Source organism: Dermacentor silvarum, chromosome 2, assembly GCF_013339745.2.
Source record: "Dermacentor silvarum isolate Dsil-2018 chromosome 2, BIME_Dsil_1.4, whole genome shotgun sequence".
Classification (NCBI taxonomy): Eukaryota; Metazoa; Arthropoda; class Arachnida; order Ixodida; family Ixodidae; genus Dermacentor; species Dermacentor silvarum.
In genome coordinates, this window is record NC_051155.1 from 63195447 (window position 1) to 63267535 (window position 72089).

The window sequence follows — 72089 nt, forward strand, 5'->3', positions numbered from 1 at the left end:
GAAACTGTTGAATTAACAATGAGAAAGGTGCAAACTCAGTTTACTGTAGTCATGGGCGACTTAAATGCAACAGTGGTGAAAAGCAGGATGATGAGCCAGCAATTAGGTTAAGCAAGTAGGGTAAGGTGCAGTAACCATAGGAAAGTGAAGTCTAGGATTTCTCTCAATTTGAAGAGAGAAAGAATAAAAGTAGTCAAGAAAGAACAGGCCAACATAGATGCAGTAAGGGTAAAAGCAGACCAATTCAGGCTCGTGCTCGCAAACAAATATGCAGCTTTAGAACAGTGAGACGAAGACATCATAGAGGTAATGAACGAAACAGTAACGAGGCTGATCTCAGAAGCAGCAATTGAAATGGGAGGTAAGGCATCAAGACAACCAGTAGGTAAGCTCTCCCTACTAACAAAGGACCTAATAAAGAAACGACAAAACATGAAAGTGTCAAACTCGAGAGAATTTGCTGAACTGTAAAAACTGACCAACAAGGGATATTCGATATTATAACGCAGAAAAAATTGAGGAAGCAGTAGAATATGGACGCAGCATGAAATCAATGAGAACACTTGGCAGGGATTGACAAGGCAAGATGTATGCACTGAAAATAAGCAGAGTAATATCATCAGCAATTTCAATTACATAATAAAAGCAGCGAAAGAATTCTATACTGACCTGTCCCGTACCCAGAACAGCCAAGCTACTTTCATTCGAAGTAACGAGTGATGAACAGGATACAGAGGCCCCTTCTATAATTAGCGATGAAGTTAGAAGGGCCTCGCAAGACACGGTCAGGGAAAAAGCTGCTGGAGAAGATGGAATAACACTCCATTTAGCCAAAGATGGAAGAGATATCATGCTTTAAAAGCTTGCGGCCCTTTATACGCAATGCCTCACGACTTCAAGTGTACCGAAGAGCTGGAAGGACGCCAACATTATACTAATCCATGAGAAGAGGTACGTGAAGAATTATATACCCATTAGCTTGCTTTCAGTATTGTATAAAATATTCACCAAGATAATTCCCGATAGAATCGGGGCAACACTTGACTTCAGTCAATGAAAAGAACAGGCTGGCTTCAGGAAGGGATATTCTACGATGGATCATAAGCAAGTCATCAATCAGGTGATAGACAAATCTGCAGAGTACAATCAACATCTCTATAGTGCTTCTATATATTATGAAAAATCATTTGACTCAGTAGAGATACTAGCAATCATGGAGGCATTGCGTAATCAAGGATTACAGGAAGCATACGTGAATATCTTAACAAATATATACAAGGATTCCACAGCTACCTTCGTTCTCCACAAGAAAAGTAGAAAGTTACCTATCAAAAAAGGGCCAGGCAAGGAGACACTATCTCTCCAATGCTATTCATTGCATGCTTAGAAGAAGTATTCAAGCTCTTAGACTGGGAAGGACTTAGGAGTGAGGATCAACGGCGAATATCTCAGCAACCTTCGGTTAGCAGATGACATTGTCCTATTCAGCAACAATGGAGACGAATTACAACAAATGATTGAGGACCTTAGCCGAGGCAAGTGTAAGAGTGTGATTGAAGATTAATATGCAGAAGACAAACCTAATGTTCAATAGCCTGGCAAGGGAACAAGAATTCAGGATCGCCAGTCAGCCTCTAGAGTCCGTAAAGAAGTACGTTTACCTAGGTCAATTAGTCACAGGGGACCCGGAACACGAGAAAGAAATTTACAGAAGAATAAAATTGGGTTGGGGTGCATACGGCAGGCATTACCAAATCCTGACTGGGAGCTTACCACTGTCGTTGAAAAGGAAAGTGTACAATCATTGCATTCTACCGGTGCTAATATACGGGGCAGAAACTTGGAGGTTAACAAAGAAGCTCGCACAAAGAGCGATGGAACGAAAAATATTAGCCCTAACGTTAAGAGACAGATCGAAAGCGGTGTGGATCAGAGAGCAACGGTGATAGCCGGTATTCTAGTTGACATTAAGAGGGAAAAAATCACAGCATATCCACGGGGTGAATGATGATGAGTGGGCGAAGCTCCGGAGGGAATCATCGGATCTCCCGCTTAAGGGGACGCTAGCACAAACGCGTTAGAAACGTGCAGTACTCTCTAGTAAGGGGGAGCGGCCACAGCGTCTTACGCAGCCATTTACACATGCCGGAACGTGCACCGCGTTTGCCGACGCCATCACATGACTGCTGAGAGAGTATACCCCCCGTATTCATAAACGCTCCTCGACTTGAACTTGACTTGCCACCGCCTTGGGCAGCGCGTTCGAAACTCGTTGAAGGGAAGGCGGAGAGGCCACAGCGTCTTACACCAGCTTCTTACACGTGCAGTAACGCGCTAGCACAAACGCGTTAGAAACGCGCTAGAAACGCGGCCTTTCGTTAATGTTGGGTATTTATTGCCATCGTGGTGCGTGTGTCTATGTGCGCTTCGTGGCGTAGTGGTTAGCGCCGCGCGTTCGGAAGCGAGGGGTCCCTGGTTCGATTCCGCGCTACGGACACACCTTTCGAAATTTTTTTTTTCATAAAGCGCCGGAAGCGTTCTCCGGAAGCCGGAAGCTGGCTTCCGGAACAGGAAGCGGAACCGGAAGCGGAACCGGAAGTCGGCTTCCGGTTATACTATACGTATACATATATATGTATATATGGGTATACATACATATACGGACACACAACGCCATCTATTAAGCAATTCATAAAACTAGACGTGGCTACCTACTACGACGGGGACGAACGGGTGCCGCTATATAAACGGGAGCTTCGCCCCTAAAATGGAGCTCGGCAGGCCATGTAATGCGCAGGATGGATAACCGGTGGACCATTAGAATTACAGGATGGATACGAAGAGAAGGGAAGCGCAGTCGAGGATCGCAGGAAACGAGTTAGGAAATTTGCAAGCGCAAGTTGGAATCAGCTAGTGCAAGACTGGGGTAATTGAAGACCGTAGGGACAGGCCTTCGTCCTGCAGTGTGCATAAATATAGGCTGATGATGATGATGATATCTTACACGAACGACAGATATGCAAGACACCACGACATGACACATTACTATACAAGCACTACTCGCGCTAACCACACCCCTCACCTTTCAGCCAACTTATATAGCCATTTTGCTTCGACCTACAGTGTCGTGCCAGTGGGCGTACGTCTGTTCAATGCGATTAAACAATATTTCTCGATAGCATGCGTATATGTTTGTAGTGATCGAACAGTCAAGTACACAGCACACAATCCTGTTAATATAAACCGTGAGTGCAATTATTTCCGTTTGATAAGCGACTCGCGAATCGAATGCATTTCGATTTTCAAATTTTGATAGCTTTCACTAACTGGTCAATTAAATGTGTATCGAGAGTGGCTCAGTTGAAGCTGTGTTAAGTAAGTCAATTAGATTCTTATCATGTGCGATTCAATTATGCTTTCTGAATTTTAATCAATTAAATCTCTACTGAACGTGCTCATTAGAAATTTGCACCTAGTTGATCTTGTATAGACAGAAAATGAGCTTAATACATGGTCGATTTAAACTCAAAGTGCATTTTTGTAGGGGTTAAGCGTGCGATCACGGTGCGGCTTGTGCTTGGTTTGGCGACCAGTTACTAGCGATATTTGTCGCATATCTTGTTTTCTTCTTAAAAGCAGATGCAAGCGGAGGTGTGGCTTGAGGATCACCCAGAAATATGTGTTTGCTTGTGAAGTGGTGGCTCTGCTTGTTCTTACTGGAACGCGAGTTTTCGGAAAACAAATTTGACCCGAGTGCTCTGTACGGCATGGCAGTGCTGTGTGATGGAACTTGTGGGCCGCCCCAGATATATTCACTGGAATCAAGCATTCCGCAGCAAAATGCTGCCTGCAAGAGCTCGGCTGCGATTCACTCTTATACCTCAAGCCGCAATGAGAATGACTTAGCCACACAGTACTAAGTCCTCATTAAAAAAGCGAAACGACCACACATTGGGCACCCAGAACCGTATATTTTATGCCCGATACTCATTATTTCCGCACAACCGCCATCGCTTTGCACCGCATTAATTCGAATCGCGAATGAAACCAGCAGTTCTCTGGTTGATGGTACCTGCTTTCTTAAGTGTGAGTGAACGAGTACTCACCGAGACCTGTGGGACCTTTGTTTACATGAAGACACACATGCAATATAGCGACGAGCAAGTGAAGGCCCGCCGGCGCACGATGGAAGTCACGAACTGGCTGTGGCTGTGCTAATCACTGCGATATAGCGTAAAAAGTGCGGAGCGTGCGCACACCACGTGGTCTATTCTCGACATTTTCCTTGCGTCCAGAGAGTAGGGAAGCTGTGGCCAATCAAGCCCGCTTATCGATGACGCTTCTGGTGAACTGGCCACATGGAGTTTTTGTCACTGCTAGGCAGAGACCACGAAACTGCAATATTACCACCTCTGAGACAGCTCAAGCCCCGTCAGGATGGGACAGACATTAAGAACATTTTGTCCAGTTTAGATATATTTCAATTGATGCAAGGTACGCGAACCCGTAAAATAGTGTTACATAGGTGCTGCACATAGGTGCTTTAATACTGCCCGAAGCTTGTGTTCTAATGGAGAAAGAGAAAAGTGCATTCGTTCAATTTCGCTCCAATGCCAATAAGGCGTTACTCCTGCTTTTGCCCATAGAACGGTCGCTCTGCTTGGCGCTCTACCTTGTGCGTGCGTGTGCGTGTGTGTGTGTGTGCACGTGACGCAAGGAAGTCTTCATTGAAAGTTGCTGAAATGAGCGATGCACTCAACAAATATCTTCACGTAATTGCAATCTATAATTTTATTGCGACAGCAGTTAAATGGACACGCACTTCCGCCGTCGGCGTCACCGTGATATTCCGCATAATGTAGTTTGTTACTTTTGTTTGTTAGTTTAGCCAGGCTAGTAAGCGAATGTTTAAAAATTTTATAGGGATGATGAAGCTACTATCCTCACGTCGTATGGCTGTGCATTAATTTTCTATCGCAATCAATGCGTCGTCTTTCGCCCGAAACGGGCACTACTGAACATTTCAGTATTGTGAATCTTAATTTCAGTACACTATGGCTTAGCAAAGCAGTTACAGTTTGGGTGGTGCTGGAGCCTTATAAGTATAGGAACGACGAGGGAAACGAGCGCTAGCTGTTTGGTTACAAACACACGCCTGCTTACAGAATCACAAGCATAGCATGCTGCGTTGTTTCTACTGTGAACACGAGAAGCAGATCTGGTGCTAGTGTCTGCGGGCGCCACCCAAATTATGGCAATTAGTTAAGCATGAGAATTGCTTGTAGTAGACGGACTTGTCTAAGCTCCGTAATTGCTCTTTTCAGCTGCTTCCATCGTGCTAATTTGCCACCGCCAATTTGTTTATTGTTCCGTGTTGATAGTTGCTTATGTGCTGAAAATTGTAATAAGTAATATTATTCGCTTATGAATTTACAACACATAACTGATCTCAGAATCTCTCTTTAAGCTTGTGCTTTATGAAATTGAATAAGCACTAAGGGAGGCACACAATAAGTAGTGTCTTTGTTGACGAAGCCGTGCAGAAGCAAAGAAAATTGCCTGTAATAATGATTTCTGAAGTTCAGTTATGCGGTCAACTTTCTCGCTAATAATCTTACGCTCAAATTAAAATACTTAGGCGTAGGCGCTGTACACTGCTTTAGCGTATTAAAACATTCTGGGGTATTACCTGCCAATACCACGATCTGATTATAAGGCCTGCCGTAGGCTCTGGAATAATACTGACGACCTGGATTTCTTTAACGTGCTCCCAAATGTGTGCGATACACGCGAGTTTTTGCACTACACCACCATCGAAATGTAGCACGGCGCGGCCGCAACCGAACGCGCGACCTCGAACTCCGGGGCGCTGTGCACTGGGTTACCGCGGCTCGTTTTAGTACATCGACACTCACCGCAGGGAAATCTATAAATATACGAAACTAAACCATACTTTTAGAGCTACATGGTGTCACGATGTCACCGCAATTCCTTCCCGTCAGCTGCCGGCGCTATCAGTCTTGCTGCTGTCAGCAGGTGCCTCTTGTTGTCGGGGCCACAATCTTATCGTCGACGGACCTATCTGCCTTAAGGGTCACTCGAAAAGAAACAACGCCCAGGCCCGCTGCGTTGAAGCACTTCCACTTGGCACCTGCCAGCACAAATGGTCATTTCGCGCGTATTGGAAACAGGGGACACCTGCTATTTAACGTGGATATCGAATGAACGTCTCCTTCCAGGTAACGCAAGGATGTCACGAGAAACTAATTGTTGAGATGGTAGTTGTACTCAGTGACAAATAAATGTGGGATTTTACGTAATCGTTCGGCTCACTTGTAATGAGGTTACCAATTGCGCGTTTGGTTACGTCGTTTCACTGTCTGAACCGATCGCATGCATGCCTTCGCGTTTTATTCAGAATACGTTGCTCCCGCTGCCACCACCGCCTTCCCTAATACGTAACCAACAGAAGAGCAATAATATAACCAATTTGCTTATAGCGGGTGTCTCAAGTAGCTTGAACCAAAAATTTAAAATAGAGTGGTACACGTTTGAACACTGGGACCAACGGCGTATTATTATAATATTCTTCAATTAAGCAGCCTACAGCCTACAAGTGCGATCGGTTGGGTAATTAGTTACAATTCACAAAAAAAATTTAAATATTCGTTTTAAAACAGTAGTCGTATATTGGAAGTTGTACAACACTCTCAAATACCTAATAATATTGTTTGCATGACATTTCCTTTTACGGGGTTAGCTTTCTAGGGTTCTGAAAAGAGCCCGCGTAAATATACGAAAAAAAAAACGTCACTGCACATGCGTGTCCACGTGGCAGCGCTCTAAATCATGTTTAGAAAGAAGGAAGCCCGCATGCGCATTCCTACAGAAAGAGCGTTCGCCCACGGCATCCAGCGTACGACGCGCAAGCGCGCAGTGACGTCATATCTTGTTTTCTTATTATGCGCGCTTTCTTCGGGGCCCGAAAGAAATAACCATGCAAAGCAAACGTCACGCAGACAACTTTTGCGTGACTCTCAGAGCGATGTACAACGCAATCAAACCCAATAAGCTGACAAATAATCTGAGTAACTCAAGGCGACATGACCAATACGTCGCTGGTCTCATTCTATGAAGATATACTGCCAAAATTGAAACGTTTGGGTCATGTTAGGTGATGCACCCGGTACATTACAGTGACGTGTACCACGCCTATAGATGTGCCGGTTGCCTGCTCTTTTCTCTGCTGAATGCTCCAATGAAACAAACAGATGGTATACTAATACGTTCTCAGTGCAACACATATACGTCTTCAAGTGCATAGCTCTTTAAAAGGGCCAAGCATTCCACGCATTCTTTTCTGGGGTTTGGCACTACTGTTCGATCGGCTTCTCGCCGAGCAATGACAATGACGTCATGACGAGAGTCGGATGACGAAGCTGGAATGATGATGCAACGACTACGACGCCATCACGATGGCGGCGTGACAAAAAATGCATGAAGTCTGTATGACAAAGTTGGCGTTGCGACGGCTGTATCGCGAAGCCTGTGTGGCGACGACGGAAGTGAAGGGTAATCTCGCAGGTACCCTCAGCACCGATGTAATCTACAAGACGTTCGCTCTCATGTGGGTCTGCAAGCCAACATTCTGCAACTGTACGGAGGAGGTCGAGTCCACCGCCAAGGTGCGGTCGTCCGAACGCTGGTCCACAAAACGATACCAGACATGTGACCAATACAGCCAGCCGTATTCTATTCGTGCAAACAAAAAAAAAAATGTCGGCTTCTGAGCCGCTGCCTATTAAGTCGCTATAAACAAAGAGGAGCTGTGAAAGACTCGGGTGACTTTCTAGTGGACAGCGACCTCATTAGTTGCTCGTGAAAAGTGCTGTTTGAGTGACCTAATTTTTGTTGCGCGAAAACGTCATCGCGACTTTGCCGTATACAGTCAATATTTCGTGTACTTCGGTGTCATCATCATCATCAGCCTATATTTATGTCCACTGCAGGACGAAGGCCTCTCCCGGCGATCTCCAATTACACCTGTACTTCGGTGTATTGTGGCTTTTTTACCTCATTTAAATATCATGACAATGTTTTCGCGTCTGAACCTATACGTATGTCCTTTAGTTTGAACTTATCTATTTCAATATGAGCTGAGGCAATATTTGTGCTTGTCGAAGGTCATACGCTGACTCTAGGTGTGATTACGCTTGATTTGTTTAGGCTTACACTTTATGTCTTCATTGTATATTGGAAGAGTGCATGCAGAGACTTTCTTGCAATTCTAACTATTCTGAAAAGCTTGTCAATATTTATATTTATTTTGTATTTATAGTTTTATCTTTAGTAGTGTTTTTACGATCTATGTTTGTTTAGTAACGATTTTGGGATTAGCGGGCTCTTCAGTAGCCAAACTTCTCATACTATCGCAAATTGTAAACGAGAACAACGATATTAACATGGTTCGACAATTTCGACGTGGATCATCTTCACAGTCGTGCGTTACTTTAAGAGCAGCCGCGTTCCAACGAGCAATGAAAACACTTGGCTCCTCAATTCCACTGGGCGTTATTGGAACGCGCACCACGAAAATTGGGCGCCTGGTGATAACGTGCTGTGCAAGTGAAAACTGAATTCTTAGCAGCGCTGAAGATACTTCTTACGCAAGTAATTGACCGAGCGGCTGTCATGAGGAAATGGCCGGGCAAGGCGACAAAAAGTGCGACATAGAAAAACTGCTGCCGCGTTTGATTCCGAGGTGCTTTCTTGACGTGGACAATGTACTTTTCCACTCCACAAAACTTCAAAGGGCGCCGCGAATGCCTTGCCTGGAAAACGAAAGAACATACAAACAAGCAAATAAGTAAATAATTAAATAAATAAGCATTCGTGATGGTCTGTCATCCAAAGGAATAATTTTTCAAGCGGACTTCGCAAGTACAAGTGTGCATCGACTGATCGAACCAGCAGGCGACATACGGCGGAGGATCATCACGGCGCGGAAGGTTACCGTGTAACTGTGTGTTCACTGCCATGATTGGCTGACAAGGCTCTCAGCTTTGGCTGTGCTGCTCGCAGTGTGCGAGCATCGTTTGGGTTTCTGCAAAGCTTTATCCGATGGACCACCATGTTTGCATAAAGCAAGAAATCGTGTAAGGGATGCGAGCTTGAGTGCGACGAGAGCTCAATAGCCTTTCCTATCTCTTGGCTTCACCTAAATACCTTAAAGGACCCCTTCCAGAGGTATCGCATTTGGGATGAATATACAAAATAAGGAACATGGTTGGCCACACATTTGAACGCGAAAGACAATCTGTTAAATTCCGTAAAAAGGTGACGACGATGGATATGACGGCTACGGTGATGGCATGACCACCAAAGGTGAGAAGGAAAGCGTAGTGCCGCGCAAGCCGGGCTCTGCCAGCATCTTCTAGAACATCTGCTTAGCGGCGACGATGGCTACGAGATGGCGCCAGAGTAGCGCGCGTCGTCTGGGAGGTCTGTCTGCGGCGGCTGCTGTGAATCGCGGCCACGCGTCATCGACGCGTTGCCTCTCGCGATCTCCCGATTAGCGAGGCAGTCGCGCCACACTTCGCTCCGTTGGCAACGTGCCGCACGGGATAGATTGTCCGCGCCAGCCATTATATCGCGAAGTGAAAAGACGTGTAGAGCTGCTCTCAAATTTCGCATTAGAGAGTATCTTAATCGTCGATGTATTTTCCCCCTTTCTCTTCCCAGGAATTTGTTGCTACGCCATGTTATGCAAGCCCCAATCACCTCAAGGCATTGTAGGTGTCGCACGGCAGAAAAACATGTATGCGTCTGTGATCTCATATAGGTAGAGTTCATGGGTAGATCTTTGGTTCTGGGGCTCATGATTCGATACCACGATCGGACACGTATTTTCGTTCTTTTATTTAGCAAAGAGAAGGTTTCTTTGCCTCTTCACCGGGGTTTCACGTTCGTCGTCGCTCCCTCCCTGGTTGTGAGTACTAAATATGTATAGGCTTCTTTTTTAATTTTTTACGGCGTTAGGCACCACCCTAAGCCAGCAAAATGAGGTGAACAGGACGCGGCTTCGAACTTACCACTTTCAGATTAGAAGCCACATGTTCTGCCTCTACTGGCGAATCAGGCGAGGATCTGCGGCGAATATCTTAACAACCCTAGGTTTGCAGATGATATTGTCCTGTTCAGCAACACTGGGAACGAGAGAGAGAGAGAGAAAAAGGTAAAGGAAAGACAGGGAGGTTAACCAGAGGTTATCTCCGGTTGGCTACCCTGTACCGGGGGAGGGGCACTGGGAACGAATTCCTACAAGTTATTGAGGACCTTAACCAAGAAATTGTAAGCGTAGTGTTAAATAATGATATGCCGATGACAAATATAATGTTCAATAGCCTGGAAAAGGAACAAGAATTCATGATGGCAAGTCAGCCTCTATATAGTCTGTGGAGTACGTTCATCTAGGTCAATTACTCACGCGGGACACGGACCATGAGAAGGAAATGTACAGAAGAATAGAAATGGTTTGCAGCGCACACAGCAAGCATTACAAAATACTGACTAGGAGTTTACCACTGTTCTTAAAAAAAGTGTACAACTATTGCGTGCAACCGGTGCTAGCCACACCATCATCAGCCTATATTTATGTCCACTGCAGGACGAAGGCCTCTCCCTGTGATCTGCAATTACCCCTGTCTTGCGCTAGCTGCTTCCAACTTGGCCTGAAGTTTCCTAACTTCATCACCCCACCTAGCTTTCTCCTGTGCTAGACTGCACTTTCCTTCTCTTGGCACACATGCAGTAACTCTAATGGTCCACGGGTTATCTACCCTATGCATTACATAGCCTGCCCAGCTCTATTTTTTTTCTTAATGTGCATTAGAACATCGGCTATCCCCGTTTGCTCTCGGATCCACACCGTTGCCTTCCTGTCTATTAACGTTAGGCCTAACATATTTCGTTGCATCGCTCTTTGTGCGGTCTTTAACTTGTTCTCGAGCTTCTTTGTTAACATCCACGTTTCTGCCCCATATGTTAGCACCGGTAGAATGTAATGATTGAACACTTTTCTTTTCAGCAACAGTGGTAAGCTCCCAGTCACCATTTGGCAATGCCTGCCGTATGCACTCCAACAATTTTACTCTTCTGTAAGCTTCCTTCTCATGATCAGGGTCCACGGTGAGTAATTGACCTAGGTAAACATACTCCTTTACAGACTCTAGAGACTGACTGGCAATCCTGAGTTCTTGTTTCCTTGCCAGGCTATTGAACATTATCTTTGTCTCATGCATATTCATCTTAAACCCCATTCTTACACTTTCTCGGTTAAGGTCCTCAATCATCTGCAGTAATTAATTCCCATAGTTGCTGAATAGGACAATGTTATCTGCAAGCCGAAGGTTGCTGAGATATTCGCCGTTGATCCTTGATCACTCCTAAGCCTTCACAGTTTAAGACCTTGAATACTTCTTCTAAGGATGCAGTGAATAGCATTGGAGAGATTGTGACTCCTTGCCTGACCCCTTTCTTCATAGGTAACTTTCTACTTTTTTTGTGGAAAACCAATGTAGCTTTGGAATCTTTGTAGATATTTCCCAAGGTACTCCTCGATTACGCAATGCATTTGTGACTGGTGATATCTGTACTGAATGAAATACATTTTCATAATCTATGAAATCCATATATAGAGGTTTATTGCACACATATGAGGCAGAAACTTCAAGGTTAACGAAGAAGCCCGAGAACAAGTTAAGGACCGCGCCAAGAGTGATGGAACGAAAAAGTTTGGCGTAACGCTTAGAGACAGGAAAAAATCGGTGTGTATCAGAGCGCAATAGGGGATAGCCGATATTCTAGTTGACATTAAGAGGGAAAATTGAGCTGGGCAGGCCGTGTGGTGCGTAGGGCACAGAACCGCTAGACCATTAGAGTTACAGAATGGGTGCCAACGGAAGGGAAGTGCGGTCAAGGATTGCAAAAAATCAAGTGGGCTGATGAAATTAGAAAATTTGCAGGCGCAAGTTGGACTCTGCTAGCGCAAGACGCTGGATATCGCTGGAAGAGGCCTTCGTCCTGCCGTGGACGTAAGAATAGCCGAATGGTAATGTTGATGATGGTAGAGATATTCAGCTACTGAGTATGTGCCTAGTATAGACAACTTGTGTCACTGCATTGGTATACGCCTTAACAGACATCTTCGGCATGCACTGGGTGCGTACAGATGGGTATGTGCTTCTGAACATGCGCGCGTTTTTGGCTAGTCTCCCGCAATGGATGTGCCACTGTGACACAAAGGGCACGAAGCTTCAAGCGCATTTAGATATGTGTCGTATTTGCATACACCTCTCATCAGCATTCTTCCCACTAACAATGCTCGTACGCCGCAGTCGTGCTCGTGACGCAGTCGTGCTCGTGACGCAGACAGCTAACAACTACAGGTGACGATACCGTGCTCGCATCATCTATTCCTGCTGGTACCTCGCTAACACGCACAAGGTTCGCGTCGTGTAGATTCTGATATTGCGGTAAATGTGCGTGTTCTACTTTTGTTTCTTTTTTTTTCTTTTTTGAAGGACGCAGGGACGTACCTACCTGCCAACCGCAATGTGCCTGATGTGAGGTAGAGATTGCTTAGAATGAGAATTTTTCCGTTGCCCTCTCCGACGCATCTAATCGTCCATGTGCACCTTTCACGAACTTGAGAATGTCAACGTTTAAGCTCCAATAAAGGCTGAGTACATATCAGCTACATTCGGGATATGATGGCCGTCACGATAATACAAGTACAGCGTGTTGGACTGTCGAACAAGTTCGATGTTTTAAGATTCAGGCTGAAATTAGGCGAAAAAGATGGGCGAGGGTAGTATACACGGGACTAGTACTCAATTGCTGACGAACATACACGATATAAATATGGTAGGGAAACGTTCTGCGCCGACACCTTGGAAAGTTTAATGTATTGGTAACAAAGTGAGAGTCAATTCGCGCATGCATAAGCATACACGTTACGTCACGGATGAGATTTGTTAATGCCTTAGCGTTAGGACTATCGACGGGACAAAGCGTCTGTGTGTGATATGTGGGAAGCCGGTCACGTGGTAAAGGGATATGTGTGCGCGTGTGGGCGTGTGTGTGTGTGTGTGTGTGCGTGCGTGCGTGTGAGCTACTGAACAACACCTTGCAATGTGGTAAACGTGGTTTAAATCATGGACCGGGGACCTCAAACAGGTGCGACGTAAGCCTACCGCTTTTTCTCGTATTTACCGCTAAATCGCCACCGTATTTTTCTTTTTGTTCGATTCATATGTGTCCCAATGCTGTGATAATTAAGCAACAAGATTGCGTGCAGCTCATCAGCAGTATTCCACGGTCTGCTTTTGTGGGCAATGAAGGAAAGGCTGCGGAGGCAAACCACGAACAAGGAAGAGCGCTCCTGAAAAGAAGTGCGGCGTTCTCAGATATATGTTAGCGTGAGCTGGGAAAGGGAGAACGTAGATATGGGTAATACCACGTAGGTGGATAAGACAAAATACACCAATCAGGGTTCATTTTCTGCTTTTCTTTTCCGCGGCTGCGCAAATGCGATACCGTAACGTTTGGAAGGTATACACTGTTCCAAAAATCGAAAGCGCTGTCAAACTTTGTCAGATTATTTGACGCATTAGCATGTGTGCAAAGAATCCGTCCCCGTATCTTTCCCTGGATAGCGACAGAAAATTGTCGGCTTGTGTAGCCGTATAGACCGCAGTATCCCGACTGCGATGACGTCATTGCACGTACCGTGGAGGGCTTCGAAGAAAGTTTTTGCATTGTGGTGAAGTTACGCTTCACTGACGGCGGTTAACCTTCAGGATATGATATCACCTTCAGCGCTGTCTTTATTGTGAATGGGCTGCAGCAGAGCAACTACCGCATGCAGCGACTTCCGTGCCCGACACGCCTGGATATATATACCTATTTAACTCGATCGATGCGCCTCATTGAGCAGAAGGTTCATCGCACGTGTAGCCCTGGCTTGCAGCGCGTGTAAATAAAGCGAACCACCAGCTGTTTATGAAATTTAAAGGAGCGTACTCGCAAGGTGCGACAATTACGTCGGAAATCGTGGAAGTGCAGCTAACCAATGCAGTCAATCATCGCTTGCTTTTGTGACTGCGGACACTTGCCGATGTTCCGGTTGGCCTGTAGCGTGTCTAGCGCAAACTGGACGGCATTGCTTTCGTTCGCGCACCTGGCTTCTCTAATGCGAATGTCACTAAAAGTGTACGTAAAAAAAGCTGAACGAGCGGGACCCGAGTACAGGGAGCCATTGAAGAATGCCCCCCCCCCCCCCCCTCTCAACCTCATTGTCCGTGTACACCTGAGGCAGGCGTGGAGGCAACATTATCGACTCGGCACGCGCATAAAGCTGCCCTCTCCAAGCCCAAAGCACGACGCACGCAAGAAACGGCGCGGCGACAGGTGCTCGTACTCTCCTGAGATCGACCACATCTGGGGTGCCCGCTCCGATAGCTTCCCTTTCCCTCGAATGAAGGTTCATGCTTGCTCTCAAACGCGGGGCTCTAGCGGGAGGGGGCAGTTTCCAGTTAACGGGAAAGGCGCAAGACCCCCCCAAGAGAAACACGGACAATCCCCGCCCCCTACGCGCGATCGATAATCCGCCGTTTCGCGAGTCGCGCGCCGGATTGGACCGCCTCTACGATGACGTCACCATTGTTGGGGGCGGAGCTTGGTCGGTCATCCGGAAACACGCCCGTATCCGCGCTCGGTTTGGTCGATACTTTGGAGAAAGGCCTGCTTGGATTCTGTGCGAATAGTTCGCCTCGTTCCACCGTAAATGTCATGGCGCGCTCCGAATATAGTGGCGAAGACGGTACGAGACGGATGATTGGAGGAACGATAATGAAGAAAGCGTTGCAGCGAAGTGTACTTATTTAAAATAATTGAACGGGGATTTCTTGCTTTCTCGAGCGTTTCAATGTTCGTGACCTGGAACTTACACGCCGTTCTGTCCAGCGACGGGGAATAATATAGCGACGAAAGAAGAAATGTGATCATCGCGGCCTGCGTGGCTAAGGACAGCGAGAAAACAGGTCAGTGTATTCTTCAGCTTGCCATATTTAGACCGCTTATTATTATTCTTATTATAAACACTTAATTATACGCATTTCATGTATTAAGCGAGAGATAACACGAAGACACGTCGTCTTCTGCCTCTTCGACATATTTGCAACGGCTGCCTCTTACGTTCTCTATTTCAAAATGTTACCGAACTTCTTTTCAATTCTAGAAAATATTCGCAATGGTATAAGTTATTCGAACGTCTTACCTTTCGCAAATGTGCAAAGGAACACCGTAACGAAAACAAGGTGTTATCGATAATTTCTTATCGGAAATGTTGCAAAGAGATATGTCACCCGTTTCTACACAGAATAAGTGTAATAATATAAGTCGCTGGCACACGGAAATGAACCAGTTCTAAGAATATGAGAAAAAATACATATAGCACTTCCGCAGTCTGCGTCAAGGTACCTCAGCAAACATAAGTTGAGAACACAAGCAGCACTCGATGATAGAACAACAAAAAATTTGGGGGCGCGGAATATAGAAATTGCCGCATAATGTTGCCACTGAACACAAAAATCAACGTGCGCTTCACCAAAGTCAAACACAAAGAGAAAATTGCACATTTATTACCACTCTGTACAAAATAAAACAAAAAAGAAACAAACTTTGCAGCAGTTTTGAAGAAATACTCAAGAAAAACAGCTAACACTAAGTTAAATCTGAGAACATGGCAAGCCCCTGAGCAATTTCTCCAAAATGATATTGCCATGGTTGCCAGCCGAAAGTAACGTATAACTAATAAGCGGCACTTAACATATTGACTAAAAAAATACACGAAACAAAATTAATTTAAGGAGCTCTTTCTGGTTGGATGAGTTGCTGCTAGGTGAGTGATGTATCAATAACTCGTACACTTTGGTTCACAAATCAAAAGGAATTGATACAGAACTACACGCATCAACAGCCTAAGTTGGTTATTGGCCGCTCCAGTAAAGAATACAAAATGGCAGCTGTGTAAAACGAAACAAAACAAGAAGCGTCATGACAGCATATTTATATTATATCACCACAGTAGAAAAGAAGTCATGTAACTGCGACGCTCCATGGACCGAAAAAAAAGTTATAACACATCTTAATTATGCAAAGAAAACGTTTCGGAATCACACTTAAAGTTTCTTGCTAAATTTCCAGAAGTAATCCTCCGCGAGCAAGCAGTAGGCGGCGTCGACGTAAAACATTGTTCAGAATAATGTTGTGGATCCGCTCACAAAAAATTCTGATATGTTATCATACATTATAATAATAATAACACCGTAACCGCTCTGTCGTGGTGGTTCGAGCAGCTGACTAAAAATTTTTTTCTTAGTTATATAGCCAATAGCCGGAATTTCTGTCCGTGGAATTTCGTGATGATACAGTGGGCGATTGATCGACCAACCGGAGGAAGGCATTACGCGAAGGCGCATTTGTGGTTTGTATAAGACTATCACCCTTAAAAGACGACGTATTAGTTTTGTAACTCACAACATTGATTGAGATAGAAAGTAACACACAAATTGTTCGAATTTGTAAGGATAACTAATTCTTAAACCGGGACACAAAGGCACCAGTTCTTTTAATAGAACGTGTTGCTGCACTAGTTCCTATGCAATTGCAGGCTTAACAAGCGGACACCTTAAATGAAACAGACCTAGCGCTTGTCTTCTGTCGGCTTTCTTTTGTCCCGGCTAAGGTGGGCGCTTGTTAAATCCTGCAAAGTAGCACTCTTATTCGGTGATCTGAATTCTTGGTGTAAAGCTTTCAATCGTTACTGGTCTATTACATCGTGCGCAAATTGAGAAATAAGATGGGAAGCGACCAAAAAGTACTTTCACACAATATATGGGCCGAATTCACAATGGTTTTCATTCGTAAGTGCTCTCTGCGATTATCCGGCCGCCTTGCATAATATTCTGTCCGCCACCAGGATTCGCTGAAATGGCCTTTAACGAACAGTTCGAGCGTAAGAGGTTTTTATGAATACGGAGTATGAATCCTGCAAAGATATTCGAACGCCCGAAAACGAGGTCAAAACAACTACGCCGGAAGAACTCAACATCAACGTATTCCAAGGATGCATCACTGTAATGGCCGGGGTGGCGGGTGGGAGGATAGAAAGGCAGTAATATTGGGGTATATTCTGAATGACGTTAACATATTTTTGTGCTGGATGCCAGCAAATCGTTTTTTTAACACAGATACATTGTTTTATCGGAGGGGCCACGTACGTGAGTACAATGAATAATGGTTGCTGACCAATCATTATTATGGCGCGGTAATTATGAAGTGTAAAATGTACACGGATGACAGTGTTTGGAACAGGAAAGTTCGCGCCATCGAGCTGCCCTGCTGAAATTCTTGCTAACCATGGCACAATGAGCAAAACCAGTGCATGAGCTAATTCCTGGTGCTGTATCTGGCTACACTTCACGTTTATTCCAACACAAGATGTTCCCATTTGCGAGCTTCACTAATACCGTTTACTTGAATGTCGACATACTAGGTACAGCACCTGCTGCTCGCTGGGCACAACAGTCTTAAGGGCTAAAATAGCAGCACAGATATGAAAGCAGTTCATAGTTCTCTTTTATTGCAATAACCATCATAGGGAGACTCCAAGCACATTTCTGCCGTCGCTGTCGCCGTGATGTTCCGTGTAAAGTCCAAACACGATAACATCTTCGCTGCGCGCCGTACGCTGTATGTGTGAGTGAGAGCTTGTGAGGGTCAGCCGACGACCGCGGCTCAATCTCGCGAGTGCGGAGGAGAAAGGCGCCGCGGAAGCGCGCCGTCTTCTGTCGCGCGTGAGGCAAAGGGTGGTCAGGAGAGGGAGGGGGTCGTCCTGCTCCAGCGGCAGCTGTTTACGGCGCGGCCGCATGTGCTCCGTATCTTCACAACGATCTGCGACGTGGACAAAGTGCGCGCCCGCGCGGGCCTCATCTTCAAAGCAATCTGCGATGTGGACAAAGCGCGCCCATTGCCGGTAGCTTCGTGAGCGCTGTGCTTTTGCGTTGAAGCGAGACACATCACGAAGGTCAATGCGCTCGCTGGCTGATGCTGCCGCGCTTCCTGATTGCTTGAGAGGGAGTTTACGCAGTCATCAATGCAGATGTGTTCAGGTTTACCTGCGCGCGCGTAACACCGTGCTTGTTAATCTAATTAGTGAGCGAATGTTCGCAAGTTTATACGGCCGATAAATCTAATATCCTTAATTCGCATAGTTGTCTACTAATTTGCTATCGCAACCGATGCTTCGCCTTTCGGACGAAACTGCCACTTTTGTTTTTGAGGAGCGGAGAAACCGTAAGCTGAAGTCATCGGTAATTCTTAAAATTATGTTTGTCCAAATGTTCTTCCAGTCCAGTCCATCGAATAGCTTTTCGTAGAGTTTGGGGACGAATGCGAAAGAATTTTTTTTGCGTAAGTGCTATTATGCCATTGGCCTTCACCGTGTCCCATGTCCAACATGATCATTGTGCGGCGTTCACGTTTGTGCGTAGTTCAAGCGCAAAAAGTTTTTTTTTTTTTGCAAATGGGACCAGGTCTTTCAGAAATCGGCTCCAGATTCACTTGCGTGTGTGTCACCCGAGAATGGTCGAAGCAGGGGTGACCTTCAGGGGCGAAACTCACAAACCTTTTGATTTGTAAGTGCTGCTTGCCAATGGCTGCTTGCCCTCCCTAACAACAATTATGTCCGTCATCACAACCAGCTGACATGTGACGTTGCGAACACTTATAACTTAAGTGCCTTTCTGTGAATACAGGCCGTGAGCCTTCATAAAGAAAAAAGAATGTCAGTTTCGCCATAAGTGCGAAGCAATGAATGCTATAGCATAGAATTCATATTACACGAATTCTAAGACACGTAGCTGTAGTGGCAGTATGAATTGAAGTAAAGGTAAGCTAAGTGAAAACGATCTGTTGTGCTAAGGATGCTTTGTTTGAAACCTGCCATCGCACAATTTGATTTATGCTTATTAATTAGAGCCAACGCCTTTCTTAGCGACTCTACCAGCACTTTTGCGTATCGTATATGTGTCAAACCTCCTTCCTGGGCCGATGCCGGATGTAGTGCAAAGTAGCACCAATAAAACGACATCAATTTCAGGTTTGAACTATGTTATTCTTTCGCACTTCTAATATTTAGGTCTGACAAGAGAGAGAGAGAAAGAAGGGGAAGAAAGACAAGGAGGTTAGCCAGTGTAAATACCGGTTTGCTAACCTGTACTGGGGAAAGGGGTAAGGGGAATAAAAGGTGATAGAAGAAAAAAATTGAAAGAAAATTCGCGCAATTACGCGACCCTACGCGCTACAACGTTCAAAGCCGGTCGCACAATTCACAAGCCCTCAAGAACTTCAGCAGAGCCCTTAAGGCCTTGAGTGCCGAAGCCCGTCTAGACCAGTGTCCTAAAACTTTTTCCTCTGTGAGGGGGCGATTGTCCAGTTTTTCAAGCGCAGTCGCGAGCACTTTTCTTGCCACATTGTAGCGGGGACAGTCACAGAGGAGGTGCTTGATTGTCTCCTCGCAGCCACAGTTGTCGCAAGCAGGGCTGTCAGCCATTCCAATGCGGAAGGAATGGGCGTTCGTGAATGCCACGCCGAGCCAAAGATGGCACAGAAGTGTTGCTTCCGCTCGTGGTAACCCTGGTGGAAGACGGAGTTGCAGACGTGGATCCAATCTGTGGATGCGTGCGTTGCTGAAATCACTGGTGTTCCACAGAGTCTGCGTAAGCTAGCGTGCGAGGGAACGAAGTTTTGTGGCGGCGTCTGTTCTCGACAGTGGTATCGATACGATAGGGGCACCATCGTGGGCCGATCGGGCAGCGTCATCCGCAGTGTGATTTCCCGAAATTCCGCAGTGACCCGGTATCCAATGGTAGATGATGTTGTGCCCCTTGTCGGTTGCGTGATGGTGAAGTAGTCGGATGTCTGCGACTAATTGTGTGTTAGGTCCGTGGTTGAAAGGGGACAGCAGGAACTGGAGAGCTGCCTTCGAGTCACAAAAGATGGACCATGGCTGTGATGATTTGGGACCAATAAATTCCAGAGCAGCACGGATAGCTGCGAGTTCTGCAGCCGTCGATGATGTAATGTGAGATGTCTTGAATTGGATGGTGACAGATTTCACGGGAATTACCACTGCTCCAGCTGAACTTTTGGAGGAGACAGAACCGTCCGTGTAAACGTGGGTGCGTTCTCTGTGCTTTTCATGCATGAATGAAAGCACGGTTTGTTTCAGGGCGAATGACGACATCTCCGTTTTCTTTTTGGTACCGGGAATTACAAGAAGGGCTTGGATTGGATGCAGACACCACAGTGGCAGAGATGGTCGTGCTGAAGGCGTGAAGTTCAACGGTAAAGTTCCATGGTTGGCGGCAATAATCCTGCTAAACGCTGAACGAGGTCGAGCAGCAGGAAGGGAGGCAAGATGATGCGATGGAAGTCGGGCGAAGTGCCTGATGTGCATCCTTAAAGCGTCGACTTGAATGTATGTATTGATGGGGTGGTCATGCGCGATGGCTATTGTTGCTGCCGTGGATGCACACCTGGGAAGGCGAAGACATATTCGCAGAGCTTGAGCTTGCACAGACTGGAGGGCACGGAGGTTGGTCTTACCGGTCCCACTCAGTACAGGTAAGCTATAGCGTAGGAGACCCAGGAAGAGTGCGTTGTAGAGTTGTAGCATCGCCCTCACAGATGCACCCCATGACTTTCCCGCGAGAAATCTGAGAACATGGGTTACCATGGCCAGCTTCTTTTTTAGGTGGGAGATATGAGGATACCAGGAGAGGTCTCGATCGATTATCACTCCTAGAAAACGGTGCGTCTTCTCGTAGATGGTTGGCTGTCCATTAATTTTGACGACATACGGTTTCATTGTTTTGCGCGTGAAAGCGACCATAGAGCACTTCTCTGATGACACCTCCAGACCTCGTGCTCGAAGATCCCTTGTGTCACTGTGGCCGCTTTTTGTAGTCTGGTGCGCACCTGGGGACGCGTAACTCCTGATGACCAAATGCATATATCGTCCGCATAGATGGACACATAGACGGATTGTGGAAGGGAATGAACCAGGTCGATGAGCACTAGATTAAATAGAGTGGGGCTCAAGACTCCACCTTGTGGTACGCCACGGTAGGTGTTGTGCTGCGATGTCACACCATCCTCTGTTTGCACGAAGAATGACCTGTCCTTCAAATAGCTGAGTATCCATCGAAAAACAAGGCCACCTAGGCCGACATCGCCCAAAGCGTCCAAGATGGCTCGATGCGTTATGTTGTCATAAGCGCCTTTAACGTCCAGGAACATCGCCGCTGACAGTCTCTTTAGGGTTTTTTCGTGCCGAACCGACGAGACAAGATCTATGACGTTGTCTATAGAAGAGCGTCCGCGTCAGAAGCCTGCCATAGCGTCAGGGTATATCTCGTACCGCTCTAGGTACCACTCCAGACGTGTCAGTACCATCCTCTCCACCACCTTTCCTAGACAACTGGCCAGAGCAATGGGACGATAAGAGGCCACGTCTAGAGGTGATTTGCCTGGTTTGAGCAGAGGCACAAGGCGGCTGGACTTCCATGCAGCAGGAACCATTCCTTCACGCCACGAATTATTGTACACGTCCAGAAGAGCATGCCGGGCTGTTTGACCGAGGTTGGCAAGGGCTGCGTACGTCACCCCGTCAGGCCCAGGGGATGAGGAACGTCTGCACGCTGCCAATGCCGCTTGCAACTCCTCGATCGAAAACAGATTGTCCATACGAGAATCCCTCGAGATAGGAACGTCATAGGGATCATGCGCGGTGCACGAGGACGGTTGGCCGGCAACTTTCAAACAGAAGTCCTCCGCTACGTCGATCTCTCGGCGACCTTGGTAGAGAGCCAGGCATTTAAAGGGGTGGCGTTGTTGCGGCGGTGTTCGAAGACCGCGCACCGTCCTCCATATATATGACAGGGGTTTATGTGGGTCAAGGGAATCACAGAAAGGCTTCCACCTTAGAGACTGCAGTAAGTTGATCCGACGCTGGATCTTCTTCTGTATGCGTCTCGACTCCCTTAAGTCGTATATGGACTTGGTGCGCCGGTAGCGTCGTTCAGCGCGACGGCGAGTTGCTCGGAGGCGTTCCAATTCCGCTTCGAATTCGGAAAATTTCGGTATAGGCCTAAAAACGCTTGTGGCCTTTTGAGCAGCGTCATTAATTAACTCCTCGATGTTTCCAGGTACACAGTTCTGAGAATTTTGATACATCTGATCCATGAGGAGCGCGTATTTCGGCCAGTCGATGCGATGAACTGTGGTATAGTGTGACTTGCCGATGCCTTCAATCTTGACATATGTTGGGACATGGTCACTACCATGCGTTTCGTTCTCTGAGAACCATTTCACACTGCTACTGAGGGATCTTGAAACAAAAGTTAAGTCCAGGCAGCTGCTGTAAGTCAATCCCCGCAGAAAAGTGGGACTTCCATCATTTAGGCAGCAGAGTTCATGGTTCGACGCGAAGGTTAGCACACGTCGTCCTCATCAATCTATCTTTAAGCTTCCCCATAGCGGATGATGCGCATTGAAGTCGCCGGTAACAATCCATGGTCCAGGTGTCGCTTTTAAAATTGCACTTAGTCTTGCGTTGTTAAATCGGCTCGAAGGTGAAATGTACGCACCTACGAGCGTGAGTGTGACGTTCTTGCATTTTACGGTCAAGCATACGTACTGATTGTCGTCAACAGGTGCCACTGGGTGTAAAACATAAGTGATATCACATCTGACATAAACGATGACTTTGCTGCGGTCGCTACAGGTGCCAGACATGAAAGCTTCATATCCTCATAAAGGGGATCGCGCTCTCAATGTTTGGCTCACAAATAATGATGATCGGAAATTTGTTCTTAAAAACAAAGGGACGAAAGTGCGAAATGCGGGATTTAAGGCCACGGGCATTCCACTGGAAGATAGACGCTTCCTTGACTTGTTTAAGGAACGAGTGCAGAGGAGCAGCCATGGTGCTTCTCAAGACTGGACAGTACCGGATTCATCGCATCCAGTATCTGAAGCGCACCTCGAGCCGCCGGAGTGTGTATTGACGTCAGGAGAACACGGAACGTGTTCATAAGGGCCCTTGTGACAACTTGTTTGTCGTCTTCTTGGCTGCTGTCCGAAGGTGAAACATGATTTGGCGAGCGTGCGTCATGTAGCTTCTCCGCTGGTTGGTCTAGCCTCGGCAAGCGAGGCCACTCCTCGCGTGAGGCAATCACATTTGAGACTTTCTGCGTAGGATCCTCGCTGCTAGTATTGCTAGTTGTCTGTGGAAGTGTGTGGACTGTCGGCGGACGCGGTGCATCCTTAGCAATAGCAGTGGGTTTCCTCGAAGATCTCCAGCGATGTGAACGCCGGCGTCGCACCTTAGCGGCAGCCTCCCTGTGCGACGAACCATCCCTGACCATTTGCCTCAAGACTTTCATCTCCTTTTTCAGATGTGGGCAATTCTGGGAAGATGCGTCTTGAGAGCCTTGGCAATTGGCGCACTTTTGGTTTTCTGCACGACAGGCGTCGGAGCTGTGCGACCCAGAGCATCGTGAGCACACGGCTGTCTTTGTGCAAACTGCACTAACGTGCCCTATCCTTTGACACTTCCGGCACTGAAGCGGCTTTGGCACAAAAGGCCCTACTACTTGTCGAAAGTGACCGACCTTGACGTGTGATGGTAGACTGACCTTGATGGTGTGATGGTGACCGACCTTGACGTGTGATGGTAGGTCTGACAAGGTTTTAGATAAAAGGCAGGCGCTGTCCGTGCATTGGTTCATGACGTTTGTTTGTGGCTGGAATTCTCAAATTTCCGAGCAATAATTTTGGCATGAATGGAAGACGTGGTATGAGCAACTTTAGGGACAAATAGATGTTCTAAAATAACCCGCATATACAGCACTCCATATAGCATGGCATGGCATATAGCATACATATACCTAAGTATATAGGAACCTCACGATGACGCCAACGGCAAGAATTCGTGTGGAGTGTCCGTATAATTGCTGTCGCAATAAAAAGTGCTTACGCTAAATGTGCCCGTGAGCGCAAATACTAGCCAATTGAAATGGCGAACATACTATTACAGAAAGCAGCGGTGAATGTCAAAAAGTACTGATACGAGCGGGAAGCTTTGTGAATTTGGCCCCTGAGCTCGCATTCACAAAACGCTCTTGCACTGTAATTATTCGTAACAGAAAATTCTAAGCCAAGAAGGCGCTGTATATATTCTTAGTGAGTTAAGGTGACCGGCCGAAGGCAAAAAGTACTTACGAACCAAAAGATTTACGAGCTCATCCGTTTTTATGCCGATCGCTACCATGCGTGGCAAGCGCCCGAAGACCGGCCAATGGGTTCTTCTTGCGTACAAGAACTTGTGAATAAAATCCACCGCCAGCGTTCGCAAAAACAAGACATTAGACTATTGCGACCTTGGAGGATCACTACTCTAGCTGATGAGAAATCATCAACTGTCGTAGTTGATAAAAAAAGTTGTTGCAGTTTCACCTGAAAGGTGAAGCATCAATTGCGATAGCAAATTTGAAGAGAGCTATACGGAGTAATGATAGCAGCTTTATCAGCTGTATAAACTTGGACATGCAGCAGCACCGGCAACACGCAGAACTGTTGTCGACGCCGTCGGCGTTTTGCCCGCGTTCGCTCAAAATGCGTACGGCGTTGGTGACTGTTGCCGGAGCCTCTGATATAAATAGGCACTTGGTGCCGCAGCTAAACGTCGCCTCCCTTCCCTCCCCCTCCCCCCACGGCCTTTCGTGCGTCGGAAGAAGGCACGTTTGCTCTACATATATGGTGATTGTAGAGGAGGAAAGAGACGCCTACTTCTGCAGCCCTTAAGGGAGCACAGAGCAGAACGCGCGTTTGTTCTCCGCCGTGCGTTCACTCCCCGTGAAAGCGCGCGTCCCTCGCGCCCTTTCACTCGCACATACAGCGTTCGGCGCGCGGCGACGATTTCATCTCCATTGACGTCATACGGAACCTCACGGCGACGGCGACGCCGACGGCAGAAATCTGCTTTTGAGTGTCCATATAATTGCTATCGCAATAAAATTATCAACTACGACACAGCAGGTCGCAATAATACACGAGTTTGCTTCGTCTCTTGATAAGGCAAATCAAACTGATACTATTTGTTTAGATTTTAGTAAGGCCTAGCTTTGACCTTATGACATGTATTAAAATAATTTTAAGTTACACGGCATAGACCTTCCGATTAACCTCAATAAATGGATTCGCTCTTATCTTCCCAATAGACAACAGTATGCTCAAGTAAGCATGTCCGGCATACTACCCGTATCATCGGGAGTCCCTCAGGGCAGCGTTCTGGGACCTGTACTTTTTTTTGGTTTATATAAATGACATCGTTACATCAATACATATATCAGAAGAAAATAAACTACTTTTTGCCGGTGGCTGAATACTTTTTAAAAGCATTAATACCGCGAAGGACCAGCAATGCCTCCAAACCAACTTGCATGCCATTTAAAAACGGTGCGACGATTGATCTATGAAATTAAACAGGGAAAAATCTGCTTGCATGCGTATATCAATTAAGAAATGTCCTCTTAATCATGCGTATTTACTCAACAACTGTCCTTTAACTGAGGTCGAGGAGTACAAATATTTAGGCGTTACAATTACAAATCGCCTTGCATGTCCCCGCCATATTAATAAAATCTGCTCGTCTGCGTCGAACAAGCTCGGCTTCTTGCGGTACAAGCTGAAAACAGCACCATCAGATATCAAACTATTTGCCTATAATGCTTTTATACAACCGAAATTAGAATATGCAAGTGCTGTCTGGGACCCACATCTAAAGAAATGACATTGAGAAACTTGAGATGGTGCAACTAAAAGCGGTTTGTTTCATCTTCAGTACTTACGAGAGGAACACGTTAGCCTGTTCATTCGCCGTACCACCACGTGTCCCGCGCACCAGAGGTGGCAATGGCGGTGGTTGAACGATTTGGGGATTATCACAGGTTAACGCGTTAGCTCGAGGATCTACAAAGCGGGCGATGGCGTCCACTTCTAACCCCAACCCCTCACACTATCTCTCACAATATCCCATCAATTTAAACGTCAAAGATATCCTTGCTCATCAGCGCGCAGTCCGCAGAAAATACCAGCCGCCTTACCGACAACTTGGCGGTGAAGAGGCCGCCAATTGACGCAAAATACAGACCGGGGTATTCCTCCATCTAAAAATGCTAAACGCCATGTATCCCACTCGCTATAGGGCCAAGTACCCTTGGTGCGGTGGCGTACCCACCCTAACAGATGCAACCTGGGAGTGCACTAAGCAACCTCATAGGCCAACGAACAATATCATAATGAAGCACTGGGAGGCACAGCTGGCCCGTTCCGACTTGGCAAGACAAAATCTACGGACACAAAATCTGAAAATTTTACGAAAATGCTGAAAATGAATCCTCAGTGTGTGATTTCACCGAAAAGAAGCAGTCACTTAGCTCATTTTTGAGCCGATGGCTTTATTTTTGGCGTTTTTGTGAGCGCGTCCCTCGCCGCCCGACCCGCGGGAGTTGGAAGGCGTGACGTCACGACACCCTCGTCGGATAGCCGGCCGGCCGCGGTCATTCGAAGCGCGCCGACGCCGCCATCGCGAGCATGGATTCGAGTTCTGGTGCCTCTACCAGCGATGAGTACACGTCTGAAGACGAGGACCATTCCAACTTGGCAAGAAATATTACTGCATACGGTTACGAGCCTTCCGCGTCAAGCGACGAAGAAGAGCAGGCGACCGTGGAAGTGCCGGTCAGGTTTTCGCGAACCGTAGCGTGAAGATTTCGCTCTGCAGCAGGCACTTGTGCAAAAATTATTTGTAATTTCCTCTGTAAACTTGCTTTTCCAAGCGCGCATGCAGGCGAAGCAGCTGCGGGGTACTTCAGCACTGCGTGGATGACTGAATAGTAGTTTACGCCGTCGGTGTGAGCAATTGCAGTGAGGTATCAGTACCTCCGAGGCTCTCACGTCCACTTCGTCAGCCGAACGACAGATGGCAGCACCTGTCTGGCGTTCTGCTCCGTTTTTTCTGCTTTTAGCCTGTGCAAAAGCAGAGCTGTGTGTGTGTGTGTGTGTGTGTGTGTGTGTGTGTGTGTGTGTGTGTGTGTGCGTGTGTGTGTGTGTGTGTGTGTGTGTGTGTGTGTGTGTGTGTGTGTGTGTGTGTGTGTGTGTGTGTGTGTGTGTGTGTGTGTGTGTGTGATCTCGTCAGTCACGCTCGCTAGTCTTGTATTGCTTTAATATGCTTTGCCAACATTTTTAAAGACATTACTGCCTTCGTGCCCAGCCTCGGGCATGTCGCCCCAGCCTCGCCCTCACACTGCTCAAGAAGGCTGCAAGTGAACGAAAACAGTACCGACATCTTTTCGCCTCCTCTTTTCCAACGCGCCGCTGATCATTTCTGCCTTGCGTTTTCGTGAGAATACCGATGGCACAACGTCAGGCTTAAGCATTGCCTTTTGAGCGGCATGCCGAGGCTTTTCAGCACAGCTGGGCTGGTCACATAATCATCGTCTTCGAAGTGGTTCGCGCAAACAAAAATTTTTTAGAGGTCTCAAGGCTGGGCGTGATGGCTGACAGGCAGGTATCCAAAGTTTACGCACCTTCTCATCTCTGGGAAACGTGTGCGACGGCGTGTCACGACCGACGATGCTGTTATAACAGCAATGTCTGGGCATTTCCTTCCGCCGCGACGAACGCGCCGATACCGGAGCGACGACCGCGGGAAGGCGCATGTAAGACGCACCACCTGCGTGGATCGAGCACCGTCGGGGATAATGTTTCGGACGGACCAAGTGCGAAGATCGCCGAAAGGGGTTAAACAAACGCTGCAAGGGACCGACACCCCCGGAAACACTGCGACGGCTGTGGCCTACCTTGGCCGCGCGCGCGCGCGGGTGGGTGTTATGACGTCAAATTTCAGCTTCTGCCAGCGGCCGCTTGGAGGCAAGGTGCAACAGAAAATTGCAAAAAAATATGTTCCTAGTTCTTTTTTTCAAAGCAGCTTGTGGTATTCACCATTTTCAACAGTTCAACTTTTGTTCCGACGCAAAAAACAACCCGACAACTTGTGTGTCAGTATCTCTTTAAGTAACCAGGTACGGCAGGCAGCAGAGGCCAGTGGGGCCCTGGACTGAGGGGCACCGACCACCGCGCCTTTACATGTTTTCCTGTCAAATAAAGTATATATACATATATATATATATATATATATATATATATATATATAATCATAAGAAGCCAACAAACAATGATATCAATGACAGCATGGGGGGAAAGTACTTGTACTTAATAATTTAATTAGAGATGATCAATAAATGGAAATGAAAGTCGATCAAAATTAACTGTCCGCAGATTGGGAACGATCCCACGTCTTTGCATGACGCGTGCGATGCTCTTACCATTGAGCTACCGTGGAGCCATTTTCCCATACACTTTCTGGGGTATTTATATTTTACAACTAGAACTAACCCTGGGAGTGTTAGCCAGCACCACCACTCACAAACCTAAGCGGCGGATGTGGAACATCCTTTCTGCCGCAGGCGTCACGAGCACGTGATCCTTTTGGGTGATGGCAACTGGTCAGTAAACCCAGATATGCTAACTGAAGGCATCAATGTTGCCGGATTTGAGCCCTCGTTTTATATATATAAGGTTAAAAGAAGTGCAGGCGCACATAGAAAGCCAAAAACATTGTAATTTCGACGTTTCGGCCGGGGTCCGGCCTTCATATATTTATTTATTTATTTATATAGCATAGGAATGATTCACCAACAACGATCATGACCACTAACAGCCTTCCTGTCTTACAGTAGAGAAAAGCGATTACTAGACTAGAGTTTCTGCACTCGCTTTACTTCCGTAAATTTAATATTAGCCCTGAAACCTACTTAAGACGCCGACATTCTAGAGAGACTAGACGTACGCATGCTTACACTCTTGAACCATACTTATCGCGCAGTAATCTTTTCATGGATTCCTTTATTTTCCTCGGACGATTAATGAATAGAACGCTTTACCATCTGAAGCCTTTTTGGAAATGGATAACCCTCAATTTCAAATTATGTATGTTTTTCATCATGACCACAGGATTCAAACTATGATGACTGTCAATATCGCATTGCTTATAAATGTATGTGACGAGTGTTTTGCGGTGTTGCATGATTTTTAGCCTTATATTGTTACTATAGTTTACTCTACTACTGAACCCTGGTTTCACTGCCTCTATTTTTCTATATGGCTTGTATTTATTTGCTATTTTTCTTTGTATTATGCCACGCCTGCTTGGTCTACGGACTGCAGTAGGTTCTAAATAAATGAAATAAATAAATTACCAACGAAGCTATTTCTTTCGAGTATTTGCGTTCAGGGGTGCTATAACGCAAAATGATTCCAAACTTTTTTGGTTCCAATTTCTGCAATCAGCCTCCACGATTGGTAAAACATTTTCGGGCCACTTCCAACTTCGCCTGTCTGTCACGCGACGTCACGAAAAGCGCGATAGCTCCCCATCTGATATAACGTATACACACTCATTATGCATGATTAAACCGCACAAAAGAGAAATAATTATTCCTGATTCAACGCCTTTTCACCATTAGCCCTCTGCTATTGGTCCAATGCTTTCTGGCTACGCCACTTCACCTGTCTGTCACGCGACCTCACAAAACCGCGAAAACTCACCACGTCAAAGCGACGTGCACGCGAAAAAAATACATTCATATGCCGAAGAAAACTGAAAATATTTCTGAATAGCCACAGACTACCCCGTTCCGAAAGGAATAGAAGATGGCTGCCCGTCGATCGCCCAGGACCTCACGTCTCGCACCTGCCGGTGAGCATGTATTTATTTGCCCATGATAAACCTTTTTGCGTGGCAGTAAAATGTTATCGAGCCCTTTCGGCATGCATACGACATCGCTCTGCCAACTCTTCCTTGCTGAGGATCCACTTTAGCGGCATTCTTATCCTTGCGCTGCACGCCGCCGTGATTTTCGACCAGCCACCGCAAGCTAAGTAAGGCGAAGCGGACCAATCGTAAAAGCCGCCACCACCCTCTTCATGCGGTTATCTATTTTCACTGTGCTGGCTCGGCCCTATCGAAACCCTCTTCACTAGAGCGTGCTCCTCGCCTCTTGTCAGCCAATTAGATAAGAAAAACCGCTGAGTGTAGGCAATGTTATTGGTTTTGAAAGCGAGCAAAGGTGACCTCCTATAAACGAGGAAAGTGTTAGATTGGGTTGTTCAGGCAACGCTGCGGGTCACCGCCCGATGATTGCGTCGGTGGTTACGTGAGGAGTTTGGAATCAAAAACAGTTTGGAATCATTTTACATTATAGCGCCCCAGAATTGAACTTGCTTGTAATTAAACCCCAACCACTTCAAAACGTTGCCCGCCTGCGACTCACATGTTTAAAACATTGCCCACATATAATGCTTTCGAGAACTGGACTAAGGAACTTTTAGCAACGGCTATGTGCACATGTAACTTCGCATGCGCGTCAGCCATGATGTTCCCTCATTTTCACCACATTTGATCACAGTGGCTGTTATACTTCTTCGAGTACAGGTACGTAAATTATCCGCCGTTCTTAAAACACGCATTTAACGCTCTGAAGTGCTTGCATATGTATTTCACTGTAAAGTGCACATTAAGCCCACACCCTTAGAGCGTTGTATATCTATATGTGGATCATACATAACCTGTCCCCTATTCGTACGAAATATACACAGAATGACTTGTTTAGTTCACCTAGGACATTGCGAATATAAGCCAAGAATATGGTAAAAAAATCTAAGTTCAGTAAACATTTGCAACCATCGTTAAGAAACACCAAAATTTTTACGCGCATTAGCTTTAGAACAGCTTCAATTTTCACCGAATGTGAAGTCGGTGTCTTAGGACACTGAGAAGATCGAGAATAACGGCTCTTCAAGAATTTGAAGCAATTACTAAACAATTGTTTTCTAGTATCTCTAATCTAACTACGCACAATAAAATCCGCAAGCACACTGGCGATAATGTTTTCCATCTTAAATTAATTTGATAACGGTGAAGAATATAGTTCACCCAGGACACGGGGCTAAATTGTGCCTGGTTCCTAAAACACACCTGTAATGCTCTGCAGGGCTTGCGCACGTAATTCTCTTGAACTGGTGTATTAAACCCACAGACCTTGATATTGGCCTACAAATCACCCATAACCGTGTGCTTTACTTGCACCAAATATAAACAAAGTAAAGCTTTGTCCGTAAGGTTTCGATACTGATTTATTTTCTTCTCTACAAATGATTCCCCAAAACAAATGTTGGTGGGTATGTGTAGCGCCATCTTTTCGGGCTAACCTGAGCTATTTATGTTAATTGCTGTGGTAGCCGCTAGATGGCACTACATGTAGAAAAATACGTTGTCACTAGTCGTCTGCGCATTCTACTGTGAGTGAATGTGGAAAGATGGACGTCCACCTCGAACAGCGTGTAAACTTAAAATTCTGTGCGAAGCTTGGCAAGACAGCCACACAGACGTATGAGCTCGTTCGTGACGCTTACGGCAAAGAGACATTATCACGGGCGCGAGTTTTTGAGTGGCACAAGAGGTTCGTTTCGGGGAGAACGTCGGTGGAAGACGACACAAGGCAAGGGCGCCCTTCAACATCAGGGAATGAAAACAACGTGGCGCGGATCAGGGAGATCGTACAGCAAGACCGCACCTATAAAGCCCGGATGCTATCAGATGCTCTCGACATTAGTAGGGCCACATGCCACCAAATTTTGCGTGAGAACGTGGGAAACCAAAGCTGAACGCCACACTTGCGCCGCAATCCCTCACACAGGACCAGAAGGACACGCGGGCATCAGTGAGCGCTGATTTGCTCTCCGAGGCAGAGAAGGATGCTTCATTCGTCGACAGCATCATTTCTGAAGACGAAACATGGTATTCTGAATACGATACTCAAACAAAAAGGCACAACGCCGAATGTCAGTCCACAAGCTCTATGGCGTCGATAAAGGTGCGGCGACAGAAGACCAAAACAAAGATGATGCTGATAGTTTTTTTTTCGACGCCAGAGGTATCATACAACACGAGTTCGTCCCACAAGGGCAGACGGTGAATCAGGAATTTTATATCAGCGTGCTCCAACACATGCGTGATGCACTGCGACGCCATCGCCCTGACTTATGAGCATCTGGACTACTGGAGCCTTCTCCGCGATAACGCAAGGCCGCACATTGCTCTCAGGATGACTAAATTTCTCACCAAGCACAGCATTACTGTACCTCCCCATCCGCCATACTCGCCTGACCTCTCCCCATGCGATTTGTTCCTGTTTCCTCGTGTGAAGAGAGCCCTAAAACGTCGCTGGATGGGGAGCATGGAGGCCATTCAAGACGCCACGACAAAGGAGCTGACAGCCCTGCCAAAAGAAGCGCTTTTCCAACTGTTTCCAAGATCTCAAAAAGTGTTGGAAGCTGTGTATTGACTGCAAGGGAGACTATTTCGAAGGAGTGCTGCAGAAATGATTTCAATGATAAACGCATTTTTTAATGGCCTCAGTCTCAGAACTTTACGGACAAAGGTTGTAACTCGTGTAGTTCAATGAGCAAACTGCGAGCGCCTCGTAATTTTCAACAAATCTGAACTCGGCGTATATACATAGCTTTCTCTGGACATTAGGAAACATTGCGGATAATGACCGTAACACGCTTTTTATCACTTAATGAAGGAATGTTTTAAAAACTGCCATTTATTCACACATGGTAATTTCGCATGCTCATTAGCAGTAGCGTTTCCCGTATTTTCACTAAATTTAATGTTGATGGTAGCAGCAGTTTTCTCACGACAGCGTCCTAAGTTCTGCGTTATTCGTAAAAATCACCTTTCACGCTTCGGAGCACTTGCATACGCAATTTACTGCAAAGGCCTGAATTGGCCCACAAGTTCTGTGATTTGCCCGCAGATTACCCGTAAGCTAGCCCTAATTTTCACAGAAGACAAATGAATTGTACTGTTTTCTTCCCCGAGGAGATCGGGGAAAGGCACTATGAACACGTGGAACGCATGAAAATAGGCAACTAACGATTATTAAATAAGTTGTTTCCCGATGACATTTCAGAAAGATACATCAAAATTTCCTCACACATTACCCTTAAAATAGCCCCTATTTGCACTGAACGGGAATACAACAACCCTGGTAAACACATCTGATCACGGCTGACTCGCGTTTCCAAGCACTTGCTGAAAGACTAAATAAACACTGTATTATAATCACACAGCTTTACCTTCGCTTGCTCATTGGCCACAATGTTCTTCCCATTTTCTCCAAATTTGAACTAGGTGACAATTGCACTTCTCCCAAGAAACCGGGATAACTCTGGGTCATTCATAAAGCACATTTGACGCTCCAGTGCTCTTGCGCATCTAATTTATGTGCAACACAATTTGAACTTAGCCTGCCCAGCACCCATAACCAACGTTAGTAGAACCGGTCCACAGCCTTCCCCACATTTTCAGTAGACATAAAGTAAGTGCTTTGCTTAGGAGAACCACGAATGCTACTACGTGGTAGCTGTTTGGGCTATTTGATGATGCATTCTTTCATCGAGGAAAATGCCTTATTTTGCGCAGAGCTGATGATGAAGGAAAGAAGGTGGCAGGACAGAACACTCTGTCCAGTCACCTTTATTGTAAAGTGGGCGCAAAATAACGGTTTTCCTACTGCATGGCTCATAGAACGCATGAAAATGCGGGGAAATGAGGGTTCAGTAATTATTTGCCAGGCTCAAATTTAAACTGAAAACGTTAATGTTTCGCCGCACGTTACATTTAACTTGCGCCCCCAGCACTTTACTAAACACGGGGTCATCATTCTTACGCTTATGGCATTTTTGAAAATCGCCTGTTGCAGATACTGCATAACTGCATAATTCTTATTCTTGAGCTGCATAATTCGAAGAGGCGGACATTACTAGCACGAGATATCGAAACACATATTGAAGTGACTAAGAAAAATTCCTACTTAACTTCTCGAATTATTACGTTACGGCACCTATTGCAATTTACGCATCGTAGCTAGCGCTTGGCGAGCTTGCAAGACGTATGCATTTGAAATTATTATCTGCGATGACACCAGTTTCAAGACATTATTTCCCAGAGTGTGGGACGAAATACACGGACGTCTCAGTTACTTTTGTGCTTTCGTACCGAAAGAAAACTTCAGTCATAGGGCAGTCACCCATACCGCCGGAGTGAAAGAGTGTGCAATCTTTTTCGTGTTTTTGTGTATAGGACAACACGGCCGCGACACCAGACCATTAAAAAAATTAAGAATAGTGTGCAAAAAAACAATGTCAATTACCTCAGATTAGTGTCCACTGCGAAATTTTGAAGGGCTCTCACGGTACGCCTCTGGTTATGTCCCATGACACTAGGAAACTGCTGATAACAGCCCTATAAAAGTATAACGCTTTCGTGCACTTGATTAAGGAATTATTTTGCAAAGGCCGTCATTTATTGATGCACATAAACCCTTGCCTACACATCCCGTGTAAGATGTCCTTTATTCCATCACAATTCTGTGGCGCGGGGAGTTCTTTCGAGACTTTGTGCAAATTCCTGTGCCGTTCTTAAAAAAAACGCAAGGTAAAGCTCCGGAACGCCCGTACAAGTATTTTCCCATACAATTTGTCATTTGCATACGCACTTCAAACATTCGATACACGTCACCCATAAAATGGCCCTCATTTCCTGCATGGAAATATGGAATTTCCAACGCCTTTGAGTCTGCCAGGGCAGCGGGGCAACATTGTAAGCGTCTGATATAACTCCTCCACCATAAGATGATATAGCTCATTTCATTCAGCCTATAATTAATCATTGCGGCTCAATATTTCGAACAGACCACCCTTAATGTTCCATACATGGCTTCGGATTCTAAACTGGGTGAATAACGTACTTTCATAACAGCGTGACAACGCGCACATAACGATTTCGAGAGTTTGTAGTCACACTAACAGGTTCGCACCGAAATGTCGCAGTTTAGCCCGTATAGGGTGACGCATTGTAAATGGTTACATTATAGCTACTCGTACAAAAGTTTAAAAATACGCGCGGATGACATGGCAGCTACCAGGCGTCTCAGAACCTTCGCGGGATAAAAAGCGCCGCAAATGACGTTGTAGTCGTGGAATTTATTGGTATAATGGAGAAAACTGCAGCTGACACCATCGACCACCAAGGTACGAAGTTTGTATACCCATGTGAGGGATCTGCTTCCTTTTCAAGAATTTGTCGGTACTTACCAAAAGGAGGTTGGCTATAAAACGAGCTCGGCATCCTGCACACTTGAGCACTATATACTATACGCATGCAACTGTTGATTGAAAGATAAGCTCACTATTTATAATCGTGCACATGAGTACAAAACTTTACGAAGACGGACAGAGCACGAAATGCATTATTTAGACGATTGTCATAGTTGGGTATTATAATGCTAGCTGTTCTTCGGAAAAGAAAGCTTCATGTTCCTGAAGTCCTCCATCTTGGTTTCTAGTTCCCATGTGAATTCATGCTTTACAATGTCTGGTACAACAACAAAAAACGCGCCCAATGTCTCGAACACATTCAAGTATTTAAGGTAAACTTAACGCAAACTTCTAATACGATATTTTGAATAATTGAGAGCCAAATACCTGCAACCCATTACGCGTCAAGGAAGCAGTGGAAGAAATATACACTCGCTTTATAGACCTAATTGTAAGAATATGCTGCGCATGAGCAATAAAGGAATTGTAGGTGTTTAAAGGGGAGCTGAAGCACTTAAAAATAGTGAGCTTTCAACGCCTTATTATAAGTTTTTGCTCCCTGAATACAAAAATCATAGTTTAACAGGCCAGAAGACACCGCTAGGCGCTTTATTTCGGCAAAGGCAAGCTACAGCGTCTGCGGAAGACTCCGCGGGTCGGTTAACGGGATCTGATGGCGAAGAAGATCGGGACGTCATCTTAGCTATCAGCGAGGTGCGTGATTCGAATAGAGCACGCACGTGCTTTATCCTCGCGCCCGCTCTTTCGCCGCTGCGTTCGGCGCGCAAGGGGGACGGAGCTTCAACTAAAATTTGAACGGCGATTGCAGCGGTGCTGCGCGCATAATTGCGAAAATAACTGCAGGAGTTGAATCATACTGTGTCGGCCTTCCAAATCCCCCAAAATCTTCCAGTTATAAAACCGCTTGAGGCACAGGGTCGACGCGTGTAGTGGTGTTACTGGTTTTAGGACGAAGCCTGAAAGTCCTAGCAAATTTCATTTGAGAACACCTCATCAATATTCGGCAGGAGATAACTCTTTCGTCGGAAACACCCAGCTTTTATTTTGTAATAAGCATAGTATTTGCATAAACAGAGCAAAATTAATTGATCTGTGCACCAACTTCAATGGCAAAGCCGGCCGATGAAGCGGTAAATTATCACCGACAGCCATAGCAGAGATATGTCTTGTTTTCCAACGAGATTTTGTAGCTCGGCCGCTGCGCGAGAGTGCACGCACTATTTTGCAAGTGGTCAAATATACTTAGATCCCTTGAGGTGAAGAATAATACGTCATGTTTGCTCTTTCTGTAATGCCGCCTATGTTTTGAGCAAGGTACGGGTGACAGGGCCCACCTCATGCAGATGATTTCCGCCTTTAGCCTTGTCATCTAGGACAATCTTATGTCAAAACAATATGAAAGAAAACGATGTAGCCTACAGAATAAAACGCTACTTTTTTAAAGTTTCGTGTTTGCAGCAGCCATGTATGCGTTATGGCATCAACGCTCCGTTGCCGAAGTGCGAGGCAACATACGACGTGGTGTAGACCCATTGGTGAAAAGCATTCGCATTCTCATCTGGAAAACACTGCAAGGTGAATTGATGGCGTGCGGCGAGGACAATGTTGTGCACCGCTGATATACAAAATTCTAGACATTTAGTAGATAATGTTTGTCTAGAAACATCATATTTTTTTACCGCTTTATGCATTGTTCCATGCAGGACCGTTAGTAATGGTTATTTGTTTGTCTAGAGCGTGTATTCTGTTAACATCACTTCATTTTCGCTGCTTTACACGCAATGCTCTAAAATGCTGTTTCAATCGCCTGTCTCTGCAGTAAGCCGTTCGGCTGAGAAATTGCTACGTGTACTGCAGTTGGCATGAGCCGTATCACATTTGTTTACTCGATACAAGGTTAATTAGTTTTAATGAGTCAGAAAGCTGTTCTCAAGCTCCATAATAAGTTCCTTCTTTAGCTATAGTCACAATGGACCTATGGGCAAAGGCAGCCAGAGCGCTAGTTCGCTTTCTGCAGTCTATGGGTCTACGAGATAGGCTGTCATAGTGACGTGCGTCACTTCAACTTTGTATGCAAGTTCCCTGTTCTATACGCGCCTTTCTCCCTTCCTATCTGTTTATATACCGTTCCCCTGTGGGGGGTAGCAAACCGGTATTTTCTGGTTAGCCTGCCTGTTTTTGCTTTGTGTCTCTCTCTCTCTCTAGTCTTTAGCTTTCACCAAGAAAATGAAGACGTTTAATACTAGGTCGTTTAGCTCGCGAGCTAAGTGATTCTCAGTGGCGACGCATGCAGCTGGCGCTACCAACGCTACCAACTAGAGAGACACCAGCAAGATGAAGCGGCTGTACCATATTCACGCTTCCCTGACTTTTCAGTTAATGGGAAGCACCGTGGCATGCTCTATTTGTGTGTATTGTTGCATGCCTATGCATTTTTTTCGGAATATATAGCTGTACTCTTTCGACGCTTGTTGGTCGCATATTTAGTGTGCGCATAGATGCGTAGAGAGGGCGAAGGTGCTCCTGTTATGGAAGGTTTGTACTCGCACACGCACTGTTCGTTTTTGCGGCGCCGTTCCTTCGCTGTAAGCAGCGGCAAGCTGCTGTAAGCACTGCATCACTTTCTCTAACACATAATTCAATTGTGGTGTTCTGTACCTGATCAACTGGTAGTCGACAGTGAAGAACGTTTTCTTCGTTGTTTGTCAACGAAGATCTTGACTGTGTTAGCACGAGCCAGTGCTGATGATGATAGTTTTTTTGCGTACATTGATGCTACCAAAATCTGTACCTTATAACCAGCTTCGCTTGAAAAACTACAAACGTACGTGATACCAGCATGAACGATGAATACCTCTTACACTGTGTAACCTATAAAGCTTCGGCACATAGCCTTGAAGTATATGAAAGATATGAAATACAGTTCGCACAATACCTATAAAAGGCGCACTTGCTCGCTTAAGTTATACGAGAAAAACAGATCATTCGTTTAATACGGAAGAGTTCTTCTTAAGCTCTTGCGTTCGTCTTCGTCGTCTGCTTCCACAGCTGGCTGCGTTGCCGCTAACCATTCCAGCGTGGAATTTCACTTCTCGTCTGTTGGCATTATAGGGAGGCCGCGTTTACGGGGGTACGAGCCATTGCTAAAGAGGAAGCTTTAGCTCGGGCCCAACTACGATGCGGCCTATTCAAATACAAGTAAAACGCAGAAACGCTTTTCTGAGATGACCGCTGAACCGATTTTAATGAAATTTGTTGCGTTTGAGAGAGAAACTTCAATTCTGTAACTGATGAAGTGGAATTTCGATTTATGGCCTGAATTTTTGTTAAAATAATTTTCAAAAATTCAAAAGTTCGAAAAAAAATAGAAGCAGGAAGTTAACAAATTAATAGCTCAGCATCAAGCATAGATATCGGGGTTCTGTAAATGGCATCCATTCAATCATTTGAAGCGGACAAATTCGATTTGTAAATTTATATGTTACGTGAATCTGTTACGTTGTGTACAAGGGTTGTGCAAATGCTGTATTTCCATATTACTCATTTTTGTGATTCATGTATAACATATGATTTTTGTAAGCTTTAGATGTACTATTAGATGCAGTTACAGAATTGTGATATCATTTTGCATTGCTGAGTTACAGAGTTGTAAGCTTGATTGCTTCGTTTTCTGCAAATTTGCGATTTTTGCCATCTTTTACTAAAGAAATGACAACCTAAAAAGAAAATTCGAAACAAATTCACCAAATTTCAAGTTTTCCTTTTAAATGCAACAAGCCTCGTCAAATTTGGTGCTATGGCTGCCGAGAAAATGAATTCTCTTTTTACATCTATTTGCATAGGAGCACCCGAGCTAAAGCTTCCTCTTAAGGTGCTATGAGCCATTGATTGTCTTACGTAACGGACAGATTTAATTTTGAAGGAATTTAATTTCGAAGAATTGCAATCGGCAACGGCGAGCGAATGCTGCTAACCACGCCGCCGAGCTCTGCGCTAAATAATGTGACTATGCTTTACAATCTCTTGGTCAGCGAGTGACGCAGTTGGCCTGGTTTAAAGCAATAAAATCCAACGACTATGACATCTAGTATGGTTGTATATACACATACAAGGAGAGGCCTTCGTCCTGCAGTGGACATAAATAAAGGCTGGTGATGTTGATATACATATACAACTCTAAATATCATAGTATGACTAAACATTTTCATGCACTGAAGAGAATCACTCAGTTTAAGATTTTGCTTTTGCATAGCTACCATTGAAGGAATGGTCTAAGGAAAACTGAGCAGCTTTTAGCAATATGCGAAATTAAAAGCTCATGTTACATGTAAAATGCCAAAATATGCTTCTATAACGTTATAGATGTGTTTGGAGTGTATACTTATGGATACTATCTGACGGGAAATTTCAGAGAGCATCTACGGCTAACGCTCTTTTTTGTTCACTTCATTTAAATATTATTTACGACCTCTATGTGCGCTGCTCCCGGCAACGGCTTGAGCTGTACCGCGCTTCATAGTTACCCTTTGGCAGAAAAGGCGAGGGTGTTGGACGGGTGCGCGAGAAGTGCAAACTGAAACGTTTTAATACAGAGGAAGAGCTTGGAGACGATCAGCGTGGTATGCGCAAAGGCAGTCTTGCTCGGAAATTTATAAGATTGTTATGCTAGCTATAGGGAATGATGTTTCCTGCCACTCGTATACCACTGATTCCGGCGCAGCGTGCTCTTACTCTGAAGCCACCACCAAAGCTATGTTAACGTGTGATCCGACCAAACCATAAACCTCCGCTTAAGGTTGGCGCCCGTCATGGCATCTTTTTTCATTGGTAGACAATCTAGGCGCGTTTCCCCTGTAGTCGTCGGCCTTGCCGTGATGTTCAGTATAAAGTCCAAGTGCGATAACATCGTGGCCGCGCTGCATGTGCTGTGGGTGCGATTAAAAGCGTGGCTAGCGTGGGCCGACGACGGTGGCCTGATCTAACGCGGGCAAGGAAGGAAGGCGGGGAGAAAGCGCGCCGTCTTCCATCGCGCGCAACGCACCGTGGGCGTACTACTCATGCGGCGGCCGCGTATGGCACGGCTGAGCGCAGCAGCGCAGCCTCTCGCCGCTTAGCTCGCTTAGCTCACCTTGAACCGCGAGGCAACACGAACGACAATCCCCTTACTGCTGCAGCCGAGCTTGCTCACGCCAGCGTTTTGACAGCTTATGTCCGCGGTAATCGAGTGAACTGTGTTAATCTTTGCCTGTGCGCGCGTGACACTACGCTTGTTGATGTAGTTAGTGAGCGAATGTCTACAAGCTTATACGAAGTATAAAACAACTATTCTTGCTTTGTATAGATGTATAATAATGTGACACCGCAATAGAATATTCGCCTTTTGGGCGAAACTGCGACTTCTTTAAATTTTGCGTAATCCACTTCGGCTAGTTTGCAGTTTCTTCGGAGTTGGGACACACACACGCACACACACACACACACGAACAGGCACGCATACACACACGCACAGGCATGCACACATACACGCACACACACACGCGCGTGCACACACACACAAAGAGCACGCGTGCGCGCGCACGCACGCAGGTCATAGTGTTTGCGATGTTCGTTTGTCCTATGCAAAGCAAAATACGCGGCTGGGGTACATTTATAAAAAGGTATAGAATGTCAAAAAACGAAGTTAGTGAACTTGTGCTGTTGAAAAGTTGACAGCCATCAAGTTTTACTTGAGACGACGCAATTGAGCTAATGAAACACTAGAAATCATTCGATAATAATTCCGTAATGAAGGCTTGACTGGTTGTCGCCTCTCTAATTTTGCAATTAAACACATAGGGCCCAGTACTACACTCGTGCAGGCCCCTCTGGACACGTCGACTCTTCTGTAATTTGTCAAAAGAGAAAAAAAAACAACGATGGACCATGGCCTAGAGTTACTGTGCCCTTTGCAAGCAATTTACCCTGTATGGTTAAGTAAAGCTAGTTGCCGAATATTTCTACTGAATGTTTCTGGCACTGCAAGCTATAGGCGCAAATGCTAGCCGTGAAATTTTCTGACTGTGGCAGCAAAATGAGCAGTGGGTGCTTTAGTGAAAACTTACAGTGAGTAAATTATCTTGTTATGATAGCATACAGGCCGAGGTTTCTTGCGGTATACATATATTGAGCAGGGGCTTAACAACCTTGCCACATTGTATATATGCAGGAACTCATCCTATGGGTCACATCGCGAGACTAGCTTCCCAAGAGTAAGCATTGTTTAGCATGGGTCTTATAGTCTACAATATGATCAAGCTTCCCGTTGCTGCTTCACGTCACAAGGTATCATGAATCACCGTGAATGACAGTGAACCAAAAGGCTAGGGCAAGGAATGTCGCTGGAGCCTAATGATGACTAAGGGACTTTTCTCGGGGCTCTGACGAAGGCATGTATTCTCGTCTAAAACTTGGCTAAGCTTGAGACATCCCTTGTTCTACCACTTTTGCACACTTACCAGTGTTCATAAACGCATCTTAACTTGAAGTCCACGTTTGACTTGATTTAAATGAAGCCTGTTGTGCACCACGCCGAAGGAAACACAATGAGCGTCCTGGGAACGTTCATATCAGGCGTCATTTGGATCAAGTCAAAGATGGGCTTCAAGTTCAGATGCATTTATGAATACGGGGGTTAGAGTCTCCACCTTGTTGTGAACCACTCTGCTGTTCTGTTCGTGAATGACGGGTACCCTTTTGATACCCAGGTCAGGAACGCGAGCACGTAGTCTGCCTGTCATCGAAAAGAGCCGACGCAAGCACAAGCGCGAAGGGCACGAGAAGCCGAGTGAGAGCTGAGACATGGACCAGTTCGACCTGAGCCGGGGATTCCTGCAGCACCTGGAGAGTCTGGGCGGCGCCCGGCTGCTGCAGAGCTCGCCGGACCAGGAGAACGACGAGTGCTGCCGGCCCCGGAGGTCCCGCAAGCGTGGGGGCGGAGGCAGCTCGCAGCACCGCTGCGGTGGTGGCACCCAGCAGGCCGCCCATCAGCGGCAGGCGGCCAATATGCGCGAGCGCCGTCGCATGCAGTCTATCAACGACGCGTTCGACGGGCTCCGGGCGCACATTCCGACGCTGCCGTATGAGAAGCGCCTCTCCAAGGTCGACACGCTACGGCTCGCCATCGGCTACATCGGCTTCCTCACCGAACTCGTCGACTCGGGGCGACACCCCGCGGACACGCTTCAGCAGCAGATACAGGAACAGCAGGCCAAGAAAGTCATCGTGCAGTGCAACAAAGGCGAGTGCGCTGGTTGTGCACTGTAACTGGCCGAGAAGGTCGAATGTACTAGAGTACGCAATGCGCAGCGCAGCGCTGGTGATTGAAAAGACGCATACCGGGTGTTTCTACGAAGGATTAAAGTAATATTTAAGTACAGCGATTTTGAAATAAAAGGATGTTTCATTCGGAAGCATGCCGTCAGTGCAGTGGTGGTGCGCGGTAATTAGTCGTTAATTAATGAAAATCCATCGATTAACTTTTACACCTTTAATTTAAGCAGACTCATCGTAATTGAGAAATTCAAGCGATCTCTCTATACAAGCTACATTATCTGGCAAAATGCGGTTACCCGCGAAACTATGGCACGACGAAATTCGCCTCTGAAAGGGCGCGAAAACAAAACTGCGAGTTTCGGATTCAAAACTGGGCGTGTTGGTTTAGCTTATTCAGAGGTGAAAGGCGCGTAGACGACGACACACTAATAGGGATACACACACAGCGGGAAGCCAGCGCGCTGCTGCGCCGTACTCCTGACTGTCGCAGCGCGCTGGCTGCCATCTGCTTGGTAACGTCGGCCGAACGTGGCCTCGAGGGGCGCGCGTCTTTTCTCTCATTACAGCCTTTTCTGAATCTAAAAGTTGATGACATGGCTTGTACGGAGAGCTCGCGCCAATTTCTCATTTACGATGAGCATGCTGAAACTAAAAGATTAAAGGTTAGTTATTGGGTTTTTGTTAATTAGCGACTAATTAGCGTATCATGTGCGCATCATCAATTTTTGTTAATTAGCGCATCATCTGTGACCCCATGGTCGCCAGCACTGACGGCATGCCTCTGGAGGACCCGTCCTTTTATTTTCAGACAGTTATTTTTAAATATTAGTTGAAGTCTTGGTAGAAACGGCTGGTTTATCAAGTGAGCGACGCTTAGGCAACTTCCTCTTTTGAGATCTTACTTTCTAGAACTGCTATTGATGTACTTGTCGCCTGTCGTTTTAGTACGTTAATACACGCTATTTCTTTTAGACAGCACCAGCTGAACGGTAGCGCATAATACAGGATCATAATTTTTATGTATTAGGGCATTCTTAAAGGGGCCCTGAACCACTTTTTATCGAAGTGGAGAAAGACACTTCAAGTGAAAATTGGCTATTTCAGAAATACTTCAATGCGTTCAGCAGAAACGGAATTATTGGCAATCAAACATGGCCTCTGTTGTGCTCCCGTTCCTTCTGCAATGCCTTGCACTGCAAAGGCTACGGCGAGGTGGGGCCTGGCCCCAACACTGCGCCTTCGAAATGTCACCATGGCGCGCAGTTGAAATTTAATTTTAGATATTGACGTAGACGCCACTACTTCCGATTTTGGCGCCTACGATGCTCTAAACGTAAGCCAAACGGGGTTGTTTTCAGCGAGCCGCAGACTCCGCAGTGCGCTTGGCCAGTGAACTCGTGGCGGCACCCCGCGGCGGCCGCGGTTCAGCCGAGCGCAGCGACCAATAGCAGCCGCGTATTGGAATGTGCTTCATTGCGAAATAAAGCGCACAGAAAAGAGTAAGGGTCATAGCTACTGTTGAAACGAGAGTGTTTGAGAGAAAGGTGAGTTCTCGCATCGCTTGCGAGCTCTACGCACCGCGTACGACAGCTAAACTTGGCTGAGATGTTCACTCCAGCGTAAGCTGCCCGCGGACTATGTTTTTCACCAATCCCGAGGGTGGTTCAGGGCCCCTTTAAGAATCGCCTGTGGCTAATAGTATCACTCTTGTCGTTGAGTTGGAGTAATGAAGAGGCGGACATTTCTATCACGAGAAATAGAAACACATCTTTAACTAATTAACAAATATTGTAATTAACTACCTAATTACTTTATGGCACATATTGCAATTTACGTATTGTAGCCGGTGAGGTTGCAGGATGCTTCCACTTGAAATGACTTTCCATAATCACAGTAGTTTCGAGATATTATTTCCCGAGATGTGAGATGAAATTCATGGGCATTAAAGTTACTTTTGTGCTTCAACTCGTAAAAGTGCGTTGCGTTAAAAAGTAAATGGACCAACACTGCATTTTCAAGGCAACTTGTTACGGCGACGCATATCTCCACACTGATGTCATTCTAGAAATTCTGTCCAAGGGGATACGCCTGACAAACTCACCGGCTAGAATTCGCAAATTGGAATATGTGTTGTAAGGTAATTAGTTAAGAAGTTAATTAGTCTATGTTTGTTAATTAGCTTAATATGAGTTTCGATTTTTTGTGCAAGTAATGTCTGCTCTCTGAACCATCCAGCTCAAGGACTTGAATTGTGTTACCTGCAACAGACGATTTTTTAAAATTCCTTAAAACTTTAAACTGGTCACCCCGTATAGCACTGACGCCATGCTAGGCCTATAGTATAGAAGCGCGATTAATATTTTCCCAAATATTGATTTCCATGCTATGTTTTAAGTTCTTCGTATACACGTTCGTATAATTCAATTTCACACGAGTCTTGGTTGAAAATTCCGCCTCACTATATATTGCAGCGCAGTATGCTTGATGAACCGTCGGGAGGGTATAATGTATTTCTTTCACAAAATTTCATTGTGCTACTGCTGTGATTACATATTCGCCAAAGGCTACTACTATTCAGTATTTCTTCGAAACTAGCGGCCGCTATAGGCGCCGGTTGTTCATCTCGAGATCTTCTGCGCATGCACTCCTTTAGACAATTTGTCTTTTTAAGCATAAGCATTTTCTGGCCAGATATATTCCCACGAGCTTAGAGATCAAGTTAAAATTCTAATACGCTATTAATGCCCAAAGGAACGCATGTAGACATCATCTCCCAGAGATGTCGTTTCTGACGCTGGGTCTTAAGGCGGTGGTCCCACTCCGGCGGCACGAGCCCCCCGTTTTCAGTACTTTTGGAGTAACCGTGGCGGCTCTTCTACTTAGGATAAGAAGTTGTCGTATAAACCATAAAAAGCTTAATTCTTGTAGATTTCAACTATAAATAATATAAGGAAATTGATTTATGTGATTTAGAAATAAATGCTCAAGAACAAGCAGTGAGATACAGGGTTTTTGCGAACTGTGTCTCAGTTGTGACCATATTTAGAAGAAACTACCGCACTTACTGCATTGCGGCTTGCTCTGTAGCTTTAGGACATATTTATCTAGTTCCTAGACGTAGCAAATTAATTTTTAATTTTTACTTTTTGGATAATTTGCTTTTGAAAATTGCCAAATATTGCAATCTTCTGTTGTAAACAACCCGGCAACTACATGCTCAAGGAAGCAAAATTTTGGATAAAGTAGAGTTCAAGGAATTTCCATTTAGGAGGCAAAATTTCATTCGTGTAACTTTATTAGTTTTAAAGCGCAGCTTCGCAGCTTTATTACCTTCCCGCAAAACTGGGCAAAAATAAGACCAGAATTCTAAATATTGCTTATTTTCGGCCGCATAATTAGGAAAACTAATAAAGTTGCACGAATGAAATTTTGCCTCCTAAATGGAAATACCTTGATCTCTACTTTATCCAAAATTTAGATTCCTTGAGCATGTAGTTGCCGGGCTGTTTACAACAGAAGATTGCAATATTTGGCAATTTTCAAAAGCAAATTATCCAAAAAGTAAAAATTAAAAATTAATTTTCTACGTCTAGGAACTAGATAAATATGTCCTAAAGCTACAGAGCAAGCCGCAATGCAGTAAGTGCGGTAGTTTCTTCTAAATATGGTCACAACTGAGACACAGTTTTCAAAAACCATGTATCTCATGCTTGTTCTTGAACATTTATTTCTAAATCACACCAATCAATTTCTTTACATTATATATAGTTGGAATCTACAAGAATTAGGCTTTTTATGGTTTATACGACAACTTCAAATCTTAAGTAGAAGAGCCGCCATGGTTGCTCCAAAAGTACTGAAAACGGGGGGCTCGTGCCGCCGGAGTGGGACCGCCGCCATAACATCTCAAAGCAATAAAGGCACTGTGACCAAGGGAGTGTTCTTAGTGGCGAAAAGGAGAGAAACACAGGGCACATTCGTGGGGTTATCTGCATTTTCAAATAAATTTCAAACTTCACGAAAGCTCACCAACGTGTCAGAAGTTGAATAACAAAAGATAATTTCGTAATTTCATCGGATCTCCACCAAGCAGATAACGTGGAACAGAATTGATGACGTCGTTATTATATCGCGATTAGACATCATCTGCGTACGCGCTCCTGTATTGCGCTGTGAATATTTTGATGGAAGCAGTGGTGCTGTACTTCGAAGTGTCTACTGTGAATTCGAAGTGAATGTAGTGATGTAAAAAAAAAAGAAAACAGTGTTTATCTAGAAATGAGTACTGTGACGTATTATGCGTCTCTCATCGCTAATGCGAAGGAATGTTGGCACGGTTCTCCCTTTATTTCTGCTTTGTTTTCTTTTTGCTGAAGCTAGATTCGCCGCACTCTTTCTTGTTCCTCGCCGGCTTTTTGTTCACTACTCTCCTGTACGTTATTATTATTACTCAAGGTATGCTCTTCTTTTTCGAGAAATATGTGTCATCAGTGGCATGCATTTGAATCTTCATTCGGGAATAACGTTGCACAGTACCAAGACATTGGTCAGTCTTGAGAGTGTTCACCTGCATCAATTACCTATTTTAGGGTTGAAGTGAAACACTACTACCAACTTTTCACATTTTTGAGTAGCAAAACAATTCGTAATACAGACTTGAAAAATAGTCACTGCTTCAACTTTGCTCTTTGGCCAAGCTCCTAGATAACATGCAGTCGACCTAATAGAAAAGAATTTCATGTCTACATCAGTACTACGTTCCTGTCCGCGTAGTGTTTGCATCGCAGAGACAAGAAAATGGCGGTGGCCGGAGGAAATGTTACGTGCGACTAGATCGCTTAATGTTTGACATCATCACGTGACTGCATAAACGCATTAGGTGATCGCTGATATGACAGTTTATTCTGAAAACGCATGAAAGTCAAAGACAGGGGAATTAGACGGCGGAACCTGTACATGTGAACTGTCCCTAAAACATAGGCTATGCGAGATTACAATTTACAATGAACTTTCCGTTATAAGGCAGGCGAGCCTCACTGTGATTGTTGTTTTCATTCTTTCAGGCCTGATGAATGGTTCCTACCTTCCCCTGGCTGGCCACTCGTTGTCCTGGTCTTCAGAAAAGCAGGGCCCCACTGGCAACGTCATGGTAGCGAAAGTCTGGACGCCCGAAGACCCACGGAAAGTGCAGCAAAGGAACAGGAACGACAACGAGCCATGAACTTCTCGCCGCTTTACTGCCCAGCTTGCTTAATTCCTAGAGTCTTCGCCACGTATCGCCAGCCCCCAAAACGAGGGGCTTCAGAAAATGGCGTCATCATGTTAAATGGTCATAATAATTAGCCGCACATGCGTTGTGAGATGTAATAAGCTTCGTGTCATCTACTTTCTGCAACGCCCGATCAGACAACGCTGTTTTGTTGCCGCCTACTTAAGTGTGTAGCTTACGACGATCTCAATTTCTGTGGGCGACTTCGTCTGTTTTTACCTTTGCTTTTGACAGTTTCTCCGGCGACATGTCTCAACTAATCAGTAGGGGCGTAATCTGCGCAGTAGAAATGGTTAAAGAAGCTGAGAATTGTCTATGATGTGCTCATTTGAAGACCCCTATATACGGTTCCGCTAAGAAAGGTGTTACGCAATCTCGCGTGTATTTGTTTGTTTTGCGTCTCTGTTTTCAGACAAAAGCTTCTTTTGTCTCCTAGTCCAAACGGTGGTCGGAATGACAGCGTTGCATTCCTTCCTTTGTGTGGAAGATGCGCTGGTTTGACCTCGAGTAATGAACAATGAGAGAGAATACTGTCGTAAACCCGTAGCTGTTATGGCAAACCAGCTCTGTGGAATCCCACAAGGTAGAGAAAGTTTCATGAAAGGAAAAAGTGTCATCCACTCGGATGTACCACGAAACTTCATAGGAAACCCATACGGGTTCCCATACAGGCGAATGGCAATTTTTCCTTTCCTGTAGCTGTTACCTGAGATGCCATCGAGTGTGTTTGCCGTATGGCACAGTCAGCAAGCCCTGCGAGTTTCAGACTGATAAAACATCTAGTCATTATCTCAACACCCTCAGTGCATTGTATAAGCACGTCCTCGATTGTACCGGTGTGAATGTTTGTGAATTGCTGTTATTTCTTGAGGCTCTGTGTAACTTTGACCATGTTTGCTTATGTAATAATTCGTGAAAGCTTAAGCTTCAAAGCCAATGGTAGGCCACAGAACTTCTGTTCATTCTTCATAGGAAGGTGCTAGTAGATTCCTGCATGCGATATCACTTCAAAGTCACATTGTGTGCAATCTTCGCTGCGTTGTTGTTGACATTTTGCCATCCCTTGCTTTAGCCCGTGTTCTATGCGGAAAGTGCGGTCATATCGGCGTGTTTATTGTCATTTCACTGTAGATTTCTTTGCTGTTCACTGCCATTTTTTTATGTGAACAGAAGAGATGCTGCAAGACTGTCTAATATGCCTTTCTTATTTTTTGACAATCCTTATTGTGTGAAAGGAAACGAGTGTCATAACTATTGATGGAATAATTAAATGATTGGTTCATTGGCCAAACGAGTGACTGATCGATTGACTGACTGACTGAATGATGGACGGATGGTTGGATGCAGTTTGGCGGCCAAAATCATTGCGGGCGCTATGAAAGACGTCGTAGTATTGGTCTACAGAAGAATTTGAAGCATTTCGTGTTCATTAACCTGGGCCCAGAGACCCCTGTACAAATATTTTTAAGACGTCCTTACGGGAGTGGCACGTGTTCAGCAGAGTCATGTGACCGCGCTAATGAAAGCGTGCGCGCGGCGTCGCCCGGGCATTTGCCGTTCTACCGAGACATGGCGCGACCTAAGCGTACCTTGACGCCGCAAAAGGCTGCCCTACGAGAAAAGCGCCTTCGAGCCACGCGGGAAAGGAATCGCCGTCTTCGTGCCGATCCAGCCTACCTCGCCAACAAAGCCACCGATATGCGACGTCGCTGAGCTAATCCCGAATACCGAGAACGCGAGAATCAAACCAAGCGTCAACGCCCAGCCTTGCCATGATAGCCCAGCCTTGCCCTGATAGCCCAACCTTGCCTACAAAAAGCCAAGTTAAGCCACGTTCAGCCTACATCAACTAGTTGAGACGTCGTGAGGAACGTCGCCCAGCTCCGCTGTTCCTTCAGACTTGGCACGGCTAGTGTCAAGGTGGCCGCATTTTTTAAATATTTTTAATCGGTTGAGAGTCACTTTTTATTTTATATGCTACAAAAGTGGTGAAATTCAGTGCCGCTGTATTTAGAAAGGAGCTCGCGATTTGAATGTATTAATCCTGTCAGGCACGGAGCCCCCCCTCCCCTCCCCCTGCCGAAACGTTTAGAGTACATGTGATAAAACGAGGCAGGAAACACAGCTGCCTGCACCAATTACCCAGTGCACTGCGAGCTCTGCTCCACCAGGTGGCTGCACTGTGCAGGCCGTTCACGTTTGCACGTCCGCTCATCCGGTAAGACGCCCAGCCCGCTTGCGTTTACTGGAATACCGGACATGCTAAAACTCTCCAATGAAAGGAAATGTACGGGTGCGGCACTTCTGCACATGTCTACCTGCGCCAAGTATTCCGGCAGCGTTTGACAGTGATCCTGGCTTCTTGGAATAGACACTGTATCAGCGCAGCTTCCACCTGTGGTAGTTTTACATTTACCTAATCATGAAAGAGAATATCAGAAAAATTAAATCAAATGTCACTCTGAATGATCTGTTTGTCTCATTTTGCTTTAGCAAATGAGATATTATGCCTCCTCATCGACAGCTAAAACTGGCGCGGATAATAATGCGGGACTCTATACCTGTGCGCTCATTTCGTCTGATGCTTTTCTTTCAGTGCCACTGAAAATTGTCTGTGAATATAGCATTGCCGTTTCATCGTTTGGGGGAGCCTCCTGTGCCACGTCATCAGCAGTGATGTTCCTTATAATTTCGCCGTAATATGGGATCCACTGGACAATTATGTCATAATGAAAATAGTTTGCTATAGCGCGAGCCTTTTGTATTTCGTATATCAATGTGGTGTTTACTTTTATTCAGATGATATGTTTATAAACCGTATTCAGAGGTGTTAGTGCTCCTTGGACGGCGGCGGCAACTCCTCTTAACTTAATGCATAGAAGTGACCGAAAAACATAATAAAGGAAGACGATAAAATGTGTAGTTACAGCAGTTCTAAACTTCACCAACGCATAAAAAAACAGTTGTTTCTGAGCTGATTTCTTTTATGCACAGCAATTAGGTTTGCGAATCACTCAGAGCTACCCAGCATAGAGGTCCTGAATCTGCACATATGAAGCTCTAAACAAAACGTATAGCATATAGTTCTCCCGTGGTAGATGTTGTAAAGTGACACAGCTTATCTTTTGTAAAGTGACACAGCTTATCTGACACAGCAGCTCTTCTCTTTCGGTAAGCCGGTAAAAAAATGCCGACGTAGAGCTTTCATTCCGACACGAACCATTCGTATAGCCGCTTCACAAAAAAGCCAGTCACCAGCAGTCATGTCAATGTAATAATACACTCTTGGCCGAGGCAAGAGAACTCAAATGGACTAGGAAGTTTCCGTATTTCTTCACTGGGAAAAAAACCTGCCTCCTCATTGACTGCAGCAACAACTCATTCCCAAGGATACAACATTCGGGTTTCCTTTTCAAAAGGTTTTTCTTCTCATCAGTCGAGAGGAATACCACAGGAATCACCTCGAACCTTCGATTTTTATACGTCACATACGTGAAGCATTCTGCCTCTTCGTCACACTCGATATCATCTTCCTCGCTAAGTGTGTACGTCGGCGTTTTCGCATTACTATATTGTTCTTCAATTGTTTTGTTAAGAATTGCGGACTGGAGAATCCAGAAAACCGTTACATGAGAACATTAGCAAACGGAACGGCAGAATTTGCAAATACCACCCATGATGAACACACCATATGCACAAAATGTGCCCCCCGATGCGCACCCTATAACGCAAATATTCTATGCCAAGTGACAGGGCATGTTTGTTAGGCGAATAACAAAGCTTATGCACAATTCCAAGGGCATTGATTAAAGCGGTCCACCGATAAGATTTTTTGGTGAATAATTTCCCGCACATGTGCCGCCAAGCCGACGCCTCTAATGTACCCCATTAGCTTCCGTGCACCCCCCACGGCTTGTGTGGCTGTCGCGTGTGACGGTGGAATGCTTCTACCGAAAGAACCTGCCATGGCTGGTCAGCGGCTGCGGTGTTCTGCTGCAGAGCAGGAAGCTACGTAAATCCAGGCTATCTGCATTCGGATGGGACCGGAAACGCAAAAGCGCTCGTGCGATGCGCAGATAACTCTCGTAAAATTCAATCCGGAGGCCCCTAGTACACATCTCTCGTAGCCTCTCTGTTGCATTTGCATTCCAATCAATCAATCAAGGAAGCAAGCAAGCAGGCAGGCAGGCAAGGCCAAGCAATCAAAGAATCGAACTCGCCATTCACGATGAAATTAAACGCAACCACTAGGTACACGTGGCGCCATCAGAGGAGCGAGAGCTGAATTAAAGTGAACCGCTTTTGTCCTCCGAAGTGCGGAAACGAGCAGCGCGCAAATCCCGGAGGCCACGGTGCCTCAGGTGTTCTGCTTATTGGAGGCGTCCCCTTGAACGCTCCCCCTCTCACCTTCTCCGTTGCCGGCTAAGAACGGACAACCTCCCCCCCCCCAAAAAAAAATGAAAATGAAAATAAAAAAACAGAAGAAAATTTAAAATGGGAAAGCCATTTCCGTCTAAGCTACCGGCCATAACCTCCTACATACATTGGGGTACGAGGAAATGAGGCTGCGCGCAGTTATCGCAGATTCCGTAGGTTCCAAGAAAGCGAGACAGAAACTCTTTCTGTTATTTATTCATCCTCATTGGTGCCCCAGTTTTAATTATTATCCTTGAACTTTCCTGATATATGACTTCTCAAGGGCACTGAATAGTCATGCCTGATTTCGTTCGAAGATTTCCAGCACTTGCAATTTGCGTGAAACGCGAGCAAATGCCATTACCATCTAAGTGAAGCGATATCAAGATTCCGCTGTTGATTTCTGTGTCTAAATTTTTACTTTAGCCGGTCGTGTCTTTCTATTGCTAATGTCTGTGTGTTTTAGAGCGCAGCTCCTAGGCGCCTGTTCCTCGGTTGAGCCAACACCCCCTAGACTAGACAATAGACTAGGTGGCGTTGGTTGAGCGTCCGCGTAAACGTGCGAACGCGTTCGTGCTGCTGCTCGCGGGTTCGTCGTCATCGTCTTTAACAGCTGGCTCCGATGCCGCTCATCATGTCAACGTTCCCACACTGCCTCTCCCTCTGTGAACGTGATGACAGAACTGGCCCATTGCCAGTCGGTGCGGTCATTTCGCTAAAAAATTCTTTGCCTTAGAATATCGCGAAATGAAAACACGTTTTGAGCTGCGCTAAAAGTTCGCATTAGAGTGTAAGGTAATCGTCAGACATTTTTTAGCCTTTTTTTCAGTGGACCCAGGACCATAATTTTCTTCCTTCGTGCCGCCTCTTCTCAGCGAGAGAAAAAGAGACTATTAGCGAGCATATTTAATTAATGTGAGAAAAGCAGACAGGTCGGCCAGTTGTTTGTTGTTGGCGTGCTACTCTACGCAGGAAAAAGGTAGATGGGATGGAAAGGGAGGTATCACGTTGCTAGGAGGAGGACGAGCAAGAGTAAAGGTAGCGAGGTCAACCAGACAAGCGTCCGGTTTGCTACTCTACGCAAGGGAAAGGGGGTTAGGGAATGACAAGAATGAAGAGGAGCCAAATTAATCTAAAATGCCCAATTTCTTTCGTTTGTTCGCGCATTTACGTGCTGTGGGACAAATACGAGCATTCGATCTGAATGACAAGTTAGGCTAGTGGCTTACCTTCTTGGCCCCAACGACATATTACAATGCCTCGTAAATTTTAGGTCGTATATTCTCTGTACCCTGCAATTTGGCCGATGTATCTGGGGCAGCTGAATGGGAGAACAGCCGACTGCTAATAATAATTTAATCAATGATTTATCAAGGAATGAGGCATTTACTAAGTGGCGTATTAAGTAGGGAGTTTTAGTATAGCGGAAAACGCTTACGTTAGGGTTAGCGTGCGACGTAACGCTAACGCAAACAAAGGCTGCACTGCGCAGTACAAGGTAGTGTTTTAGAATAGCGGGACGGAGCAAAACGCTAACGCTAATGCAAATACACGTGGGGGCCATCTGGACGCGGATACAGCAAACATGAGCAAACCCTCTCGTTAAGTCTACTCCGCCGCTAATCGAGAACGTATATCGAAAACAACGTCTATTTGTCACCTGTACGCCGCTGTGGAAGCATCATCACACAAATCTAAAGCAAACACGATCATTAGTGGGGAACCAATGATCCGAACAGTGCAGGCCAACGACTCGATAGATCCGAAGTGGACGGCTCTCGCTTCAACAGGCGCCGCCATCTTACCCTTCGGTACGGAATCCCTTGCGTGCGCTAGCGTTGAGCGGTATATTCCGGAAATAGCGTACGTACGTACGAGTTCTGGCTACGTTTACGTTCTGCGCATGCACAGTTTGCAGCACGTAACGCTAACGCTAACGCTAAATCCTTGCGTTTGCTGTTTTCCGCTATACTAAAACTCCCAAATATTTCAAGGTAGTCAAAAGCGACAACGAGAAGTGGAGTGATGCGTAACACTGCAGAGGTTATTTTAGAGCACAGATCTTAGGCGCCCGTTTAGGCATGGCGGATTACTTTTTAAGTGAAGCTTTATGTGGCTAGGCGAAACAAGGAGGTACCCTCCCTGAGGCGTAATCGCCCGTCCACCTAAAACTATCATCATCAGCATTGGCTTCGTCGTCTTCTTCCGCAGCTGGCTCATTGGCTCGTGCTCGACACGCGCTAGTGCCACTGCTCCCGCGTTCGTCGTCGTCATCTGCTTTCACAGCTGGCTGCGTTGCCACTCATCATTCCAGCGTAGAATTTCACTCTTCTTAATGTCGTCATAATGGGGAGGCCGCGTTTACGGGGGTAAATTAAAAATTAAATTGTTGGGTTTTACGTGCCAAAACCAGTTCTGATTATGAGGCACGCCGTAGTGGGGGATGAGTCATTGTTTAAGGGGGGTAAGATCAATTCATTGTCTTTTGTAACGGACATATTTATTTTGAAGCAATTTAATTTCAAAGAATCGCAAGCGGAAATGGCGGGCGGATTCTGCTAACCACGCCGCCGAGCAAACTCGAGAAATCTAACGCAAGCGACAACGGTGGACTGCGGGTATACCGTCAGTGACGTCGTTCTCTCTGTCACAGCCGAACGCGTGTGTAACTTCATAATTGAGAAATACTTTAATGAAAGGGATAAACCCAGTAATAAACACCGGGGCCGCACGTTTCAGCTTCGCTGGTTAACGATCTTCACAGAGTGCAAGGGCCAACCATTATTTTGCCCGATTAACAATGAATCATTCCTAATCGATTAATCGCTTTTTATGCAGCGTTTTTCATCGGTTAATTGATTAATCAAAATTTTGTCGGGAGCTTTTAGAAAGGTTGAAACACTGTTACCTATGTTTGTAGGACCCTATTCTGATGTTTGAGAGGTGGAACCAAGTTTGAAACACAAATGCATAAATGTTTGATAAAAGATAATGTTTAACTTGTTAAAAAGAAAATATAGTTGGCACTAGTGGCTTTTGAAAAGATCAATGATGTATTTTATAAAATTGCACTTAGTGCAGAATTAAGTAAGATACATGGCACTAGTGAATCCCTGTACAGTAAAGTTTTTCTGCTCGGCTCTCAGCAAGCTCACCTTCGTGCCGTCGCCAAGGAAAAGAAATGCAGGACGGAATTATTGGTGAAATTATTGCAAATTTGTGTAACTTAATAGTCATATGTGTTTTTCCAATGCAACGGCTTTCCTGACGATAATCTTTACTGTATTGAAACTAAAGGTGAGGCAAGTCGACTAAAGCAAACTACGCTTATCACATTAAGGGCGAAAAATTACCTTAGAATAACTCTAAGACACTGGTTAAACGTTGAAGATCTAAAATGTGAGTGAGTGAGGAAAAATTTATTGAGAAGAAATAAATAAAACAAGGCACGTTGGTTGGGGCCCTTATTCCAGGGCTCCACTGGCATGAGCGGCTCACTGGGCTTGGTCCAGAAGAGCCAATTTGCTTTGCCGGCCGTCGTCCGCAAGCCACGCCTCCCACTGCCTATTCCTCATGAGTGGATGTTTGAGTACTATTGGGCTATCTATGTGCGGAGACCTCTTGGGACACTCCCATGTGATTTGTTTTAGTGTGTGTATGTCTGTGCACCACGGGCACTCATCAATGAACCTCGTAGGGTGTATTCTGGGTAGGTGGTGCAGGTTGGAGTATGTATTCGTCTGAATACGACGCCAGTCCCTCTCCGGTTGGCTGTTTAAATTCGAGTGAGGATGTGCAAAACGTCCCCGCTGCTGCCTTTTCTGCAAAAGGATGTCACGAGAATTCGGCGGAAGGTCGTAGCTGGGCCCTGCCGTTGCTCGGAAGTTTAATCCTCGAGCAATACGGTCTGCACTCGCGTTCCCTGCCAGTCCTTTGTGTGCCGGACACCATATGATAGTGTGGTGCCCATCTAGTTGATTCCCTCAAATTTCGAATATTGACTGGGGTGCCGTCCCATTTAGAAACGGACGGTAAGCTGCTTGTGAGTCGGATAATATGACAGCCGAATTGGTTTAGCGCTCGGCGTCCTGAATGGCCAAGGCGATGACTGCAGTCTCTGCCACGCATGCCGAGGAGGTTTTGAAGGATGCCGTTGTTACGTTATTCTCACGCGTAGAGACTACGGTGAACGTGTCGGAGCTGGTTCGACTAGCATCCGTGTAATACACTCCCGCTTCCATGCCGAAACGTTTGGGAAGAGTCTTGGCCCTTGCTCTGCGTCGTCCGGAATGGTACTTGGGGTGCGTGTTCTTGGGAATTGGGGCCACCGCAATGTGCGATCGAATATTGCGGTATATCTGTGCTATTTCCTCTCCGCAATAATGGGGCCTCAGTGTAAAGGGAAATCGAATGTGAAAGTGAATGCCTGATATCATCAGCATCATCATCATCAACCTAGGTCTTACATAAGGCCAGCGCAAAAAAATACATTCATAGATATACCAATCTGATCGACTCATACATCAAAGACCGCGAAGCTCTATAAAGTTTCCACACCCTTTGGATGTCCCAGGGCTCTGCTATGCCACTGCTGGAAATCTACCCACGACTTAGCAAACGCTCCTTTATATGCGGTTCATTTCCTTCTCTATACTATAGAACTCTTTAAACACTTCACTATATCCGAGTGTAGTACCTTATATCCTGCATTACATCCGACATATGGTCCTGTTAAACTACGCACGTTCAGACAGCCTCAGACTGCACTGACAGATATTCTTCGTGACAGCTTATCACCGACGCCGGCGCTCAGCTGCTTGTCCTCATCGACGCTTTGGTCATACGGTCACTTCGGGGCTCCAACGCAGGCTGCGATGTTGGCTGGTGTTTGACGTTTGATATCTTCCACGCGGCCAAACGCAAACCGTAGTAGAACGACTCTTAACAGAATTGCTTTAAAATCGAATTCGCAGTATTGTGTCGCTTAAATGAACAGAAATGTGCTCGCATAACAAAGAGCACGGAGTTCAGTAAGGCGTAGGATGTTTTTTTTTTTTTCGAACCGGTAGGCAGCTGGATAAAATGCAAGAGATGACGCTAAACGGAAGCAAGAAAGCTTTAATGTCAAAACATGCGCTGACGCCAGGTCTTAACTAAGAAAAAAAAATGCAAGAAAGCAATGGGTGAAGAACAGAACACTTTTAACTCAAAGGAAACCTGAACAAGCACGCGGTGCACGAGGACTGACGCCAAGTGGTCCAAAAGAACTCTGCCTTCTCTGGACGAGCAGTTCTTAAAAGCCTTGCACGCGCTTGCGCGTAGTTCTTCGTCGAAATCAGCCGACGCACGCTCGACACACTTCCCGTCTTCTCTCGTCGCTACTCAGTCCATGCTCTCAGGCCCTCTGACTGCGAGGTGCGTCGATCTCGAAGAGTGAGTGACTCTCTTCCAGCGAGTCACTCACTCTTCTTGGGGCCGTCCTTCTGGGAAGCTGCAGCAGCAGCCTCGACGTCAGCTTCGTTCCGGAACACGTAGCCGCGACGACGTCCCAAGTCGCCCGCAATGAAACTGTTCCCGAGCTCAGAGGGTACCTTCAGTTCGTCCGGAACGAACTCCTGGTCGTCGATGACGACTGGTAGCATCTTGCGAGACGTGATGGGGCTACGGGGAGCGCCGGCAAAGAATGCGTCACCCGAACCTCGGGTCACGCTCTCGGGTAACGGGACCTGTCCGTCAGGGGAGCAGCATTGAATGGTATCGCCACCGCCGCTGCTTGTCCGTGCTTCTGGCGTCGGTGGCTTCGTCACGACGCTTCCTGCGTCTCCTGGGGCGGGCTTGCTGTTTTGGCCCACCGTGTCACAGGGTCCGAGCTGCACGCTGTCCATTCCTGCTCAACTAGAGAGAGAAGTGCGACACTTCCGAGCCTCACGAAATAATTCGAACAAATGAGACCTTTTTCTCTGGCTCACGCGCTGCAGCGGCCACTTCTTTTTCCTTTCCTCTGAGCATGGAGCCAGCGCGTTCCTGACCGGCTGTGGCAGTAGCGAAAGCCCCTGCGTGACGTTTACCGGTGCTGGCGGAAGAGTTACATGCCACCAGGCAGATGGTGCTTTGGATGTTTCACCCATAGAGATATCTATGGGGAACTCCGTCGCTACTGTCTATGGGAGCGGCAAGCATGACTGTTCAGCCGGCAAGTGAGTGAGTGAAACAACTTTACTGACGATCCGGCATAAAGGGGGAAAGGGGTAGGTGAATTAAAGCGAGACACTAGCGTGCTCGAACGTCCCGGAGCAGCAACCTACTCGCGTCAAACCCGTGGGGGCGCCGCTTTCGGCCGCTGGCGTTCCAGGATGCTAAGCACGTGCTGGACCACGTCTCTTTGGTTGCCTGGCTCTCAGCTGATGATCTTGCTGCTGATGGCAGTTGGCATTGCTTCTTCTTGGTTACCCGGCGCTGGCGCACAGTCCCAGAGGAGGTGTCTCTGGGTGGCGTGCGCCTTCTTGCAGTGTTGGCATATATCCGTGGTGTATACCTCCGGGCAAACGTGCTTTGCCCAGACGGGGGTCCATATGGCTTGTACTTGCAACTGCCGTAGTGTGGCTGCTTTGCTGCGTTGTAGGTCTCGGTGAGGCGGTGGGTAGAGGCGTATGCTCGTTCTGTACCACTGCAGAACGTCGCCGTAGGTTGTGATGGAATACTCTTCGTCCTTGGCACCGGGTCGTTGCGGCTCCGAGGAATGCGTTGACGGAGACCCGCGGCTAGTTAGCGCGTGTGCCTCCGTATCTGCGTCCTCGTTGCGGTTCGGGCCCGCGCCCAGCTCCCCGGCGTGCGCAGGGAACCACTTGACGGTAACGGTGGTTTCCGGTCTTGCTATCGTTGAACATACTCTTGCAGTGGTTCCATGGACGTTGTTTGTAGCAAAGTTCACTATTGCCGGCTTCGAGTCGCTGAGGACCGTGCGGCAATCCGGGATCGCTAGTGCCAGTGCGATTGCAAACTCCTCGGCTTGCGTGGGCGACTTGCACCGTATGCTTCCCGACATTGTAAGTACTCCGGTGTCTGCAGCGATGACTGCTGCTGCGTACGTGTTTGGCCGGTGGGGATACTTCGCCACGTCCACGTAGTACGCGCGCGCATCGTTGGCGTGACCCTTTGTGAGGGCCGTTGCTCTCGCCATTCTTCTTTCTTGGTGTACTTGCGGATGCATGTGCTTCGGTAAGGATGGTACCCTCAGTCTTTGGAGAACGTCCCGGGGTAGCTGCTTTGCTACCTCCGGGGTCGTCGCAGGCGCGTTGATTCCGATGCGTTGTAGTATCGTACTTCCCGTCCTGGTCTGGGACAAGCGGTGATACTGCGCCGTTCGCTGGGCTTCTGCGATTTCTTCCAGCGTGTTGTGAACGCACAACGCGAGCATGCCTTCCGTGTTGGTGTGGGGGTACAGGCCCAGGGCCGTCTTGTACGCCTTTTTGATCATCGCGTCAATCTTGATCTTCTCCGCCGCTTTACAATTGTGGAACGACGCTACGTAAGAGATGTGGCTGACTGCAAACGACTGGGTGAGTCGTAGTAGACTGTCTTCTCTCATGCCCTGGTACCGCGTGGCCACCTTCTTGAGTAAGCGGGTGCGTGGAGCTTTGCGTGGAGCTTCTGTACCGTCACGTTGTTGCGGTTCAGGTCCTGGAGGTGCAGCCCGAAAACTCTGAGCGTCTGCACGTGCGGTATCGGCGTTCCGTCTTGGGTTACCACGTTGATGTGCTGCGTTGTCGGGCGTCGCGCACTTTGCGGTGAGATAACTAGCAGTTCCGACTTGGTTGTTGAACATTTGAGTCCGGTGGGTCGTAGGTGTTCTTCTACGGCGACGACGGCTTCTTGGAGGGCTGCCTCGATCTGGCTGTCGCTTCCTCCCGTTCACCACAGCGTGATGTCGTCCGTGTAGATCGTGTACTTGATGTTTCTAACACGTTCCAATCTTCTTGCAACGCCTATCATGACGAGGTTGAACAACAGAGGGGAGATCACCGAGCCCTGCGGGGTCCCCGTGCTCCCCAGCTGCTTGAGCGGTAGTTGTAGTTCTCCTGCCACAAGCCGCGTGGTGCGGTTGGTCAGGAAATCTTTGATGTAAGCGAACGTCCTCTCCCCCATGTTGAGGTGGGGCACCTGCCGAAGGACGGCCGAGTGGTGTACGTTGTCGAACGCTCCCTGGAGATCCAGCCCGAGCACCGCTCTGTTATCCAACGTGGGAAACTGTCTGTCCACGATTTCGTTCTTGAGTAACAGCATGGCGTCCTGGGTACACAGTTTGGCCCGGAACCCCAGGTTCAGCCAGCAAAGGAATGATGACTAGTGCATAGATTTGCATAAAATTCGTCCGTCTGGCCTCGAACTACTTTGGAGCTTTGCAAATTGTTCATTCTGGACAAAAGACTGCGTTATAAATGAAAAATTCCGCAATAATTCTAGATGTGCACGATTTCTAATTGCCTTCTGCATTTAGAAATTTGGAAACATTTGACTGGTGGCTTTCGAGCACTCTAGAGCGCTGTCGAAGTGCAGTTTACATCGGGCTTGTCGCAATCGAGTACTCGGATAACATTAACCTGTCCGTTGTTGCGCTGTTACGAATAAAATATTCCTTCTTCGTCTTTCTGTGTTGGTCTATGTGGTGCGCGTCGCTCGTCCACGGAGATATTTTTAACGCGGTAGCGTGTAGGGCCCCGTGTCGCAGAAAATGCGGCGTCGGCGTCGGCAGTGGCGCCCGCGGCTAAGAAAATTATTCCCAACCAAGCTTAGGTATGCCACACCATTCTACCAGTAATGTTGCTCAGACGTTGTCTTGAATTCTTGGCAAAGCTATTCCTAGGAATTTTGAGAATGACACTCCACAAACAAATGCCATGAAGCAAAACAGCCACATCGCATGCCTTTTATGCTAAATCTTCTCGGACTGAAATATTATTAAAGTGCGAAATAAATACGGAAGCCTGAAAATGATGTAATTTCTTTCGCACGGTTGTGCACTATCTCCGGGATCGGCCCACGCAGGAGGCCGAGTTTCCACCAGAAAGCTCGCCTACGTGGATAGCGTTCGCCGCCAGTGTTTGCCAGTAACCATTACGGTTGCATAAGCTGCAGTCGTTGGGAAGCATGAGTAGCAGTGAGGGATCTTTGAATGCAATCGCGTTCCACACTTAAAAGCGAACTCAAGCGTCCTCCCATTTGTTTCCGTCTATTAACAACCTGATGCTGAACATTCATTTAACTCGGCAGAACGGCGATCGTAACTCGTACATTCCTGCGGCTATCTCGAAGCAAGGGTTGTTCCAGGCTTTCTGACCTTTCAAGCGTGTGCCGGGTAATTGCTAGATTTAATTACCGACACGTACTATCGTGCCAGAAGCCTACTGATGTGGTTTCTCGGGAATTCCTAACGGCTTTTCTTAATTCATAATCAAAAAACCCCGTCTGCCGACTAGTCAACACGATTTTACGCTGACATCATAATCTCACTGCTGCTAAACGATACCTTGCCTTACTCGATTTTGACATGATGCACACTGCAGCGTTTCGACCGTGTGGTGAGATTGATGCCTCTCGTATCCTTGGTGTTGCTTTCGCATTCCAATCAATCAATCAACCAAGCAGGCAGGCAAGGTCAAGCAATCAATCAATGAATCCAACTCACCATTAACGATGAAATTAAACGCAACCACTAGATACACGTAGCGCCATCAGAGGAGCGACAGATGAAATAGAGCGAGCTGCTTTTGGCCTCCGAAGTCTTGAAACGAGCAACGTGCGAATACCGGAGACCACGGCGCCTAAGGTGTTCCGCTTATTGGAGGCGTCCGCTTCAACGCTCCTCCTCTCACTTACCCAGCCCCGGCTAAGGGAGTGCATACCCCCCCCCCAAAAAAAAAAGAAAGAAAGAAAGAAAGAAAGAAAGAAAAAAGAAAAACAGACAAACAGTGTCGTCGAAGCCACTAGCGTACGAGGAAATGAGGCCATGTGCCATTATCGCAAATACGATAGCTTCAAAGAAAGTGAGACACAACCTTTTTTCTGTTAGTGTATATTTATCCACCCTCCTTAGTGCCTCAGTTTCAATTATTATTCCTACATTTTCTCATATATGACTTCTCATGTGCACTGAATAGTCCGACCTGATTTCATTCGAAGATTTGGACAACACATGCAATTTGCGTGAGCGCGAGCAAATGTCATTCACGTCTCAAGTGAAGCGACATCAAGATTTCACGCTTTTTCACATTACCTGGGGCTGCTCAAAACAGCCCCCGCACCTGAAACACTAAGATGTGGCAGCACAACACACGTTGGCGTGGTGGGAGCATCTATACCTTTATCCTACTCTACGTAGGGGAAAGGTAGATGGGGAAGGAAAGGGTGAGTTCACAATTCTATGCGGACGACGAGAGAGAGTACAGGTAGCGAGGTCAACCCGACGCGCGTTGAGTTTGCTGCCCTACGCAGGGGAAAGGTGGTTAAGAAGTTAAGAAATGAGAAGAAGGAAGACGGAGGAAAAGAACCAACTTAATTATACAGTGTCCGATTACTTCCGTTCCCGCATATACAAGTTAGGCTAGTGGTTTACCTTCTTGGCCCCAACGAGTTACTACAAAACGTCGTAAATTTTAGGCCGTTACTTTCTGTGCACTTGCAATGTGGCTGATATACAATATTTGGGGCAGCTGAACGGGAGCACAGCCGGTACCTAATAATATTTTACTCAAGCATTTCTCAAGAAAAGACACATTAACTAAGTAATGCGTAACATTTTTCAGATTATTTCAGACCGCAGCTCTTAGGCGAGCGTCGGCGTAACCGAGCGAACGAGCACAGCGGATGAAAGAGCGAAGGCGGAGCGCAGCGGGGGGTGAAAGACGCAAGGAGGAAGCGGAGGGGGAGGGTATGGCGAAAGCGAGAAAGGCTACGAGATACCGCGAGACTATAGCGCGCGTCTTCTGGGAAGCCTGTCTGCGGCGGCGTTTGTGAATCGCTCCCACGCGTCACCCACGCGCTGCCTCTCGCGATCTCCAAGTTGGCGAGGCAGTCGCGCCACACTTTGCTCCGTTTGCAACGTACCTCACGAGATAGACTGTCTGCCCTAGCCAATATAGCGCGAATTGACAAGATGTATAGAGCTGCGCCTAAATTTCGCATTAGGGAGTATTGTAATGGTTGGCGAACTTTTTTGTTGGGGGGGGGAATTCTGTCTCCTGTGCTCCCTCCCCCTCTCCCCTCCTCTTGACGCGGTGGTTCCTCGAAGGTTGTAAGCACGGTGTCTGAGGGTGACAAACGCCGCTGAAGTTGGGGAAGTTCTTGCTTGAGGTTCACTAGCGAGTAGTACTCACACATTCAGTGAGGAATCCCAAGACTAAACGCAACAACATGCTTCACCTCTAGCGTTATGTTTAATCATTTAGAATAATCGCTACACCCTAAGGGCTAGGGTTGATCCATTTTTGTTCACCCCTGGCAGATGGACATGCAATTTCTGCTCGGAGGGTTAGCGCGGCTCACCTCGTGGAGTCGACAAGGGAAAAAAAAAGAAAGTGCACGAGGGAAATCTTCTTGAGATTATCGAAAATGTGGGTAACTTAATAGTCATATTGCCGCAGAGATCTCTCCGCGCGAAGTATCCTTCCAGGCGTCTCATCGCACCGCCGCTGGAAGAGCGCCAGCAACGCCTTGCGCGTGGCGCGAACGCGGCTCTCGTGCACGCGGCTCTCGTGCACGCGAACGCGGCTGCGCGTGTGCTCAATCTTCGGACATGGTTGACTGTGGAACGCGTTCCTGTTAACTCTGCTTGTCAATTGTGTGAATGTGTTTTAGTGTTAAGTCTCTGGGCACAAGTTCGCCCACAATAAACCAGTTTGTTTAGTGTGCTTCATTGAAGAGTGCTACATATCTGGTGGAGGTGCGGGGTATGATTTCGAGCCCCACACACCGAAGAGAGCTTAGTCCTGATCCTCGGCGATTGGAACCCTTGGAACTGACGCCAGTGCACCAACGTACCAGCCGTCGTCTTCGAGGGGATTCGCCAGAATTCGGACCTCTTCTCTTCGCGGCAAGGGAGCCAACTGACCGCGCTACCATGACCAGCCAAGTCACTACACCGGCACAGCTCATAGTGAGTCAACCTATCACACCACAGGCCTTCCACGGCGACTCGTTCGAAGACGCCGAGGACTGGTTGGACCATTTTGAGAGAGTGGCAAGGTCTAACGAATGGAGTGAAGAACGCAAGCTGCGCCATGTGTATTTTGCTTTAGAAGACTCGGCGCGAACGTGGTTCGAAAACCACGAGGCTTCTCTGTCGTCTTGGGAAGAGTTTCGGCAGCAGCTGCTGGCTACGTATGGTAGCAACGATCGCAGGGAGAAGGCAGAAACTGCTCTTCGGGCACGGAATCAGCGCACGAATGAAAGCGTAGCCATGTACATAGAGGACATGTCCCGCCTTTTCAAGCGCGCTGACCCCAACATGAGTGAAGACAAAAAGGTGCGCCATCTCATGCATGGGGTGAAGCAAGAGCTTTTCGCGGGTCTCGTTCGCAATCCGCCACGCATCGTTGCTGAGTTTCGATCGGAAGCAACGACGATTGAAATGACGCTTCAGCAGCGAGCCCGGCAATACAACCGCGACTTAAGCTGCGCGTCCGCAAATGTCTTTTCTGCGTGTACTGACAACAATCTACACACACTGCGGGAACTCGTCAGGTCTGTAGTCGGGGAAGAGCTACGCAAGATGCAGTCTCACGAAGTTCCACCGGAACCGTCTATCGTCGACATCGTCAGAAGCGAAGTGAGACAAGCCATACGGGAACCACAATCTGAGCCAGCACCAGCACGACCGACGCCAACGTACTCCGAGATGCTCAGGCGACCCGCCGTTCACAGTGCACCAATCGTTGAAAGTGCACCGATCGTTCACAGTGCGTCCATCGTTCACAGTGCACCCATCGCGAGGCCAAGTAACTACGTGCCGATAGCACACAAGCCCCGTATGGCTGAGGACAAGGCCCAGGAAAAGTGACGTGTGGCGTGACGCCAACCGTAGGCCCCTGTGTTTTCACTGCGGAGAGGCTGGTCATCTGTACCGATTTTGCCCGTACCGGCAAGCCGGTCTTAGAGGATTTTCTATGAATGCACCATGCCCCCGAAACGGCGAAAGACCATCTGACATCGAGGAGTGCTTGTGTACGCGGCAGAGTTTTAGCGCACCTCGCCATCATGAATCTCGGTCGCCATACCCTATGCGTTACCGATCACCAAGCCCGCGTGCCTCTTCAAGTACGACTAGGCATCGGATTACTGACGATGACGTAACCGTGCCACCACGATGCAGCATGCTGGTTCGCGTAAGAAGTGAAGCATTCGACGACTCGGAAGGTATAGCGGATGCCAACATCGAGCTACTGTTGTAGAAAAGTATTTGTATAGCACGGGGAATTGTTCAGCTACGCGATGGGTGTGCTGATGTATTGCTGACGAATTTCGGAAGTGAATTTCCACATGTCGCAAAGAACACAGCCATCGCCTTTCTACACAGCGTTACTGCAGTCACAAATGTATGTAGCTTAGCATCTACGCCGCCTGCTGCACAAACCACGCATGACGCCATAACGTCAGTTGCAATCAACCCAAGTCTGTCGCCAACCCAGAAAGAATTGATGGAAGAGCTGATAAATGACTTCGCAGAATGTTTCTCCACTTCGTCAAAGGTACGGCGCACACCGATTGTTAAACACCGTATAATAACAGACGAACAAACCAGACCAGTGTACCAACACCCGTACCGAGTATCACCGGTTGAACGAGAGATCATAAAGAGTCAGGTGCAAGAGATGCTTAAGGACGATGTCATTCAGCCATCGAACAGCCCGTGGGCGTCACCCGTAGTCCTTGTGAGAAAAAAAGACAATACAGTGAGATTCTGTGTTGATTACAGGAAATTGAACAGCGTGACCAAGCGTGATGTGTACCCCCTGCCACGCATTGATGACACCTTGGATCGGCTACGACATGCAAAATTTTTCTCTTCATTAGACCTCAAGAGCGGGTATTGGCAAATTGAAGTGGACGAAAGAGACCGCGAAAAGACGGCTTTCGTTACCCCAGACGGCCTGTACGAGTTCAAAGCACTTCCATTCGGCCTCTGTTGTGCGCCGGCGACATTCCAGCGCATGATGGACAGTGTCCTCTCGGGTCTCAAATGGCAGTCGTGCTTAGTTTACCTAGATGACGTGGTAGTATTTTCTGCAACGTTCTACCAGCATATGCAGAGGCTACGTTTAGTGCTCCAAGCTATCCGCTCCGCAGGCCTGACCATTAAACCTGAAAAATGTTAGTTTGGATTCCAAGAACTTCGTTTTCTGGGTCACGTAATCAGCGCACAAGGTGTTGGCCCAGATCCCGACAAGACTGTTGCCGTTGCGCGATTTCCGAAGCCGACAGACAAGAAGGCAATCCGGCGATTTTTGGGACTATGCGCTTATTACAGGTGATTTGTAGAAAACTTCTCCAAAATTGCCGAACCTCTCACGAGACTTACTAAAGAAGACGCACCCTTCATGTGGCATGCAGAACAAGAGGTTGCCTTCAATGAATTAAAGGAACGATTACAAGCCCCACCGATCCTGGCCCACTTCGACGAGACGGCGGACACAGAAGTCCATACCGACGCAAGCAATCTTGGTCTCGGCGCCGTTCTAGTTCAATGGCAAAACGGGGAAGAGAAAGTCATAGCATATGCTAAGATATGTAGCACTCTTCAATGAAGCACACTAAACAAACTGGTTTATTGTGGGCGAACTTGTGCCCAGAGACTTAACACTAAAACACATTCACACAATTGACAAGCAGAGTTAACAGGAACGCGTTCCACAGTCAACCATGTCCGAAGATTGAGCACACGCGCAGCCGCGTTCGCGTGCACGAGAGCCGCGTTCGCGCCACGCGCAAGGCGTTGCTGGCGCTCTTCCAACGGCGGTGCGATGAGACGCCTGGAAGGATACTTCGCGCGGAGAGATCTCTGCGGCAATATGAGCTTTTGCAATGATTACTCGGCTTTCCTGACGGTAATCTTTACTGCATTGAAACTAAACGTGATGGAAGTCGACGGAAGCAAACTACGCTTATCACATTAAGGACGAAAAATAGAATTTTTCACGTAGATTAATGCTAAAACAGTGATTAAACGTTGAGGATCAAAAATGTAATGGAGTGGAGGGCAAAAAATAAGTTGTATGTGAAAGCGTATGTTTTATATAATCATCATCATCATCACCACCACTCTTGGTCTTATATGAGACCTGTGGCAGCGCAAAAAAATACCTTCACAGACGTATACCAATCGGATCGACTCACAAATCAAAGACCGCGAAGTTTCATAAAGTTTTCACACCCTTATGATATCCTAAAGTTCTGCTATGCCACTCCTGGAAATCCACCCACAATTTGGCAAATGCTTCTTTATATCCGGTTCCTTCCTTCTCTCCTTGACCTCTTTAAACGCTTCACTATATCCGAGTTTAGTATCTTACACCCTGCATTATATACGACATATGGGCCTGTAAACTGAACACGTCCAGATAGCCTCAGACAGGTATTGACAGGTGTTCTACGTGACAGCTCATCACTGACGCCGGCGCTCAGCTGCACGTTCTCGTCTACGCCTTGGCCATACGGCTACTTTGGGGCTCCGACGCTCGCTGCTATGGGGGCTGGTATTTGAAATTTTATATCTACCACGCGGCCAAACACAAAGCGTTTTAGAACGCCTCTTAACATATTCGTTTTAAAGTCACTTTCACTGCATTGTATCGCTTATAATGAACAGAAATATGCTCGCATAACTTGACGCTATGAGTTCAGGAACACAAAAGGCATAGGATAGTTTCTGCGGAATAGTAGGCAGATGGATAAAATATGAAAGGACCCCAACTGAAAAAAAGAAAACTTTAATGGGTCAAAAGACGCGCCGACACAAGGTCTCAACGAAGAAATAAAAAAAAAGGTAAGGAAGCAAAGGATGAAGAACTCAGCACTTTCAAATCAAAGGAAACTTAAAGAAACACGCGGTGTACGAGAACTGACGCCACGTGATCCAAAAGAACGCTGCGTTCTTTGGACGAGCAGTTTTGACAACCCTTGCACGCGCTTGCCCCTAATTCTTGTTCAAAGTCAGCCGACGCACGCTCGACACACATCCCGTCTTCCCTCTTTGCTACCCAGTCCATGCTCTCACGCTCTTTGACTGCGAGGTGCGTCGTTGATCTCGACCAGTTCCAGCGAGTCACTCAGTGTTCTTGGGGCCATCCTTGTGAGCAGCTATGGCAGCAGCCTCGACGTCAGCTTCGTTCCGGAACACGTAGCCGAGACGACCTCCCAAGTCGGCCACGATGAAACGGTTCCCGAGCTCAGAGGACACCTTCAGTTCGTCCGGAACGAACTCCTGGTCGTCGATGACGACTGGTAGCATCTTGCGAGACGGTATGGGGCTAGGGGGAGCGCCGGCAAAGAATGCGTCGCCCAAACCTCGGGTCACGTTCTCGGGTAACGGGTCTTTTCCGTCGATGGAGCAGCATTGAATGGTATCGCCGCCACCGTTGCTCGTCGGTGCTTCTGGCGTCGGTGGCTTTGCAACGCTTCCTGCGTCTCCTGCGGCGGGATCGAAGTCCTTACCGACCTTGTTACATGGTCCGAGCTGCACGCTCTCCATTCCTGCTCAACTAGAGAGAGAAGTGCGACACTTCCGAGCCTGACGAAATAATTCGAACAAATGAGACCTTTTTCTCTGGCTCACGCGCTGCAGCGGCCACTTCGTTTTCCTTTCCTCTGAGCATGGGGCCCGCGCGTTCCTGACCGGCTGTGGCAGGAGCGAAAGCCCTTTCATGACGTTTCCCGCCGCTGACGGAAGAGTTACATGGCACTTGCCAGATGGCGCTGCGGCTGTTTCACCCCTAGGGGACTGCGTCGCTACTGTCTACAGGAGGTCCAAGCATGATGATTCAGCCGGCAACGAAATTATGCTTAGAAAATATATTTGCCTAAACTTCGTCTGTCTGGCCTCGAACTACTTTGGAGCTTTGCATTGTGCATTCAATACAAAAGGCGGCGTTTTAAACGGAAGAATGTGCAGTAATTCTACATGTGCACGGTATCTAATTGCCTTCTGCATTTACAGATAATGGTAACATTTGAGAGGTCGCGTTCGAGTGCTCTCGAGCGCTCTCGCAGTCGGGTTTACATTGTCCAGGTCGAAATCGAATACACGGATAACATTAACCTGTCTGGTGTACCGGTGTTACGAATAAAATTCCTTATTCGCCTTTCTGTGTTGCTTGATGTGGTGCGCGTTCCTCACCCACACAGATGTTTTTTGCGTCAGTTTACAACTTCATGCTGGGCATTCAATTAGATCGGGAAAACTGCTATCGTAACCCGTACATTAGCGGCTATAGCCGCAAGAACACGGGTTACGATCACCCTTGTTTCGAGATATATCTCGAAGCAAGGGTGATTTCAGCCTCTCTGACTTTTCAAGCATGTGTCAGGTAATTGCTAGATTTAATAATAATAACCTCCACTCCAGCGTCTCGACTATGTGAAGAGGTTGTAATAGGCCACATTGATGAAGATTAGCTTGAAAGAAGTCGAAAAGCTAAATGGCGGGCGTTCTCCACTTAAAGCTTACTGCCAGACGTAAGAGACGTCGAGTGCTGGGCAGATGACAGGCTGTGCGCACGCGTGATCGCATCGTGGCGTGGGGTGCAGTTCGTTCTCCATCTTATCAGCAGTGCCGAAACGAATAAACACCAGAGCACGCTTTATTCAGTTGTGTTGTCGCATTAACTTTCTGGCGTCTTTTGAGCCGTATGTTGTCAGTGCGTGTAGCACAGCACATAATTTATTGATGCGAAAGCATCAAATGGCCCAACGAGCGAAAAAGGCGGCGGCGTCTGTAGCACCGAAACAGCACCTAAATTCCCATTCGCTGCGACGCCATGTCACGAACGCGCCTCGACAGTGCAGAACGGGCGAATCGGAACACCTGCGCCGATATTGCGGCAGGTGTTGCGTGAGGGGAGAGGACATCGTCGCGACGTTACGTCGCCAGCGCGTCTCGACGGAGCAGATACGGTAACGTGACGCCGAGGGGCGAGACGGGTTGTCGTTGCCGAGGCAGTCGCATGACGCGCTTCCTCGGTCCCTCGCCGCGCAGGGCCTCGGTGGCATGCCGCGTCGGCAAGCCAAGCTACTGCTGCAGCTTGCTGGCTCGGGCAGCACATACCGCTATGGTACTCGCAGCGCAAAACTCGAAGGACCGCTCAGCGGCGTTCTCTTGTACATTAATGATTTTGCCTTCACAAGTGCTTAGGTGTCCTCGGATATTAACCGTGAAGCTGTTTAAGCGGGAGGTATTCCGGTGGTGTACGCCTGAAATGTGGGCTGATCCTGGAGGTAGTGCAGAAATGGTCCAAGCGCAATCGCACACATCCCTGTGAACTAGCGAATCCGTTAAAGTTCAAGGATGATCCGTCTAGTGTACGCCGCAAAACCTCCGCCTGGCGATGACGTCACCATGCGACACCTAGCAACGCTGCGCCCGGCTACCCCGACCGCGCCGATCCGCGCCACAGCTGCGTGAGCCTGACGTCAACGCTCGCGTCGCATCGCTTCGCCTTAGCTTTGCCGAGCTATGACGTCACCGCGCCGTGCGGAGTGGTTGCCGCGGTTGCGCAGAGGCGGAGCTAAGCCGTGACGTCACTGCGCCAACCCACGGGATATATAGCTCCGCGTCGCCGCCGCGGCGACACAAAAGCCCCACCGTCTCCGAGCAAAGCACGTCGCCGCGAAGATTGGGCGGCCCAAGAAGAGTGTCACTCCCGAAGTAGATGAAGCGCGTCGCAAGAGCCGCCGCGCCGCTACTCGAGAGCGAGTGGGAAGACTTCGGTCCGATCCCGAGTATCGCGCCGCCGGAGCGGCGGCGAAACGTCGGCGATTAGCAGAAGATCCCGAGTTACGAGCCCGCGAAACCGAGCAAAAACGTTTGAGCGTTCACAAGCGTCCAGATACTTTAATGACCGAGTGTTCGTTGCTGCTTGGGCTGTCGATGGTTCAGGAGTGATCTTGCGAAAAACGTGGCCGAGTCTTGAAGCATAATCTCGCAAAAACTTGGCCGAACCGAGATAAAGATAGGTGGGGTCGCCAGCTTCGCTGTTTTCCCAGTCTTCGCACAACTAGTGTGAAGCTGCCCCTATTTTTTGAACTTACTCTTGTGCATATGGACACTTGTATGCTGGTAAACGCGCGGTACTGCAGCTTTGAGAGGATAGCAACGAAGGTTATGTATCCTTACCTGGTGCGGCTACATGCTCGTGTCATTGCATATTTGATCGCTGAACTTGCTGTTCTCGAGGAGGAAGATATGCTTCGACGTTGGTGAAAACGCTTTGTGATAATTAGAAACAATCGTGTGGCGTTGGCCATGCTGCAATATTACCCAGATCTTTGTATTGCATACCATTTCTGTGTTGGCGGCGACGTTCTTTCTGAAACGTCCTTGAGCCTTGTG

At 47.0% G+C, this 72089-nt stretch overlaps 1 protein-coding gene across 1 annotated transcript; it reads left to right on the plus strand.

The window, feature by feature from the left end:
• The first annotated feature begins 14811 nt into the window (after window positions 1–14811).
• On the plus strand, window positions 14812–49479 carry LOC119441531 (pancreas transcription factor 1 subunit alpha). Its single transcript, XM_037706144.2, has 3 exons — window positions 14812–15101; window positions 42240–42772; window positions 47871–49479. Exons 2-3 carry the CDS (start codon window positions 42334–42336, stop codon window positions 48026–48028), a joined length of 597 nt encoding a protein of 198 aa, XP_037562072.1. The 5' UTR covers window positions 14812–15101; window positions 42240–42333; the 3' UTR covers window positions 48029–49479.
• Window positions 49480–72089: the final 22610 nt, after the last annotated feature.

What these genes read in the sequence shown, in the direction of transcription:
- LOC119441531 (XM_037706144.2), top strand. Translation starts at nt 42,334, where the DNA reads ATGGACCAGTTCGACCTGAGCCGGGGATTCCTGCAGCACCTGGAGAGT. An exon ending in CATCGTGCAGTGCAACAAAG is followed by an intron (nt 42,773 to 47,870) that starts GCGAGTGCGCTG and finishes TCATTCTTTCAG; the next exon opens with GCCTGATGAATGGTTCCTAC.